This window comes from Oncorhynchus clarkii, chromosome 20 (assembly GCF_045791955.1).
Source record: "Oncorhynchus clarkii lewisi isolate Uvic-CL-2024 chromosome 20, UVic_Ocla_1.0, whole genome shotgun sequence".
Classification (NCBI taxonomy): domain Eukaryota; kingdom Metazoa; phylum Chordata; class Actinopteri; order Salmoniformes; family Salmonidae; genus Oncorhynchus; species Oncorhynchus clarkii.
Window position 1 is genome coordinate 14271122 of NC_092166.1, and position 71710 is coordinate 14342831.

The 71710-nt window shown below is 43.4% G+C and overlaps 4 protein-coding genes across 5 annotated transcripts in view; 3 read left to right on the forward strand and 1 right to left on the reverse strand.

Moving 5' to 3' along the window:
* Nucleotides 1-842: 842 nt before the first annotated feature.
* LOC139375970 (uncharacterized protein KIAA1614) lies at nucleotides 843-19730 on the reverse strand. Of its 2 annotated transcripts, XR_011627867.1 has the most exons (10): nucleotides 19173-19730; nucleotides 16019-16097; nucleotides 11429-11581; nucleotides 9476-10665; nucleotides 9205-9376; nucleotides 6972-7200; nucleotides 6127-6239; nucleotides 5543-5724; nucleotides 3662-3783; nucleotides 3026-3091 (listed from the first exon to the last, which is right to left on the reverse strand). XR_011627867.1 is itself a non-coding variant. In XM_071117958.1 (9 exons), exons 1-9 carry the CDS (start codon nucleotides 19585-19587, stop codon nucleotides 2898-2900), a joined length of 2727 nt encoding a protein of 908 aa, XP_070974059.1. In that variant the 5' UTR covers nucleotides 19588-19730; the 3' UTR covers nucleotides 843-2897. The 2 variants fall into 2 exon arrangements, 1 of the variants encoding a protein (XP_070974059.1); XM_071117958.1 differs by lacking the exon at nucleotides 3662-3783 and having other exon boundaries at nucleotides 843-3091.
* Nucleotides 19731-22018: 2288 nt separating this feature from the next.
* On the forward strand, nucleotides 22019-50729 carry LOC139375971 (ring finger and CCCH-type domains 1b). The gene is made up of 20 exons (XM_071117959.1): nucleotides 22019-22281; nucleotides 24007-24368; nucleotides 29929-30049; nucleotides 30142-30381; nucleotides 30735-30910; nucleotides 31247-31447; nucleotides 32524-32656; nucleotides 35260-35378; nucleotides 35605-35717; nucleotides 38824-39066; nucleotides 39169-39380; nucleotides 39620-39999; nucleotides 40483-40641; nucleotides 42474-42629; nucleotides 43076-43289; nucleotides 43467-43560; nucleotides 44697-44793; nucleotides 44979-45161; nucleotides 45623-45723; nucleotides 46282-50729. Exons 2-20 carry the CDS (start codon nucleotides 24138-24140, stop codon nucleotides 46439-46441), a joined length of 3333 nt encoding a protein of 1110 aa, XP_070974060.1. The 5' UTR covers nucleotides 22019-22281; nucleotides 24007-24137; the 3' UTR covers nucleotides 46442-50729.
* A 17929-nt stretch (nucleotides 50730-68658) lies between these two features.
* LOC139375979 (atypical chemokine receptor 4-like) lies at nucleotides 68659-69757 on the forward strand. Its single transcript, XM_071117973.1, has one exon. The coding sequence runs from the start codon at nucleotides 68672-68674 to the stop codon at nucleotides 69755-69757; it is 1086 nt and encodes a 361-aa protein (XP_070974074.1). The 5' UTR covers nucleotides 68659-68671.
* Nucleotides 68908-71710, forward strand: part of LOC139376872 (rab effector MyRIP-like) — a 57757-nt gene continuing 54954 nt past the window's right edge. Inside the window, exon 1 of the mRNA XM_071119842.1 lies at nucleotides 68908-68993. The gene's annotated coding sequence lies outside the window, so the exon portion shown is untranslated. The remainder of the gene's footprint in view (nucleotides 68994-71710) is intronic.

A 71710-nucleotide genomic window follows, 5' to 3' on the forward strand; every position in this document is an offset into this window, starting at 1 on the left:
AAGCATATACTTCTGTGGAAGAGTTTCGATACTGTATAGTGTTCGGGCAAAAAACAAAATATGCACCCCTTGAGGTCCCGAGGACCGAGTTTGTAAAACGCTGGCTTAAGGGCTTCCGTAGAATAGAGGTGGATATAGGCTTATTGCTTAACTAGGCCTAGGTTAAAACACTTGGCCAATACTATATGTGTATTCTACAAAGACGTGTTGAGAGACATTTAATATTCAGAAACCTTTATAAGTTTCAAACTGCGGAGAGAACCTAATCAGGTAAAGTTAAACAGAACACCTGGAGACACCTGAGCCACTTGCACTGATAATTCCTTCCTCTGTTTTAGCGACTTGTGAAGTTGACTGTCACGACCGAAATAATATCACGTGCTTTTAGATCACTGGTCACAAGCATCATAGTGGTGAAGCAGACTGAGAACGCTGTTGCTGCAAAAAGAGAAAAACAAACAGCCTATTTCCCAACGAATTTCATTCAAGTCAATAACGTGATCGCAGAATGAGACACTGCCACACAAAACAAATAAGAATAACATAAAATACCTAAATGTTGAATAACTTTTGAGAATCGATTTTTACCACATTGGTAGTAGACCTACTATGAATGAGCTTTTTCGACAAAGTTTGCAATTTGATTCCTTCATGTTATGACAAGGTAGGCTTTGTGGTGGGAAAAGGTAGACTAGTGGGTTGCACAGAAATGGGGTAAATTACCAAATATAAGGCCCTAATGTGCATAGAGTAAGTGCAAGTTAAGGCAACTGGCAATTCATAATAAACAGATGTCATTTTCACCTTTGACACAATAGGCTATTTATTGTGAAACGCACAATAATCATTATACAGTCTTTATTTACAGTACCTTCAGAAAGAATTCACACCCCAGAAAGAAATTACACCCCTTTTTCACATTTTGTTGTGTTACAGCCTTAATTTAAAATTTGTTAAATTGAGATTTGGTGTCACTGGCCTACACACAATACCCCATAATGTGAAAGTGGAATTATGTTTGTAGACATTTTTACAAATTCACAAAAAATGTAAAGCTGAAATGTCTTGAGTCAATAAGTATTCAATCCCTTTGTTATGGCAAGCCTATATAAGCTCAGGGGTAAAAAATGTGCTTAATTAACAGCACAAGTCACATAATAAGTAGCATGGACTCACCCTGTGTGCAATAGCATTTAACATTATTGTTGAATGACTACCTCATCTCTGTGCCACACACGTACAATTATCTGTTAGGTCCCTCAGTCGAGCAATGCATTTCAAACACAAATTCAACCACAAATTCCAAGTAGGTTTTCAAATGCCTTGCAAAGAAGGGCACCTAATGGTAGATGGGTAAAAAAAAAAGCAGACATTGAACATCCCTTTGAGCATGTTGAAGTTATTAATTACACTGGATGGTGTGTCAATACACCCAGTCAATACACCCAGTCACTACACCCAGCCACTCCAAATATACAGGCGTCCTTTCTTACTCAGATGCCGGAGAGGAATGAAACCACTCAGGGATTTCAACATGAGGCCAAGGGTGACTTTAAAACAGTTACAGAGTTTAATGGCTGTGATAGGAGAAAACTGAGGATGGATAAACAACATTGTAGTTACTCCACAATACTAACCTAATTGAGAGTGAAAAGAAGGAAGCCTGTACAGAATAAACATATTCCAAAACATGCATCATTTTTGCATTAAGGTACTAATGTAAAACTACCCCAAAATGTTGCAAAGAAATTAACTTTATGTCCGGAATACAAAGTGTTATGTTTGGGGCAAATCCAATACGACACATCACTTTATATTTTCTAGGATAGTGGTGGCTGCATCATGTTAAGGGTATGCTTGTCATAGGCAGGGTAGCCTAGTGGTTAGAGCGTTGGACTAGTAACCGGAAGGTTGCAAGTTCAAATCCCCGAGCTGACTAGGTACAAATCTGTCATTAACCCACTAGGCCGTCATTGAAAATAAGAATTTGTTCTTAACTGACTTGCCTAGTTAAATAAAGGTAAAATAAATAGACAAGGACTAGGGAGTTTTCTTTAAATAAAAATAAATGGAATAGAGCTAAGCTCAGGCAAAATCCTAGAGGAAACCTGCTTTCCAACAGACACTGGGAGACAAATCCCCCTTTCAGCAGGACAATAACCTAAACCACAAGGCCAACAATACACTTACCAAGTTGCTTACCAAGGCAGTGAATGTTCCTGGGTGGCCTAGTTACAGTTTTGACTTAAATCTACTTGAAAATCTATGACAAAACTTGAAAATGTCAAGCAACCAACTTCACAGAGCTTGAATAATTGTTTAAAGAATAATGTGCAAATATTGTACAATGCAGGTGTGCAAAGCTCTTAGAGACAGCTCTAATCAATGCCAAAGGTGATTCTAACATATATTGATTGACTCAGGGTTGTGAATACTTACGTAAATAAGATATTTCTGTATTTCCATTTCAATAAATTAGCAACATTTTCTAAAAACATGATTTCACTTTGTCATTATGGGGTATTGTGTGTAGATGGGTGAGAAAATAAAATCAATATAATCCATTTGGAATGTAGGCTGCAGGAACAACATGTGGAATAAGTCAAGAGGTATGAATACTTTCTGAAGGCATTGTAGATCATCTCACTTGCATCTTCAGTGCAACATTTTCTTTATACATTGTTTTATCTGTTTTGATTCACAAACATTTGCCTGAATCTTCAAAGATTAGGCCTAATAATAGAAAATGAGATGTATTATGTCCTTCCTTTTGTTCTCCCTGAGTTAAAAATATCTCTTTATGCCTATTTCCATTCTCAAGTTTTCGTCATGACATTATCATGACGCAGTATCCAGTGTGTTTTTTCATTTAAATGGATAATGGAATATTCCATTGCTCAGCGATGGTTCCGACGGTGTGGCAGGACACGGATAGAGGCAGTGCTGTCACGGGTCATGAGGCGTGTCACCAGATCCAGGGTCAGTCCAGCCACTGTCTCCCCATTCACCTCCAGAATCTCATCCCCAACACCCAGGAGCCCAGAGTACAGGCCCTCCTCAGTACCTTCCCCTACCTGCTCCACGTACACACCTGAGACAAGAGAGAGGGGTGGGGGAAGGGCCGAGAGAGAGATAGAAAGAGAGAGAGATGGGGAGGGAGGGCACAATAGGTAATGGTGCAAACACTAAGAATATGTCAATTTAAAATCCTTAAATAGTATGTCATTACACACTCGGGTAAAATGCCCTCTAAAACACCCACCTAAAATCCCTGCCATTAGGTGTTTAATGAATATACAGTGCATTCGGAAAGTATTCAGACCCATTGACTTTTTCCACACATTGTTATGTTACAGCCTTATAGTAAAATGGATCAAATCGTTTTTTCCCCTCATCAATCTACATACATTGCCCCATAATGACAAAGCAAAAACAGGTTTTTAGAAATTTTTGCTAATTAATATACAGTACCAGTCAAAAGTTTGGACACACCTACACATTCAAGAGTTTCTTTATTTGAACTATTTTCTAAATTGTAGAATTAATAGTAAAGACATTAAAACTATGAAATAACACATATGGACTCAATCATGTAGTAACCTAAAAAGTGTTAAACAAATCAAAATATATTTTATATTTGAGATTCTTCAAAGTAGCCAACCTTTGCCTTGATGACTGCTTTGCACACGCTTGGCATTGTCTCAACCAGCTTCATGAGGTAGTCACCTGGAACTGTCTCTCATGAGGATCGCCACAGGAAAAGAAGACCCAGAGTTACCTCTGCTGCAGAGGACAAGTTCATTAGAGTTACCAGCCTCAGAAATTGCAGCTCAAATAAATGCTTCACAGAGTTCAAGTAACAGACACATCTCAACATCAACTGTTCAGAGGAGACTGTGTGAATCAGGCATTCAAGGTCGAAATGCTGCAAAGAAACCACTACCAAAGGACACCAATATGAAGAAGATACTTTCTTGGGCCAAAAAACATGAGCAATGGACATTAGAAATCTGTCCTTTGGTCTGATGAGTCCAAATTTGAGATTTTTGGTTCCAATCGCCGTGTCTTTGTGAGACGCAGAGTAGGTGAATGGATGATCTCCGTATGTGTGGTTCCCACCATGAAACATGGAGGAGAAGGTGTGATGGTGTGGGGGTGCTTTGCTGGTGACACTGTCAGTGATTTATTTAGAATTCAAGGCACACTTAACCAGCATGGCTACCACAGCATTCTGCAGCAATACGCCAACCTCAGGTTGGACAGGGAGCATTGCGGCACAGCTATTTTCAGGTCTCTCCAGAGATGTTAGATCGGATTAAAGTCCAGGCTCTGGCATTCAGACACTTGTCCTGAAGCCACTTCTGCATTGTCTTGGCTGTGTGCTAGGATCGTTGTCCTGTTGGAAGGTGAACCGTCGCCCCAGTCTGAGGTCCTGAGCGCTCTGGTGCAGGTTTTTATCAAGGACCTCTCAGTACTTTGCGCTGGTCATCTTTCCCTCAATCCTGACTAGTCTCTCAGTCCCTGCCACTGAAAAACATTCCCACAGCATGATGCTGCCCCCAGCATGGTTCACCGTAGGGATGGTGCCAGGTTTCCTTCAGATGTGATGCTTGGCATTTAAGGCCAAAGAGTTCAATCTTGGTTTCATCAGACCAGAAAATCTTGTTTCTCATGGCCTGAGAGTCCTTTAGGTGACTTTTGGCAAACTGCAAGTGGGCTGTCATGTGCCTTTTACTGAGGAGTGGCTTCCATCTGGCCACTCTACCATAAAGGCCTGAGAGTAGAGTTCTGCAGAGATGGTTGTCCTTCTGGAAGTTTCTCCCATCTCCACAGAGTAACTCTGGAGCTCTGTCAGAGTGACCATTGGGTTCTTGGTCACTTCCCTGACAAAGGCCCTTCTCCCCCGATTGCTCAGTTTGGCCGGGCGGCCAGCTCTAGGAAGAGTCTTGTTGGTTCCAAACTTCTTCCATTTAAAAATGATGGAGGCCTCTGTGTTCTTGGGGACCTTCAATGCTGCAGACGTTTTTTGGTACCCTTCCCCAGATCTGTGCCTCGACAAAATTCTGTCTTGGAGCTCTACATACATTTCCTTGGTTTTTGCTCTGACATGCACTGTCAACTGTGGGACATTACATTAGAAAGGTGTGTGCCTTTCCAAATCATGTCCAATCAATTTAATTAACCACAGGTGAACTCCAATCAAGTTGTAGAAACATCTCGAGGATGATCGATGGAAACAGGATGCACCTAAACTCAATTTTAAGTCTCATAGCAAAGGGTCTGAATACTTATGTCAATGAGGTATTTCTGTTATTCATTTTTTAATACATTTACAAAAATGTGGTATTGTGTGTAGATTGATAAGGAACATTGTAGTATGTATGTAATTCATTTTAGAATAAGACTGTAATGTAACAAAATGTGGAAAAAGTGAAGGGGTCTGAATACTTCCAAATGCACTGTACACCCTCACATCCACAACACTAAAATGTAGGCTACAACTAATGGAACCCAGTTATACAGTAATAGTGCTTTAATATACCTGTGACCGGTCGACCTTTGCCTCGTGAGATGACGAACCCAAAAGGGCCGTTAGGGGGTCTGGTGAGCTCCAACCAGAGGGTCCCATCAGGGAAGGCCTGGACGACCCTACCCATTGGACCCATGGGACGCACCACCCGAGGGGCTAACACATCTTCCACGCTCAGGGCTCTCTGGATCATCCTGTAGAAATAGTATATAGAGACTTTTCAGTGAAATGTAGTGGGGGTAATTTACCTTCATGAGAAATGAGTGGCAGTTTGTCAGTTTCCTATTGATAATGGGATCTTACAATAATCTAGCTATATTGTTTTTATATACGTAAGGCATTTTGCCAAGTCAAACATTGCTTAGTGTAAATATGGTCTAGATGACATCACTTCAAGAGCTTTTGGAAAGATGCCTGGATTTGTAGTGTTGTGTCAATAAGGATGACATTATTCTCGGTCCTAGTATTTATGTTCCTTATTGTATCCTGAATGAGAAATGAGAAATCTATTTTTCCCTTCTCTCTCTGTGTGCACGCACGCACGCACAAACGCACACACAAACGCAAACGCACACACAAACGCACACACGCAGTACCTGGGTGCCAGGCTGTTAGGCACAGACACCTCTCCCAGAATGGTAGAACGCTCCACTCTCCTCTCCAGACTCTGCACAGAGGAGGCTTTCCGAAGCTGGGCCAGTGGGGACACCTGGTGACAGAGAAGGACATTTGTATTTATTAGGGACATTGCAACAGGGGTCATCATCCGTGCAGGTGATGTTGTCTCCTGAATCCTGACATTCACAGACAGAGGTGGTGTCTGAATACCTAACTTTCCTTTCTAAACAGTAAGCATTTTGTGAGTTTCAAAAATAGAAAATTCAATATGCTTTAAATGCCAGGATGTCATACTCATTTTGGATTTTCATCTAGTAGAATTTGCTGCACACGGTTGAGGAAGAGAATCGTCTTTCAAGACCCACGTGTGTCTGACAACAGCTGATAATCAGAGAAGGTGAGGCTCTGTACCAAAATGAAAGACTGTGCAATTGTGCAATAAAGGATGCATTCCCAGTAAGATGAGCCTAGTACGCTGATATTCATTGCTTACTGCATTCGTTTTTACTAAACAGTACGCGTTCTAATTTGTATGTAGTTAGATTAGTAGACATTATGCAGTAGTAGTAGGCAAGACAGATTTCAGGCACGGCCAGAGTCTCTTGTATTTTGAATGTTAGCCAAGAAAATTGCATCTCAATATGAAAATGTTAAAGAATAGTGTAAAAGTAAAGTGGCATATGCATTTCTGTTCCTAGACAAATAAGTTAGTGGAAACATTTAACAGAACTGAATTGAACTGAATATAAATAAATGTAACTGAACTCAAATGAACTAGATTGAATATAACTCAACTGAGCTGAACTGAATAGCTGGTGCTTACTGTGTGCAGGGCCTGTAGTGAGGGGGTCCTCTGCAGGCGGGTGTTGGTGTGAGGGCTGTGGGTGGGGCTGGGTGAGGTGGAGCTGGCCCGCGGCGCTGAGATGCTGAGCTGTTCCATGCTGCTGGAGCGCCCTCCCTTCACCAGCCTGCCCACACTGTGCAGCCCGATGGAGGAGAAGAACCGTCGCAGAGATAGCTTGGGTCTGCCGTCCCGCTCTGCCATAGACCTCCTACACAAGGCACCAACACATACAGACAGAGCAAAACATGTCAGTTGTATGTAAAAAAAAAAGCAGGCTGTAAGCGTGAACAGTGGTTTATGTTCGATTGAATCTGTCACTTAGGGATTACAACGCACAGTTCAATTCTTGCAAGATATATTACAGAGAAACTGTATGGTGCCAAATGTACTAATGCAATCTATCACAGAGTAGCTAACAGTGTTGCACTTATCCACCCATCAGAGAGTTCTTGAAGCTCCCTCTGACAGAACAAACTGTGGAGCTTGAAGTTACAGTATGCTTCAGTACCAGGAGGAGGCAGTCTTGCCTCCCTGTCAGATTAAGAATAAGACACCATTTAAAGGAACCAGAGCCACATTAAACATATACAGTGGGGAGAACAAGTATTTGATACACTGCCGATTTTGCAGGTTTTCCCACTTACAAAGCATGTAGAGAGAGGTCTGTAATTTTTATCATAGGTACACTTCAACTGTGAGAGACGGAATCTAAAACAAAAATCAAGAAAATAACATTGTATGATTTTTTTGTAATTCATTTGCATTTTATTGCATGACATAAGTATTTGATACATCAGAAAAGCAGAACTTGATATTTGGTACAGAAACCTTTGTTTGCAATTACAGAGATCATACGTTTCCTGTAGTACTTGACCAGGTTTGCACACACTGCAGCAGGGATTTTGGCCCACTCCTCCATACAGACCTTCTCCAGATCCTTCAGGTTTCGAGGCTGTCGCTGGGCAATACGGACGTTCAGCTCCCTCCAAAGATTTTCCATTGGGTTCAGGTCTGGAGACTGGCTAGGTCACTACAGGACCTTGAGATGCTTCTTACGGAGCCACTCCTTACTTGCCCTGGCTGTGTGTTTCGGGTCGTTGTCATGCTGGAAGACCCAGCCACGACCCATCTACAATGCTCTTACTGAGGGAAGGAGGTTGTTGGCAAAGATCTTGCGATACATGGCCCCATCCATCCTCCCCTCAATACGGTGCAGTCGTCCTGTCCCCTTTGCAGAAAAGCATCCTCAAAGAATGATGTTTCCACCTCCATGCTTCACGGTTGGGATGGTGTTCTTGGGGTTGTACTTATCCTTCTTCTTCCTCCAAACACGGCGAGTGGAGTTTAGAACAAAAAGCTCTATTTTTGTCTCATCAGACCACATGACCTTCTCCCATTTCTCATCTGGATCAGACGGGCCTGGACATGCACTGGCTTGAGCAGGGGGACCTTGGGTGCGCTGCAGGATTTTAATCCATGACGGTGTAGTGTGTTACTAATGGTTTTCTTTGAGACTGTGGTCCCAGCTCTCTTCAGGTCATTGACCAGGTCCTGCCGTGTAGTTCTGGGCTGATCCTTCACCTTCCTCATGATCATTGATGCTCCACGTGGTGAGATCTTGCATGGAGCCCCAGACCGAGGGTGATTGACCGTCATCTTGAACTTCTTCCATTTTCTAATAATTGCGCCAACAGTTGTTGCCTTCTCACCAAGCTGCTTGCATATTGTCCTGTAGCCCATCCCAGCCTTGTGCAGGTCTACAATTCTAGCCCTGATGTCCTTACTCAGCTCTCTGGTCTTGGCCATTGTGGAGAGGTTGGAGTCTGTTTGATTGAGTGTGTGGACAGGTGTCTTTTATACAGGTAACGAGTTCAAACAGGTGCAGTTAATACAGGTAATGAGCGGAGAACAGGAGGGCTTCTTAAAGAAAAACTAACAGGTCTGTGAGAGCCGGAATTCTTACTGGTTGGTAGGTGATCAAATACTTATGTCATGCAATAAAATGCAAATTAATTACTTAAAAATCATACAATGTGATTTTTTTTAGATTCCGTCTCTCACAGTTGAAGTGTACCTATGATAAAAATTACAGACCTCTACATGCTTTGTAAGTAGGAAAACCTGCAAAATCGGCAGTGTATCAAATACTTGTTCTCCCCACTGTATATGGGTCTGACTTGAATTTGGTGTTAGTGGTGGGATCCATACTGACCGAGCCCCCTCTTGGCCATCCTCCCACTGAGCCTCTGCCTTCAGGTGCTCCGCTCTCAATAACTCTGCCCTCAGGTCCTCTGCTCGGGACACGCCCAAGCAGCGCAGCGCAGGGCGGCACTCTGGAAGAGTCACCAGCAGATCTCGACACACGTCTCCGCTCAGCGCCAGACCTGGAAGACATTTTATGTGTGTAACTGAAAGAAGCATTCAGTGAGCACATCACATCAAGTCTACAGTTCCTTCCAACACAATACATTCTATCTACTCACCAGCTCCATCTGCAGCAGTTTCCCAGAGTTCCGCAGGGGGGAGGTCAGGGGTGATCCTTGCAGGGGAGTACCTGAGGGACGATGGTCGGATGCAGGGGACTAAGGCGGCGTTAGGGGGAGACCCTGAGGGGGCAGAGATAGGACCCTCCCCATGATGCTCTGTGGTGATGAGGTCATGCTGTGGGCTTCCCCCTGCCCCCTCATCCAGGTTGATGAGGTGATACTGAACCGAGGGCAGGAGCTTTACCACACGCTGCCCACTCGCCCTGCTCTTGCAGCCTGACTTCAGAGCTGACTTAATGGGCAGTGGCGGGGTGGGGGCGTCACTATCCTTGGGGTTGCTGTTTCCGGAGGCTCCCACCAGAGGGCGGTCCAGAGCTACAGGACTGCCTAGAGCAAAGGTGACGGCTCGCCTGCACACGTTGACCCTGTTTCTGGGGTTGGAGTTTCGACGGTGGGCCCACGAGGCACCATAGGGGCCATGTCCCGAGCCGACCCGTTTCAGCCGGCTCTCTCCCTTCCTGCTGCGCCTCCTCAACTTCCCAAAACCGGAGGACCTCTCCCCCACTCCACCCCCGGCCCCGCCCTCTTTATCCTCTCCCAGAATCAGGACCTCACCGAAGGTGACCCCAGCCGCTTTGGGGTGGATGCTGCTGGGCTGATCTGGTTGGGGGATCCCGTCTGATTGGGCTGGGGGGCCATAGCGAGAGACCTTCCTGCCTTGATTCTCCTCCGCATTGCCGGACTGAGTCTCTGGTTCGGGCACTGGAGGATCCCTAAGAATGGATCCACAAGCCTCACATTTCCTCAACACCACCACTACCTCTGTTACCTGGGTAGATGCAGCGTTCGTGAAACCAACATCCTCCATTCCTGGAGTAAGGCCTGTAATGCTTATGCTAGACTCCGCCTTCTTTTCCAGAGTGCCCTTGGATTTCTGTCCCGTGGCCCGCCCACGCTCCCTCACCCGATCCAGGTAGCGAGACTCTGCCTCCTTCTCTGATTCATCCTCAAACCGCACCCTTGTGGGTGAGTTACCATACCGACGATTGTGCCCCCCAGGGGAGAGGTCTCTGCTTTGTGGGACCAGGAGTGGACCTGATGAGGGAGGGGCTGTCAGCTCTTCCTTGGGTTTAACAGCCACAGCCTTTTGGACCAGTGCTGAATCAATCCCAGACTGCTGCCTCTTGCTGGATAGAACAGGGAAACACACTAAACACTGTATAAAATAATAATAATAACTTCATATTCTTACTCACAGCCTGTACATATGTTCATAGTCACAAATACAAGTACTTCTGCTGACACAAATGCATGAAAGCACATGAGTAATCCGTGTATGTGTGTGTGAGTGCCAGTATTCCTAATACCCTTTGCTGTGAATGCATCCCACTGATATAAGAGGGGATTTCAAGAACAAAATACCCATTACAGAAACTGAAACATCATGGTGTGTGTCATCAACATGGTTACATAAGTCATACTATATAACACTCCCTGCATCTTTGTGGAACATCCAATCAGAAACCAGAGTTATGATTCTGAAACGATCAGTCATTGGAAGTTACATAATGTCAGCTTTTTCAATCACACAGAAAGAAAAAGACAGAGAGAGAAATTAAGAACTGAAAGGAGAGAGAGATGTAGGAAGGGGTGGACACACTTATACAGAATGGAATATAAAGACAGACAGACAGACAGACAGACAGACAGACAGACAGACAGACAGACAGACAATTGGGTAGTTAGACTAACAGACAGACAGACAGACAGACAGACAGACAGACAGACAGAGACAGACAATCAGGTAGTCAGACTAATGTACAGACAGATAGATGATCAGGTAGTCAGACAGACAGACAGACAGACAGACAGACAGACAGACAGACGATCAGGTAGCCAGACTAATAGGGGGGATAGAGATCAACAGAGTTGCAGATACAGCTGACTTACGGGTTGTATCTCTGGGCAGAATGGGAGCGGCGGGTTTGAGGGCGTTCCCCTTTGGCGTGATTGAAGCGGGCTTTTAACCGAGCCCTCTCCAGCAGGAGCATGGCCTGCTCATGTCTGGGGCTCAGAGGAAGTTCCTCAGTGTTGAAGTGTGAGCTGTCAATCACACAGAGACAGAGGGTGAATTGGAGAGGGAGACATAGAAATAGGGAAGGTGATAGAAATGTCGTACCAATTCTCGACAGGAGAGGACGTAATCACCCTGCGGGATCGTTTGTTGGGAGGATTTGGGATCAGGGTGGTCTTTGAGCTAGCGATTGAAGTGGTTACATGTTTGTTTATTTATTGTAGATATGGAAAAATAGCACACCTTTTAACTTTGTAAGGTGCGTCTTCTGTGACAGCCCCCAATGGTGCTGTCCATCTCAATTTTAAAATACTCAATGTGTTATTCTTATACTTCTATGAGTGTATTAGCAGTTCATAAATAAACTAAAAAGGTGCATACCACCACCTACTGTGGTGGAGTGTGTATTGTCTGAACAGGTATAAAGCTGCTGACCTAGATGGAATTCTGTGATTCTTTGTTAACCCATAGCAAGCCCCACCCAGTTGACTACTTCAAATGGTGAAAGCCCTCAATGGTGCTGCCCTTGCTGGGTGCTGCCCATGCTAAAGCAGGCTTTGGGTCAAGTGCGCCCTCTATCTACCTCTATGATATTAATCCTTCACCATTGAAGAAAGAAGTTGTCCTACCCTTTACTAAATCCTGGCCGTATACAATTGGTGGTAGCAGTGGGATCCGAACCCAAACGATTGAAATGACTGGAGGGGGGAAAAAGATGGGTGGGTTGAGGTTGGGGGCAACCAGACAGTAGTCCAATATTGCTGTACTATCCATGGCTTGCTGAATTAAACGTCTCTTAGCATATCGCTGATGTGATTAACGAGGTTCCTAATAATTTTTCAGGTCTACAGATAAGGTCAAAGTCCACATTTTGTGTAGCCCTGAAATAATTTGAAATCTATTTTGTCTTGAATCATTTCCCTGCACCACACATCTAGCCTCATAATTACCAGACCAATTGCCTCTGCGCTATTTCCCTTGTAGCGAATATCCATGTAAACTTGCAAGATCAGGTGGTTTGCGAAGCTACCACACATCTGGTGCCTTCATTTGTACCGAGCTGATCCTGCACAGTTACATATCCAGAGAACATTATATGCCCTACGGATAGAGTTAAAGAGAATGGAGCTCTGAATGTCAGTCTTCTACGCTAAGCCTTCTTATGTAATAGCCGATTGGACTGGGGCGTGGTGGCGAGTTTAACCTCCGTAATGTACTTCATCCCCTGTCTTCCAGTTGATCCTATGTTCTATGTGCTTTAGTAGCCAAAAGAGTATGATATGCCTGTGGATGATCCCTGTCGACAACACACTCATCCATTCCTGTATGTACGGAGAATGGAGGAAGATTTTGTGTACGCATCCAGCTTAGTTTTGTAACGCTCGTATTTATTATTTATAAAGAACTTCACTTTATTGGTCAATTGCACACAAGGTCCAATTGAAATTTGACTTCCACTTTTAACCCAACTCCTCCAAAAGACAAACATATTTACAGTTGAAGTCGGAAGTTTACATACACTTAGGTTGGAGTCATTAAAACTTGTTTTCAACCAAATTTTTTTGTGAACAAACTATAGTTTTGGTAAGTCGGTTAGGACATCTACTTTGTGGCTGACAGAACACATTTTTCCAACAATTGTTTACAGACAGATTATTTAACATAATTCACTGTATCACAATTCCAGTGGGTCAGAAGTTTGCCTACACTAAATTGACTGTGTCTTTAAACAGCTTGGAAAATTCCAGAAAATGAGGTCATGGCATTAGAAGCTTCTGATAGGCTAATTGACATCATTTCAGTCAATTGGAGGTGTACCTGTGGATGTATTTCAAGGCCTACCTTCTAACGCAGTGCATCTTTGCCTGACATCTTGGGAAAATCAAAAGAAATCAGCCAAGACCTCAGAAAAAAATGTATGACCTCCACAAGTCTCAAATCAAATCAAAGTTTATTTGTCACGTGCGCCGAATACAACAGGTGTAGATCTTACAGTGAAACGCTTACTTACAGGCACTAACCAATAGTGCAAAAAAGGTATTAGGTGAACAATAGGTAGGTAGGTAGGTAAAGAAATAAAAACAACAGTAAAAAGACAGGCTATATACAGTAGCGAGGCTACATACAGACACCGGTTAGTCAGGCTGATTGAGGTAGTATGTACATGTAGATATGGTTAAAGTGACTATGCATATATGATGACAGAGAGTAGCAGTAGCGTAAAAAAGGGGGGTTGGGGGGGGGGGGCTCACAATGCAAATAGTTTGGCGGATGGTGGGTGCGACACAATGCAGATAGCCCAGTTAGCCAATGTGCGGGAGCAGTGGTTGGTCAGCCCAATTGAGGTAGTATGTACATGAGTGTATAGTTATAGTGACTATGCATATATGATAAACAGAGAGTAGCAGCAGCGTAAAAAAGGGGGGTTGGGGGGGGGGCTCACAATGCAAATAGTCAGGGTAGCCATTTGATTACCTGTTCAGGAGTCTTATGGCTTTGGGGTAAAAACTGTTGAGAAGCCTTTTTGTCCTAGACTTGGCACTCCGGTACCGCTTGCCATGCAGTAGTAGAGAGGACAGTCTATGACTGGGGTGGCTGGGGTCTTAGACGATTTTTAGGGCCTTCCTCTGACACCGCCTGGTGTAGAGGTCCTGGATGGCAGGCAGCTTAGCCCCAGTGATGTACTGGGCCGTACGCACTACCCTTTGTAGTGCCTTGCGGTCAGAGGCCGAGCAATTGCCGTACCAGGCAGTGATGCACTCGATGTTGCAGCTGTAGAACCTTTTGAGGATCTCAGGACCCATGCCAAATCTTTTTAGTTTCTTGAGGGGGAAAAGGCTTTGTCGTGCCCTCTTCACGACTGTATTGGTGTGTTTGGACCATTCTAGTTTGTTGTTGATGTGGACACCAAGGAACTTGAAGCTCTCAACCTGCTCCACTACAGCCCCGTCGATGAGAATGGGGGCGTGCTCGGTCCTCCTTTTCCTGTAGTCCACAATAATCTCCTTAATCTTGGTTACGTTGAGGGATAGGTTGTTATTCTGGCACCACCCGGCCAGGTCTCTGACCTCCTCCCTGTCTCATCGTTGTCGGTGATCAGGCCTACCACTGTTGTGTCGTCTGCAAACTTAATGATGGTTTTGGAGTCGTGCCTGGCCAGTATAAACACCATGGGACCACACAGCCATCACACGGCTCAGGAAGGAGAAACATTCTGTCTCCTAGAGATGAACATACTTTGGTGCAAAAAGTGCCAATCAATCCTAGAACACCAGCAAAGGACCGTGTGAAGATGCTGGAGGAAACAGGTACAAAAATATCTCTATCCACAGTAAAACGAGTCCTATATTGACATAACCTGAAAGGCCGCTCAGCAAGGAAGAAGCCACTTCTCCAAATCCGCCATAAAAAGCCAGACTACAGTTTGCAACTGCACATGGGGACAAAGATGGTAGTTTTTGGAGAAATGTCCTCTGGTCTGATGAAACAAAAAATAACTGTTTGGCCATAATGACCATCATTATGTTTGGAGGAAATAGGGGGAGGCTTGCAAGCCGAAGAACACCATCCCAACCATGAAGCACACCATCCCAACCATAAAGCACGGGGGTGGCAGCATCATGTTGTGGGGGTGCTTTGCTGCAGGAGAGACTGGTGCACTTCACAAAATAGATGGTATCATGAGGGAGGAAAATTATGTGGATATATTGAAGAAACATCTCAAGACATCAGTCAGTCAGTTAAAGCTTGGTCACAAATTGGTCTTCCCAATGTACAATGACCCCAAGCATACTTCCAAAGTTGTGGCAAAATGGCGTAAGGACAACAAAGTCAAGGTATTGGAGTGGCCATCACAAAGGACTGACCTCAATCCCATAGAAGATTTGTGGGCAGAACTGAAAAAGGACAGGGAATTTTTACTAGGATTAAATGTCAGGAATTGTGAAAAACTGAATTTAAATGTATTACGCTAAGGTGTATGTAAACTTCCAACTTCAACTGTACATATACAGGTTTTGGATAGGTGCGGGGGGCTTTCACACTGGACGCCCGGGGATCTGTTGTTGTAGGGGGTTAAGCGACTTGTTCAAGGGCACAATGGCAGGCAATGGCATCTAGGATTTGATTTGTTGCCAGCTCACTTCCTGACAGATTTTTCCAGTAAGGAGCCGGATGCCGGATTTGAAATGGCAAACCTCTGGTTGATGGCCCGCCTCTCCAACCACTAGGCTACCTAACCTCTACTTCCAGTTTCATGGGAGAGGTGTGATCTGATATTATATGCTAATATTAGCATCTTTACATAGCTTATGTTTCAATCTGCAAAACAAATTGGACAGGATAGTTGACTGCTTTACAGTCAAAGAATATTTAGGGGGCAAAAATGATCCCTAAAAAAGATGGTTCCTCACCTCAGACACTTACCACTTTTCTATGTAGACAGACACTAGTGTGATATTCCTTACCCGGGAAGTTCAAGCAGCTCCTGTTGTGGAATGGTTAAATCCCACTCATTGTTCCAGGAGGCAGATGCATCTGGAGACACTGAAAACAGAACTTTACCCATTAAAATAAAGCTTTCCAAACCTAGTTCCATGCAATACAAATGGACCCTCACGCATCTGTAATGCAAATAAATATTGTTAAAGCGTGTATGCAGGTCCAAACTGCCAAGGGCTTTACTCAACCATAAAGGGCTTTACTCAACCATAAAGGGCTTTACTCAACCATAAAGGTTTCCATAAGCCCCACATCAAACCCATGGACTGTCCCCAAGTTCATCTCTGATCCTCCTAATGCCTGTCAGATTCATGGGCCTTACATAAACGCCATAACGGCAGGAACAGAGAGGTATTAAAACATTATCATCTGATCATGCCTTGCACTCAGTGCACTGCACTGTAAAACAAAAAATACTGTGGACCAACCTATTTTTTTTAACTTCAACTGGTTACAAGTAAATGAGTTAGGCTTTCTCAATTGAAAAATACTACATTTGTTGAAACCAAATATATGATTCAATGCCAACTGTTTTATTTGATTATTACCTAACATATATTTCAAGTTGCAACCTATTTATTTCAACACTTAACTTACTTTTCCCCTTTGGTTAAACCTAATAAATAACAAATACAAACTAATATTTAATGTAAATTCAACCCATGTTTTCACCTTGTTCCAAGTTCACTTTTTAATTTGGAATTACCCAAAGGTATTCAATTGGGTTACAACCATCAAACAGGCAAAGAGTTAATACAGGACTAAGATCGAATCCTATTACACAGGTCTGACGCTCTTCAGATGTGACAGGGCTTTTAAAACTATCACGTATTACAAAGGGAAACCCAGCCGAGATCTGCCCATTGAAACGAGCCTACCAGACAAGCTAAATGCCTTCTAAGCTCGCTTCGAGGGCAAGCAACACTGAACCATGCATGTGAGCAAGACAAGCAACATTAAACCTCAATGTGAGCAAGACAAAGGAGCTGATCATGGACTACACAAAAAGGCGGGCCAAACAGGTCCCCATTAACATGGACGGGGCTGTAGTGGAACGGGTCGAGAGTTTCAAGTTCCTCTGTGTCCACATCACCAACGAACTATCATGGTCCAAACACACCAAGACAGTTGTAGAGAGAGGACGACAAAACCTTTTCCCCCTCAGGAGACTGAAAAGATTTGACATTGGTCCCCAGATCCTCAAAAGGTTCTACAGTTGCACTATCGAGAGCATCCTGAACAATATCATCACCACCTGGTATGGCAACTGCTCGGCATCTGACCGCAAGGCTCTACAGAGGGTAGTGCGAACGGCCCAGTACATCACTGGGGTCGAACTCCCTGCCATCCAGGACGTATATACCAGGCAGTGTCAGAGGATGAATTGTCAAATAATTGTCAGACTCCAGCCACCCAAGTCATAGACTGTTCTCTCTGCTACTGCACAGCAAACGGTACCCTTTTTGCACTAACTCTTTTTGACTTGACGCACACACACCGGACTCACACACACACACATACTCACAACGACACTCCAACACATACACACTGCTACTACTGTCCATTATCTATCCTGTTGCCTAGTCACTTTACCTCTACCTATATGTACATATATACCTCCATTTCCTCCTACCCCTGCACATCAACTCAGTCCTGGTACTCATGTATATAGCCAAGCTATCATTGCTCATTGTGTATTTATTCTTCGTGTTACTTTAAATTACATTTTAATTATATTTTTTATAGTATTCTACATTGTTGGGAAGGGCCTGTAAGCATTTCACTGTTAGTCTACACCTGTTGTGTACGAAGCATGTGACAATAAAAACTTGATTAGAAGCAATCAAAATCCATTTCTTGTAAATCAAGAAATGAAGTTAGTTCAATAACTTTAAATAATGTTTCCAAACATATTATTTTCACAAGGCACCCATATTTAGTAGCCTCAATCAAGCATTGTCTACCTTAACATAGTAACCTTATCTGGCTCTTTAGTATCAGATGTACTTATGCATGTATCACTACAAATGTAGACAAATACACATTTTAGTTTGAATAACAAATACTATAGACCACATTAACTGGAATGACATTCACTCTCATGGGTGGGCAAAAAGAACAAACTGAAAGCCTCGCCCCCAATATGCCATGCCTCCAACTATTCTGATAGGCTGCTGCTGCTACATCGCTTCCCACCACTATTCAATGTGAAAGCGCATGAGGTGTCGAAAGCAATTTAGAAGCTTTTATTCAATTCAAAAAAGCACATTGAGCTGTCAAATTTGTAATTTAATTTCAGTCAAATTGAATAGAATAGGTTGAACTAGCCAAAGCATAACACACACACACACACACACACACACACACACACACACACACACACACACACACACACACACACACACACACACACACACACACACACACACAGCGCTAAAAAATAGCTACACAACACCAGCACATCTGTTCCTCTAAGTGCTCCTGATGGTGGGAAGTGCTGACAGAAATAGAATGCATAGCTCTGTATCTGTATCTCAAGGTCAATTTACAGTAATTCATCTGACACATGATCACAGTTGTAAGCACACATTGATATGCTTTATAATTCCTGGATTGAACTAATCAATTACGCCTGGTTTGCTTACAAAACAATTGTTATTCCATTGAAAAGGAGGTGCATGCAAAACGTGCAACTAAGCCCTCCTCCCCAACCCTATCATGATTGAGCAAATTATTTGTGTTCCAAAGAGTGATTTGTTTACCTCCCATACTCTTGATGGACACTTTGTCCCACAGCACATGTTCTACCATGTTCTTAAACCATGAGAGGCCCAGAATGGGATACTTTGGCTGCATTTACACAGGCAGCCCAATTCTGATTTTTTTTTTTCACTAATTGGTCTTTTGACCAACAAGATCAGATCTGAAAAACATTCTGATGTGAAAAGATCTGATATGATTTGTCAAAAGACCAATTACTTGAAAAAAATGTTGGTCTGCCTATGTAAATGCAGCCATGGTAAATATGATATTTTTTTTATTGAATTTACCTCTTGAAGTACCCGGACTGTTTTACAACAAGGTGTACCAAGATGTATTTTCTAAACTGGAACTTCATACCATCTCTCTTGTCTATCTGGTCAACACAGAGGTATGGGATGTCCACGCCGCCTTTCTCCTCTCCTCTCTTGGTGTTCCTTCGTCTGTTCACTGACCGCCCTCTTGCTCTCTGGTTGGCGTCCACTGTATCCCCCAGCGAAAGCGTCCCTTCCTGCGAACACACACTTTCCCAGCTCTCCGCCCTCCACAGCCCCCCCACGGGATCCATAGGCTCCTTCGCTTCTTTCTTATCACACCTCTCCAGGTAGCAGTCCAGGCTGTCCGAACGCAGCATGTTCCAACACCCTTCACTCTCGTCCCTGTCCTCGTCTACAGAATCCACAGAAGCCAGTCTTGACTTACTCTGGGGCCCTGAGAGGGTGGCATTCGCAGGGGGTTCATCCTTCAAACGTACAAAAGACGAGAGTATGGGCATTGTAGTCTGAGTGCCCACAGTAGACTGAGTGCTCACTCTATTCAGAACCAGAGTCTCTGGGCGTGCTACCCTCCAAAATCCTTTAGGAGGTGCCCAGTGTCTGTGAGAGGAGTTAGAAGAGGTGGAGGAGGATGCAGGAGCGGGCTTTGAAGAAGGAGGGGGGTCCTCCTTGGTTGCGCTGGTGCTGTCTGACTGGATGTTCTCCAAGCTCTCCAAGCTGGCCCCCTCCCCCAAACCGCGAGGCTGCCCCGGCACACTCCCTGCGGGGCCTCCCCTCTCCCCCTTCTCTGCCCCCTTCCCCATGGCACCCCAGCTCTCCTTCTCCCTCTGTGGTTCAGTCGGGTCGGTGTGGAGCTGTACCCTGGCCACCACCTCTTCCTCTACCTCGTCTTCACTACTGCTGGACCTCCTCCTCTGGTCAAAGTGCCGGAAGGGCACAGGCGGTGGCACCTCCCCCCTGCTGCGGCCCTTCTGCTTGGGCAGGGCCTGGAATGAGACAGGTCCCTCTACCTGGAGCTCTGAGGCCATATTGTCCTCCCTCACCCTCTCCCTCTTTCTCTCTTTCCCTCCGGTTCTCTGGGAGAGATTATTCACCTTGGACTGCAGGGAATAGACGGCAGAGCCTGGAGGAGGGAGGGGCGGAGGGGAAAGTGAGGGAGAGGAGGGAGAGAATGTGCTGGGCTTGGGGACAAGACTCAGGATGAGGCCCCAGTCATCATAGGCTCTTGACCGAGGCGGAGAGCTGGCAGGAGCCAATGTTTGTGTGATATGGACCTCTTCCTCCTCCATTGGCTGGCAAGGCAAAGAGGAAAAGTCTGATTGGAACCTAATGAGGAAAAGGGATCATTGTTTGTTGCCTCTGGTAAAATAGTCTCACTAGGCATAGGATACCTAAAGTAGTGGATTCAATTCACTTTGTACTCTTTATCCAATGATTACTGCGTAGGATAATCCTTTGGAATGGAAATAGGCCATCAGTACATGAGAAGCCTGTGTGTGGCTGGCATGTACTGACAATATAAAAGTGTTGTTGTCATCAAAGACATTTGATGAAGAGGTTATAGGAAATAAAATAGGGATTTGGCTACATGTAAATGTATTCTAATAGGCCTACCCGAAATCGTTTTCTTTATAATCAGTTGCAGAATGATTAGGCACTGGATTTGTCCAGTTCTTTTACGTGTTAATAAAACTAAGTAAAAGGACAATAATTATCTATTACTAAGCACCCAACTTAGTAATAGGCTATCATCACACATGGATGAATTACCCTTTTGACTTTGAAAGAATTCCCCTGGCATTTAAATTGAACCAAACAGGATAATAACGCACTATCACGAATTAATTTAAAAGTGACAGAAAATACATGGTATCAATGACAGGACAAAAAAACATCATGACAAGGTCAATCATTTACCTGGAAAGATCTTGGTGATATCTTATTTAGATGCAATTCACCACAGTTGAAAAAACTCACCTTCCGTGCCGACTTAAATTGACCAGGCACAACGACCCACAGCTAAACAAGCTTGAGTTTAGTGGACTAAAATCCAGTATCAGAAACTTCCTTCACCATAGAGTGGAGTTTTTATCGGCTAGCTTGAGCGCATCCTCTGACCCGACTGACTAGCTGTCGGAAACATTTGTCATAAAAAGTAAAGTAACTTTCTCCTGTATTGTTGTTCTCCGTTTTATTCTGTACTGTTATGGTTTGACGGCAGCCAGCCCAGCTTCAGACGGAGTGAGTCCACGAGCGGACGGTGATCTGCTCCCAGTGAGCGAACAGGCGGTCTCTCAATATTCATGATTGGTCCGTTAATCCCTTCAGAAATCAGACGGATTAGACAAACATGGAAATACAACATGCGTGTTTTCATTTCACCCTGTCTGACTGAAGCTGTCCGTTGCGTAAGTGGATGCAATAGCAGGCTACCCACCCCAAACACACCGCGGAGTCTGTGCGCTCAGTCACATTAAAAATCTGCGCAGGAGCATCTTTGGTGGAACCTCGCCCAACATGATATTATCATCACATTTTTTTGTGAGCTACCCAAAGATTGCGAACAAAATGTAATGTTGTAATTAAAGGCAAAATGCCTAATTTCAAGCTTGAGCCTGTCACTGTTTGGCTAAGGGGAGAAGCTGGGGAGATGTAGCCTACCAGCTACCACCCTAAAATGAACGGAGCTTTGGATGAAAGAACTGACAGGTCCCTGAGATTGTTTAAAAATGTTTTGGTGATGGAGATATGGGGCAACGTGCCATATCCAGCAGATGTCACAACTGGATGTGACAATGCTGCTCTACCTTTTTTTTTTTTTTTTTTTACTGTGCACTGGCATTCTCTAACCAACAGGGGGGTGCACTCGCTCCTTGCTCAACTCCAAAGTTAGCTAACCGTTGCAAAAACGTTGTGCAACGGAAACCTTTTACCGTGTCCTCTAGGAACCAAACAGAAGCAAACAGAGCAAACGGTGAGGGACCTACCTACCTGTCCAATTGAAACTCTCGTTATAGTTGCAAAACGTTTAGGAGAAAATGGTTTCCGTTTGCAACGGACAAAACGTTTTGCAACAGAATCAGAGTAATGCACCCCAGTTAACACCCTCGAACTGGTCTCAAACTTCGGCAGCAGCCAAGCTGCACAGTCGACATGGCTACCGATTTAATAACGCAATATTTTCCTAAAGACAGGTAAATCTTCCAAGTGTTTTGGAATGAGTGAGTAACTTGTGCATGTAATCGAAAAATGTTATGAACAGTTAACAAAGGCATATTTAATTAACTAGCTATTTATTTTGGACGCCTAGTTTCTGAGCCAGCCTAGCGTACTAATGCCAGCTAGCATTAGCGTCCCAGACGGTTCGCTAAGTACGTAGCAGTACGTTAGCTGCAATTGATTTGCCTACATTCTGCAACCTGGTTTAGCGATTTGATTGCCACACCATTAGTAGCTAACGTTAGGTAGTTAAATAATTGATGTTAAGTAGACGTCTAAAAAACGAGCTAAATACCAAAACTAAATAGCTAGTTAGATACATAATATTAGATGTTGCCACATGCAATTCTGGTTGGTTAGCTTGAACGATTCCCTTGCAGCTAGTCATTTGTTGTGCTTGTAACTAATGTAGCTAACTAGCTAGTTATATAATTAACTAGCTTTAAGTACATTCGTAAGTTTGATGCATTTGTTGTTTCCATGTCAGTCATGAAACCATCTAACCCTAACTAGCTAACTGCTAACATAACGTCCCATCGCTAACGTTGTTTACCTAGTAACTTAGCCAGTTGTCTAACGTTAGCTAGCTAAAGTAACGTTAATTGAAGCTCGAATTTAACGCCAAATGTGTAGCTACTTGCCAGGCAACTAGCCGTTATGAGATGATAATGTAACGTTGCGTGTTTAACTAGCTAATTGTTATTTAAATAAAAAACAATATGTATTGATGTAGTTATATCCTGCCTGATCAACTTGTTAGCTAAAACTGTTAGCTAGCTATGCTGCGCAGAATGATCTAGCTAACGTTAAGTTACCTCAAGCACAAACAGTAGTAACTAGCTACGCCTCCTCTTTGTCTACTACTTGCCAGGCCATAGGCTAACATCGCCAGTCGTTATTTTGTTCGGTTATTTGGCCATGGGTTGCCAGCCATTTATTATTTATCTGAAGACGGAATTTCCTGGCTCTCTGAAAATTATTGAACCACCTAGAACAGATGTAATCAGATAGTTGGTTAAAGCCGACACTGGATGGTGATCATGCTAACTAACGTTATTCAGCTTGCCGGTGGATTGTCTTTTTAGCTAACCGTTTTGAATTTGTAAGGGCGTTGAACTCATTCGCCTGGTGCAGCTAACCAGCATATCTTATTTACTATAGACGTACATTTTTAAGTTAGCTATCATATTGTGTCTGGTATTATTTTAATAATATAAAAAAACAACCTGGGTTTATAATAGGTCAACGTTACTGTCAGTTAACTAATTGGCTATCTAACGAACATAATACTGACTGGCCAAGGGTTTTATCTAACGTTATTTTATTGTTGTAGCTAAATGTAACATTGCTTGCTTGACCTGTGCCAAGAAGATAAATTAGATCCACTATCAGCTCCTGTAACTTGGGATGTTTTTATTATGTGGCCTGTAGGTATGTCATTTGTTACCAGCCATAAATGTAAACAATGTTGGTTTGGGGCATCTGGGGTGTAATCATTAGTCCAAAGTTCAAACCGTTAGAGTTTCTATTGGACAAATTCAGGTGGGTCCCTCCCCGTTTGTTTCTGTTTGCTTCCTAGTGAATACACCCCTGATGTATCAAGGTAATTGGCTCAGCTAATGTCATTGTGCATGAGTCAGTGTGTCAATATTATCCACAGGCTATTAACCCACTATGATTGTATCCCTTCTCTCTTTCAGGATTTGTCACGTGACATGATGCGCATCCACGATGTGTGACAACGTTTGAAGAACAATTACGTTCGGAAGAAAAGTCTTGATTCCAGTGGAATCTTCCATATTTTTTTCTTTGTAAAAAAATCTGTCCAGTGATGCCTGTGCAAGCCCCACAATGGACGGAGTTCCTGCTGTGTCCCATCTGCACGCAGACGTTCGAGGAGACGGTGCGGCGGCCCATCTCGCTGGGCTGTGGCCACACCGTCTGCAAGATGTGCCTGAACAAGCTCCACCGCAAGGCCTGCCCCTTTGACCAGACAGCCATCGCCACCGACATCGAGCAGCTGCCGGTAAACACAGCCCTACTGCAGCTTGTGGGGGGACAGGTGAGTCTTGAGACCCGGTGGAGGGGAGTGGCTCAATCCATTTAGAATCTGTTCTTTACCCACCAGTGTTTTGGTTTTAGATAGGGTGTCAGGGTCTCTAGGGTTAGGGATACAAGATGGTGGATAACAACAGAGCACAAATGGGATGCTACCCTTCTAGGCAGAATTGCAAAGAAAAAGCCATATCTCAGACTGGTCAATAAAAAGAAAAGCTTAAGATAGGCAAAAGAACAGACAGTGGATGTCAGTTGCCAGTTGAGGACTTGTGAGGCAATCTAATGTACTTGTCCTCTTGCTCAGTTGTTCACCGGGGCCTCCAACTCCTCTTTCTATTCTGGTTAGAGCCAGTTTGTGCAGTTTTGTGAAGGGAGTAGTACACAGCGTTATACGAGATCTTCAGTTTCTTGGCAATTTCTCGCATGGAATAGCCTTAATTTCTCAGAACAAGAACAGACTGATGAGTTTCAGAAGAAAGTTCTTTGTTTCTGGCCGTTTTGAGGCTATAATTGAACCCACAAATGCTGATGCTCCAGATACTCAACTAGTATAAAGAAGGCCAGTTTTATTGCTTCTTTAATGAGCACAACCGTTTTCAGCTGTGCTAACATAATTGCAAAAGGGTTTTCTAATGAGCAATTAGCCTTTTAAAATTATAAACTTTGATTAGCTAACACAATGTGCCATCGGAACACAGGAGTGATGGTTGCTGATAATTGGCCTCTGTACACCTATGTACATATTCCATAAAAATCTGCCGTTTCCAGCAAAGTCATTTGCAACATGTCTACACTGTATTTCTGATCAATTTTATGTTATTTTAATGGACAAACACTGGGCTTTTCTTTAAAAAACAAGGACATTTCTAAGTGACACCAAACTTTTGAATGATATTGTGTGTGTGTGTGATATATATATATATATATATATATTAGTACCAGTGAGACACACCTACTCATTTCAGGGTTTTTCTTTATTTTTTACTATTTTCTACAGTGTAGAAAAATAGTGAAGACTTCAAAACTATGAAATGCATGGAATCATGTAGTAACCAAAAAAGTGTTAAACAGTAGCCACCCTTTGCCTCGATGACAGCTTTGCACATTCTGGGCATTCTCTCAACCAGCTTCATGAGGAATACTTTTCCAACAGTCTTGAAGGAGTTCCCACATAAGCTGATCACTTGTTGGCTGCTTTTCCTTCACACTGTGGTCTAACTCATCCCCAACCATCTCAATTGGGGTGAGGTCAGGTGATTGTGAAGGCCAGGTCATCTGATGCAGCACTCCACCACTCTCCTTCTTGGTCAAATAGCCCTTACACAGCCTGTAGGTGTGTTGGGTTATTGTCCTGTTGAAAAACAAATGATAGTCCAACTCAGCGCAAACCAGATGGGGTGGCGTATCGCTGCAGAATGCTGTGGTAGCCGTGCTGGTGAAGTGTGCCTTGAATTCTAAATAAATCACTGACAGTGTCACCAGAAAAGCACACCCACACCACCTCCTCCATGCTTCACGGTGGGAACCACACATGCAGAGATCATCCGTTTACCTACTCTGTGTCTCAAAGACACGGCGGATGGAACCAAAAATCTCAAAATTGGACTCGTCAGACCAGTCTAATGTCCATTGCTTGTGTTTTTTTGGCCCAAGCAAGTCTCTTCTTATTATTGGTGTCCTTTAGTAGTAGTTCCTTTGCAGCAATTCAACTATGAATGCCTGATTCACACATTGATGTTGAGATGTGTCTGTTACTTGAACTCTGAAGCATTTATTTGGGTTGTAATTTCTGAGGCTTTTAACTCGAATTAACTTATCCTCTGCAGCAGAGGTAACTCTGGGTCTTCCTTTCCTGTGGCGTTCTGCATGAAAGCCAGTTTCATCATAGCGCTTGATCGGTCTTGCAACTGCACTTTCAAAGTTCTTGAAATTTCCGGATTGACTGACCTTCATGCCGTTTCTCTTTGCTTTTTTGAGCTGTTCTTGCCACAATATGGACTTGGTCTTTTACCAAATAGGGCTATCTTCTGTATCTCACCCCTACCATGTCACAACACAACTGATTGGCTCAAATGCATTAAGAAGGAAAGAAGATCCACAAATGATCTTATAACAAGGCACACCTGTTAATTGAAATGCATTCCAGGTTGGAATCATGGAGCTGGTTGAGAGAATGCCAAGTGTGCAAAGCTGTCATCAAGGCAAAGGGTGGCTACTTTGGAGAATCTCAAATATAAAATATATTTTGATTTAACACTTTTTTGGTTACTTCATAATTCCGTATGTGTTATTTCATAGTTTTGATGTCTTCACTATTATATTACAATGTAGAAAATAGTTTAAAAAATAAAGAAAAAGCCTTGAATGAGAGGTGTGTACAAACTTTATAGTGTGTGTGTGTATACATATATATATATATACATACATACATACATACATACATACATAGTCGGAAGTTTACATACACCTTAGCCAAATACATTTTAAACTCAGTTTTTCACAATTCCAGTTCGGATCACCACTTTATTTTAAGAATGTGAAATGTCAGAATAATAGTAGAGAATGATTTATATCCGCTTTTATTTCTTTCATAACATTCCCAGTGGGTCAGAAGTTTACATACACTCAATTAGTATTTTGTAGCATTGCCTTTAAATGGTTTAACTTGGGTCAAACGTTTGGGTAGCCTTCCACAAGCTTCCCACAGTAAGTTGGGGGAATTTTGGTCCATTCCTCCTGACAGAGCTGGAGTAACTGAGTCAGGTTTCTAGGCCTCCTAGCTCACACACACTTTTTCAGTTCTGCCCACAGATTTTCTTTAGGCCACTCCAATTCTGTCACTTTGTTGTCCTTGAGCCAGTTTGCCACAACTTTAGAAGTATGCTTGGGGTCATTGTCCATTTGGAAGACCCATTTGCGACTAAGCTTTAACTTCCTGACTGATGTCTTGAGATGTTGCTTCAATATATCCACATAATTTTCCTACCTCATGATGCCATCTATATTATGAAGTGCACCAGTCCATCCTGCAGCAAAGCACTCCCACAACGTGATGCTGCCACCTCCGTTCTTCACGTTTGGGATGGTGTTCTTCGGCTTGTAAGCCTCCCCCTTTTTCCTCCAAACATAAGGATGGTCATTATGGCCAAACAGTTATATTTTTGTTTCATCAGACCAGAGGACATTTCTCCAAAAAGTACGATCTTTGTCCCCATGTGCAGTTGCAAACCGTAGTCTGGCTTTTTTATGGCGGTTTTGGAGCAGCGGCTTCTTCCTTGCTGAGCGGCCTTTCAGGTTATGTCAATATAGGACTCGTTTTACTGTGGATATAGATACTTTTGTATCTGTTTCCTCCAGCATCTTCACAAAGTCCTTTGCTGTTGTTCTGGGATTGATTTGCACTTTTTGCACCAAAGTATGTTCATCTCTAGGAGACAGAACCCGTCTCCTTCCTGAGTGGTATGACGGCTGCTTGGTTCCATGGTGTTTATACTTGCATACTATTGTTTGTACAGATGAACGTGGTACCTTCAGGCGTTTGGAAATTGCTCCCAAGGATGAACCAGACTTGTGGAGATCATTTTTTTTTCTGAGGTCTTGGTTGATATTCTTTTGATTTTTCCATGATGTCAAGCAAAGAGGCACCGAGTTTGAAGGTATGCCTTGAAAACCATCCACAGGTACATCTCCAATTGACTCAAATGATGTCAATTAGCCAATGAGATGCGTCTAAAGCCGTTACATAATTTCCTGGAATTTTCCAAGCTGTTTAAAGGCACAGTCAACTTAGTGTATGTAAACTTCTGACCCACTGGAATTGTGATACAGTGAATTAGAAGTGAAATAATCTGTCTGTAAACAATAGATGGAAAAAATGATTGTGTCCTGCACAAAGTAGATGTCCTAACCGACTTGCCAAAACTAAAGATTGTTAACATGCTATGTCTTCTTTATTGGATGGGTTCCGTTGGCGTCATAATGACACGGTAGTCAAACAGTTATGGGATCGATAACTTTGTTGTGAGAGAACATTGCCCAGAAAGATTTAGCGTGGAATTTGATGTAACATTCATTTGTGAAGCTGGCAGGCGCTCTGCTAAGACAGTCTACTGACTTTTTCCCTCTTTAAAAAGTGACAAGCTGTGATGATGAAATTGGATTAGACTTGACCAGTTTCAACACGTAGCCAGCCACTTGGGCGGTGTATCGCATATACCTTGTGCCTGCGGGGGGATTCTGTGCTACGCCACTGCTTATAACTAAGTTAACTCTTAAAATGTGCCAAATAAATTGTCAGCTCAGGGCTCCAGCTATGCGTTTGGTTTGCTAACTTGCTAGCTAGGGCGCCAGCTTGCAAGATCAAGCTTCTTGGTTACATCAGAGACATGCAATCTCCTCCTGGATCAAGATCCCTGCTCCCTAAATTCATTTTGTGTGTAAAACAACTTTAAAAAAAAATATGTTTGGAATGAAATAGCGCTCCAAGCTGCTGGTAATCCTGTATACCTCGGTATGGTACAGGAACAGTATGAAAATCTGGGTACTACTCAACCCTAGTGTCATAACGGTATTATAGCTGTGAGGTGGGTAAGGTCAATTGTTCTCTGCTCAGTGAGTGTTAGCCTGATGACTCACACTAAGTTATTATTATTCTGCTCCTCTGTCGTTTGCTACATCATTTAGTCTGAGACTGCCATCATTGAAGTCGTTTGTTGTGACGAGGGCTATTGTACAAAGCAATCAGCGATTTGTATTGTCTCTAAGCAGTCTTGAGTATCAAAGACAGTGACATTTTCAAACCACTGCTTTACCCAAGTGTTCTGGCTCTGGCCCAACCCATCGGCTTCCTGGACCAATCAGATAGCCCCGGATGTGTTCATATTTGGTGAAGGGTGAGGGAGGTACTCGGATCCAGACTCATTTTGTAGAAAAGCGTCCGCGGGTGTTGCGTAGCAGTTGGCCGGAGCATGGGGTCTGGTTAGCCAGGCAAAATGTCTGTGCCCATTGAATTACAATTATTCAAATTGGGTTGTGTTCCTTATGCACCCAACAAAATAAAATGAACTGAAACAGGAGGGACTACCTAGACTTGCCTACCCCAGACCAGCTTATTCCCATTCAGAGCAATCTATGGGTGGGTGGACTAGTGGCTATATTGGGTGTGCTGTTTGGAATGTTTGTATAATTGATGGTTATCACACCACACCTCAGAATTCTCCACCTTTTTCTAAGTTATACATATGATGCAACACTTGTATTGAGCAACCATACTGTGTGGGTGGCCTGTGACACTCCTGTGGATGTTAGTGCTATGGCCATTTTAATTCCATGTCACTGCAGATAGTGAATTTAGGGACTGCACGCTCAACGCTCCAACACATAACTATTGATTATTAAGTAACCTAATTATATTATAAACTAATAATACAGTTATTTGTTCAATCATTTGACTGTAAATTAATCCAGTGACACATTTACCAGCTCATCATGCTATTTATTACAAGTGATGGGTGTTTTAATTTCCTATATTAATATACCATTATGCCTCTGTGTACTACCTCCAGGTTCCCAAGGTTCAGCCGGTGGCCCTGATCACCAGCCCAGAGGACTTGCAGCACTATGAGGAGGCTAGGCAGTGTGTAGATGAGCTGGCCCTCTACCTCAAACCCCTCAGCAACAACAGAGGTAACATACACACCACACAAAAATGAACTAACTCTGACTTTGGACAATGATGACAATGCCACTCTCAATGGTGTGTGTCTGTCTCCCCCCAGGGGTGGGTCTAAGCAGCACAGCCCAGAGCATGCTGAGTCGGCCCATGCAGAGGAAGCTGGTGACCCTGGTCCACTGTCAGCTGGTGGAGGAGGAGGGCCGTGTGCGGGCCATGAGGGCAGCCAGGTCTCTGGGGGAGCGCACGGTCACAGAGCTCATCCTACAACACCAGAACCCCCAGCAATTGTCATCCAATTTGTGGGCTGCCGTCCGGGCCCGGGGATGCCAGTTCTTGGGCCCAGGTAAGATGAGAGGAAGTTACACACACGCACCCGCCCTGACTATACCAGCGTTTCTCAAACCTCTCCTCGGAGAACCCCAACTGTTCCATTTGATCTATTCCATAGCTATCAGACCTGATTCAACTAGTGATCTAATCCTCAAGCCCTTGACTAGTTGAATCACTGCTAGTTCAGATCTACAACAAAATTGTGAGATGTTTGGGGGTCCACAAGGTGAGTTTCGAGAAATGCTGTCTTATACAATGACATTTACTAGTGTAAGTGTTTGTATATGTTGTCTAACTTGCATAACTGTCTGAATTGATGTGTGTATTTGTGGTCTAATAATCCACCTGCTTCCTTCTCCCTCCCAGCCATGCAGGAGGAGGCTCTGAAGCTGGTGCTGCTGGCTCTGGAGGATGGCTTGGCCCTGTCCAGGAAGGTTCTGGTGCTGTTTGTGGTCCAGAGGTTAGAGCCACGCTTCCCCCAGGCCTCCAAGACCAGCATAGGCCACGTGGTGCAGCTCCTCTACAGGGCCTCCTGCTTCAAGGTAGGTCTGACTACCTGCATGACATACAGAAACGCAGGTCTGGGTCGTGTTCACTAGGCACCAAACAGGAAACCAGACGGAAACTAGGAGCTACTAACTGAACTTGTCCAACAAGAAATACAAATGTCTGTTTTCCATTGCTCAGCGTTTTTAAATGTTTGCTTCGTTGTGCCCCAGGGAACATGACCCAGCAAAGGCCTTGTGGTTTCCAAACATTTTTGTGCCATGACCTCCCAAAATCTTTCTGGACCAGCTGCAACCAACAACCTGATCCTGACCCACCATTTAGAGAAACGGTACCCTAATGTACCCCTCCCTCTCTCCACGGCTGCATAGGTGACCAAGCGAGACGAGGACTCGTCCCTGATGCAGCTGAAAGAGGAGTTCAGGACGTATGAGGCACTGCGGCGTGAACACGATTCCCAGATTGTGCAGATCGCCATGGAGGGTGGCCTCCGCATCGCTCCCGACCAGTGGTCCTCCCTGCTCTATGGGGACCAGTCCCACAAGTCCCACATGCAGTCCATCATTGACAAGGTGTGTGTTACTGGTCCTAGAAGTTGTTGTCATGTACGTCAGGGTTCCCCAATTGGCGTCCCACGGGTCATTTTGCCCCCCAGGTTTTCTGAGCCAAAAAATGAAATATTTTCCTAAGTTTTCCCACACATAATAGAGAGATATATGTGATCGTATACAAATGTAAGCAGTGTTTGAAGTTATTATGTTTTAGTCAAATGTTATCTGTTTGGGCTTCTTGCGGTCAATTTGCAGTCTACAAATTAGTTTTAATTATGTTCCAGCCCCGTGACCATCCGCTCAAGAAATAAATCTGCCCGCCCTGAATCTAGTTGATGATCCCTGATGTACGTCGTATTGTTAATTACACAGGAGGCTGCCGAGGGGAGGACAGCTCATAATAATGGCTGGATCGACGCAAATGGAATGGTATCAAACACCTGGAAACCTTGTGTTTGACGTATTTGATACCATTCCATTTATTCCTCTCCAGTCATTACCACGAGCCCGTTCTCCCCAATTAAGGTGTCACCAACCTCCTGTGTGGTTGGTTGACTGACTGACTGACTGGCCACCCCACATAGCCTGGTTCCTCTCTAGGTTTCTTCCTAGGTTTTGGCCTTTCTAGGGAGTTTTTCCTAGCCACCGTGCTTCTACACCTGCATTGCTTGCTGTTTGGGGTTTTAGACTGGGTTTCTGTACAGCACTTTGAGATATCAGCTGATGTACGAAGGGCTATATAAATACATTTGATTTGGTTCAGTATCAACAAGGTGTGTGTGTGTCCGTCACTTATTTCGACACACATTCACAAAAATCCCACGTTAACTCATGTATACATCTGCTTATCAGTTTGAATTTGTCTGTATGACACACATGAAACCACATAAGAGACATTGTACTGAGCTTCCACTAAAGGAGCAGCACTCTGATGTCAGAGGGTTAGTCCTTGCTTCACAATAGAAAACATGTTATTTCAAACAATGCTAATAGGATCAAGGAGAACAGGAATGATCATATCCACACAAAGTGATAGAAGATCCAGGTTCAGGCACTCAGGATTTAAGTAAATCTTTTCACATCCTGTGTCCCTCCAGTTGCAAACGCCAGCATCGTTTGCCCAGAGCGTTCAGGAGCTGACCATCGCCTTGCAGAGGACGGGCGACCCCGCCAACCTTAATCAGCTCCGACCACATCTGGAACTACTGGCCAATATCGACCCTAGCCCCGGTGAGAGAGATAGACACGCACACTCAACACCTACATTCTTATTCTACCTTCAACAATGAATACAACTGAAAATAGAATTCAGACCAGACATACTGGGGTTGTATTCCATTCCCTCGTGTTGCCACCTCCCTCAACCTCTTTTTCTCTTGTCCCCATTATGGAACTGATAGGGCTAAAATGGATGAAAGCAGTACCAGGAACTATTGCTTCCCCCTTTTCAGCCCCATCAGATCAGTGAAGGGCAGGCAACACAGGCAGAGGGAAGAGGGAGCTTTCTCTAACTTTCTGGAATGAAATGCTGCCCAGTACTTTCCACTAGTTAAGTGGTCAAGAATCAATCAATCAGTGTAGAACAGATTGGGTGTGTTTGTTATAGCTGCGCTCACGTGGATGTGGTCAAGAAGAAGTTAACAGACTGATTCAAATAGGCATGACTCACTGGCCCTTAAGACTCTTCTCACCCTTGGATTTTGACCTATATGTCGTTACAATCTTTCAGTATTGGACCATTTAATTTAAGCACTTTTGTTTAAAGGTTTAATGCGGCCATTTTCTATCTCAATATCAAATCATGTCTGGGTAACAATTAAGTACCTTACTGTGGTTGTTTTAAATTATAATAGTAAAAAAAAATTGTACACTTGGGCGGTGTATCGCCTTAGCAAAGATACATTTTTCTAGCAAGAATTTTGCTAGGACTGTCTGGGAGTGGTCTACGTGGGGACGGGAATTGAGAATGACATGTTATTGGCAGAGAGGTTTTGGAACTCTCTTTCTTATTGGTCTATTAAATAATTTACTGCCTGGTGATGTCACTCGGCAGGCCTAGACACCATGCCACCAAACCACTCTTACACTAAAAGGGCATTATCGTCATTTTTCACAGTGTTATTATTGTGTGTGTGTGTCTCACACACACACACACACACACACACACAGTACCAGTCAAAAGTTTTGACACACCTACACATTCAAGGGTTTTGCTTTATTTTTACTATTTTCTACATTGTATAATAACAGTGAAGACATCAAAACTATGAAATAACACATATGGAATCATGTAGTAACCAAAAAAGTGTTAAACAAATCTAAATATATTTTGTATTTGAGATTCTTCAAAGTAGCCATCTTTTGCCTTGATGACAACTTTGCACACTCTTGGCATTCTCTCAACCAGCTTCACCTGGAATGTTTTTCCAAAAGTCTTGAAGGAGTTCCCACATGCTGAGCACTTGTTGGCTGCTTTTCCGTCACTCTGCGGTCCAACTCATCCCAACCATCTCAATTGAGTTGAGGTTGAGTGATTGTGGAGGCCAGGTCATCTGATACAGCACTCCATCACTCTCCTTCTTGGTCAAATAGCCCTTATGAAGCCTGGAGGTGTTGGGTCATTGTCCTGTTTAAAAACTAATGATAGTCCCACTAAGCCCAAACCAGATGGAATGGTGTATCGCTGCAGATTGCTGTGGTAGCTATGCTGGTTAAGTGTGCCTTGAATTCTAAATAAATCACAGACAGTGTCACCAGCAAAGCACCTCCTCCTGATTTCCACCGGTCTAATGTCCATTGCTCATGTTTCTTGGCCCAAGCAAGTCTCTTCTTATTGGTGTCCTTTAGTAGTGGTTTCTTTGCAGCAGCTCGACCATGAAGGCCTGATTCACGCAGTCTCCTCTGAACAGTTGATGTTAAGATTTGTCTGTTACTTGAACTATGTAAAGAATTTATTTGGGCTCTAATTTCTGAGACTGATAACTCTACTAAACTTATCCTTTGCAACAGGGGTAACTCTGGGTCTTCCATTCCTGTGGCGGTCCTCATGAGAGCCAGTTTCATCATAGCGCTTGATGGTTTTTGAGACGGCACTTTCAAAGTTCTTAACATTTTCCGCATTAACTGACCTTCATGTCTTAAAGTAATGATGGGCCGTTGTTTCTCTTTGCTTATTTGAGTTGTTCTTGCCGTAATATGGACTTGGTCTTTTACCAAATAGGGCTATCTTCTGTATACCACCCCTACCTTGTCACAACACAACTGATTGGCTAAAACGTATTGAAAAGGAAAGAAGTTGACTACCTCATGAAGCTGATTGAAAGAATGCCAAGAGTGTGTAAAGCTGTCATCAAGGCAAAGGTTGGCTACTTTGAAGAATCTCAAATATAAAATATATTTTGATTTGTTTAATCCTTTTTTGGTTACTACATGATTCTATGTGTTATTTCATAGTTTTGATGTCTTCACTATTATTCTACAATGTAGAAAATAGTAAAATTTTAAGAAAAACCTTGAAATGAGTAGGTGTGTCAACTTTTGACAAGTACTGTATATAACAGTACTGTAAATAAATAAAATCCAGTTTTTGACTGCACTGGGCCTTTAAGAGCCCTTTAAGCAATAGCCTATGTATGAAAGAGAGGGCGTGAAAACTATTTGTTTGGTTTGGTACTTTGCGTGCAATGCCTTTTCAATAATTTATATTGTAAAGTTATTGTTATCGCTGACAACAGTCCCAGATGTCCAAGTTATCAGCATCACTATTAGAATGTGTCTTATACTCCTTCGTGTCAAGTATTTACTCATATCTCCCCTACCCTCTGGCTCTCTAGACGCCCCCCCTCCCACGTGGGAGCAGCTGGAGAAGGGTCTGGTGGCGGTGAAGACGGTGGTCCACGGCCTGGTGGACTTCATCCAGAACCACAGCAAGAAGGGAGCCGACCCACAACAGGTCCGTCTCTCACTCTGGCTCATTGTCACTGATCCAGGCCCATATTCATACAAGCGTCCTATTGTCCATGTAACCTTATTAATTATGATCTAAATAAAAGGCTAAACTGTTCCTGGACCAGCACTCCTACTTTGAGACGTTTTATGAATACTGTTCCAGATATTTGGAAAGTTGAACTTAAAAATGACACTATTATTCTATTGGAAATGTTTTTCTGTCTCTCTAGCCTCCCCAGCACAGTAAATACAAGACGTACATGTGTCGGGACATGAAGCAGAAGGGGGGCTGTCCCCGAGGAGCCAGCTGTACCTTCGCCCACTCTCAGGAGGAGCTGGAGAAGTAAGTCCCCCCCTCCATCTTCAGAAATATATATTATATATATACACTACCGTTCAAAAGTTTGAGGTCACTTAGAAATGTCCTTGTCTTTGAAAGAAAAGCACATTGTTTGTCCATTAATCTTAAAGCTCGGGACTTTTTTTTCAACATTTTGTTAAAAATCGCGCAAAATTTCAACGTCCTGCTACTCATGCCAGGAATATAGCACATGCATATGATTAGTATGTGTGGATAGAAAACACTCTGAAGTTTATAGAACTGGTTAAATCATGTCTGTGACTATAACAGAGAGTGAGGAGCAAGCAAAACCCCAAGGAAAACTGTTCACAAAAAAATAAAAAATAATCCTTGCGCCAGTTGTATTGTCTATGGCAGGGGAAAATAGATAGCGAGAAGGATGCCGACAGCTTCCACAACTTCCACACGATGTCGCCAGTACTGTCATTTGCTTTGAAGTTAATCCTTGGTCAGATGAGAAATAGGCCCTTCCTGTCATCAAGTACACATCTTGAACTTTTGAGAGAGAGAAAACGGAGCTTCATTTCAAGAACTGCTGCTATTGAATACAGATTGCCCCGTGATCAATTTGATCGATTATTAACGTGTACTAATACCTAAAGTTGGCTTACAAAAGTAGTTTGAAGTGTTTTGTCAAAGTTTATCGGCAACTTTTTTAATTTAAAAAAATGACGTAGCGTTTTGTAAAGCTGCTTTTTCCTGGATCAGACTCGCTTCATAAATGGACATTTTGGGTATACATAGACGGATTTAATCGAAAAAAAGACCCAATTGTGATGTTTATGGGACATATAGGAGTGCCAACAAAGAAGCTTGTCAAAGGTAATGAATGTTTTATATTTTATTCCTGCGTTTTGTGTAGCGCCGGCTACGCTAATTCCTTTGTTAACGTCTTTTTCCGGTATTGCGGGGGGGTGCATGCTATCAGATAATAGCTTCTCATGCTTTCGCCGAAAAGCATTTAAAAAATCTGACATGTTGGCTAGATTCACAACGAGTGCAGCTTTAATTGAGTACCCTGCATGTGTGTTTTAATGAAAGTTTGAGTTTTAGCGAGTACTATTAGCATTTGGCGTTGCGCATTTCCATTTCCTGTAGGCTATGTGAGACGCAGACGTCTCACCTTGCCCTAACAGGTTAAAATAACATAAAATGTATCAGAACTACAGTGTAGACATTGTTAATGTTGCAAATGACTATTGTTGCTGGAAATGGCTGATTCTTATGGAATATCTGCATAGGTGTACAGAGGCCCATTATCAGCAACCATCACTCCTGTGTTCCACGTTGTGTTATCATATAAAAAAGCTAATTGTTCATTAAAAAACCATTTTGCAATTATGTTAGTACAGCTGAAAACTGTTCTGCTCATTAAAGAAGCAATCCAACTGGCTCTCTTTAGACTAGTTGAGTATCTGGAGCATCAGCATTTGTGGGTTCGATTACAGGCTCAAAATGTCCAGAAACAAAGAACTTCCTTCTGAAACTCATCAGTCTATTCTTGTTCTGAGAAATGAAGGCTATTCCATGCGAGAAATTGCCAAGAAACTGAAGATCTCTTACAACGCTGTGTACTACTCCCTTCACAGAACTGCGCAAACTGGCTCTAACCAGAATAGAAAGAGAAGTGAAATTTTTTGCAAAAATGTGTTTACATCCTGGCATTTCTCCTTTGCAAAGATAATCCATCCACCTGACAGGTGTGGAATATCAAGAAGCTGATTAAATGTCATGGTCATTACACAGGTGCAACTTGTGCTGGGGACAATAAAAAGCCACTCTAAAATGTGCAGTTCTGTCACACAACATAATGCCTCAGATGTCTCAAGTTGATGGAGCCTGCAATTGGCATGCTGACTGGAGGAATGTTCTACAGAGCTGTTGCTAGAGAATTGAATGTTAATTTCTCTACCATAAGCCATCTCCAACGTTGTTTTAGAGAATTTGGCAAGACATCCAACCAGACCACGGTGTAACCATACCAACCCAGGACCTCCACATCCTGCTTCTTCACCTGCGGGGTCATCTGAGGAGGTGGAGGGGGGATGCTGAGGAATATTTCTGTCTATAATAAAGCCCTTTTGTAGGGGAAAACTAATTCTGGTTGGCTGGGCCTAGCTCCCCAGTAGGTGGGCCTATGCCCTCCCAGTCATGGGAAATCCATAGATTAGGGCCTAAGTAATTTATTTCAATGACTGATTTCTTTCTATGAAATGTAACTCTAAAATATTTGAAGTTGTTCAATGTTGCATTTATATTTTTGTTCAGTATAAATTATTTTATTATATAAATATCCACATCTCACAACCAGCACTCTTTGAATTGAAATAAAGTCTCAGTCATGAACACTCTTACTGACACTTGTGGCTGCTTTGTGTGATGTATTGTTGTCTCTACCTTCTTGCCCTTTGTGCTGTTGTCTGTGCCCAATAATGTTTGTACCATGTTTTGTGCTGGTTCCATGTTGTGTTGCTGCCTTGCTATGTTGCCATCTTAGGTCTCTCTTTGTGTAGTGTTGTCTCTCTTGTTGTCGTGTGTGTTTTGTCCTATTTATATTGTATTTAAAAAATAATAAAAAAATTATCCCAGGCCCCCGTTCCCGCAGGGGACCTTTTGCCTTTTGGTAGGCCGTCATTGAAAATAAGAATATGTTCTTAACTGAATTGCCTAGTTAAGTTAAATAAATAAATAAAACATGGCACAAACTCTGCTCTCTCTCCCATTTGCATCAATGTACCCAAATCGTATTTTGCTCAGATAACCTCATTCTTAGTTTATTGTCTCTGGAGTTATTACTTAGTAGGCCACTGTTTTAAAACCTATTCCGTTGGTGTAGATTCTATTTTTAATCTACAGTAGGATGACTTTTCTGTTTTTATAGCCATTATATAACTACTGTGTTTAATGTTTATAGCAGTCCTCCCAGGTCACAAGGATAACTGTATTTTATGTTTATAGCAGGCCTCCCAGGTCACAAGGATAACTGTATTTTATGTTTATAGCAGGCCACCCAGGTCACAAGGATAACTGTATTTTATGTTTATAGCAGGCCACCCAGGTCAAGGATAACTGTATTTTATGTTCGTAGGTACCGTAAGATGAACAAGCGTTTGGCAGCTCGCCTCCCTGGCTCCTCCGGCCTGCTGTCGGATGACTGTCTCCCTCTGGACATGGGGGTGACCCGGAACACCTCGCCCCTTACCAACGGCTCAGCTGGACACCCCATGCCCCAGCTCATCACCCGCGGCACGGACGCCGTGACCTACGACCTGTTGTGCAAGCCCAATATAGACGGCGGGAGCAGCAGCTCCCCGGGATCGCCCCCTGACTCGTAAGTGGGTTTGTTTTAGCTATAAAATCTGGCACTTTTCTTTTTATATTGATGCAAAAACTTATTGTAGCATTATTCAGAGCTCTGTTTTTCTTCCCTCAGTCTGGATTCAGGGCCCAAACAAGGGTTCCTTCAGCCTCCCCTTGCCATGGGCCACCCCATGGGGTCAGGCGACCCCATGCCCAAACAGATGCCCGTAGGTGTGATGCCCCGGGGGCCTCAGATGTACCCCCAGCAGCTGCCTGACATGTACTACTCCGACTCACGTCCACTGCCCTCCGCCTCTCAGTACGAGCCTTCGCAGTACCCCCAAGGTGAGGCTGAACGTTGATGAAAAGTTTTATGTTGTTCAAATGTTTGTTTGTTTTCTGTAATGCACTTCATTTATTTTATTTGATGGCAAACATTTTCAGTTTTATTATTTCCCAGCAACTGATTTCAGCTCTGTCAATAGAAAATGTGTTTTAAACCTATGATTTTGCTGAATTACCAATATGAACCTAAAACGTGTAAAGAAAATCAACATGTCCATGTGTCCCCCTCTGTCCTCCAGGATACCCCTACCAGCAGCCCCCCCAGTACTCCACCCAGCGCTACATCCGAAACCTCCCTACCCCCAGCGAGCCCGCTGGACCCCCCTACCAGGACCCCTATCCCGGCTATGGCCCTCCCGAGCGCCCTTACCCAGCTCCCCACTCCGGCACCCCCTACTCCTACCTTCCCCACTATGACACCCGGGGCCGCCACGGCCCTTACCCTGGCCCCCAGCCATACCCATCGCAGAGGGACGACATAGTCCGGATGAGCCCTGCTCCCCTGGACATGCCCCCTAACCACCACTACCAACAGGAGCAGGCGGCCAGGGGGAGGTACCCCCCAGAGGGGTACTACCCAACTGGGGCCCAGCCTCAATCCATGAGGTCCAACGTCAGGGTGAGTTTGGTTTCTCCACAATCTGTCATATTTCTCTGTGTACGTCCGTGGTCAGCAACCCAGGTATATAGACATTTGGTTCAGGCCAACAGTATAACCCTATTCAACCTGTGTAAAGTCTTGATGAGCAGTTGAATCAGGGTGTGTTAGCACTGGGAAACAGCTAGCGCACCCTGTAACCCTCCAGGGTGGAGGCTGGTGACCGTTGGTGAACATATACACTGACTGACTACTATGTAGTTATTGTCTTGTGAGCTGCAGCTTCCTTGAGATTTACACTTGTCTCTTTAGTTGACCAGAAGTCAGATATATTTAATCGTTTTAATGATAGTATGCATTTTTATATGCGTGGTACTAATCATAAAGATGCAGGTAGTTTAGTGTCATTATGGAAATACTGAGTATTACACCTCTCAACACCCACTACACCCCATATACCCCTCAACACGTCTGATAAACTGTGTCCTGTGGTGTGTTATTTAGGAGCAGTACAGACGCTCCTCCCAGCCCAGCCTGGACTACCTGCACCATCGCCGCAAGGAGCTGATGGCCCAACTAGAAGAGCGGAAGGTCATCTCCCCACCACCCTTCGCTGCCTCCCCCACCCTTCCCCATGCCTTTCCTAGTGACTACCCCCCAGAGGTAAGACCAACACACACAACTTAGGTCACTCAGGGTCAACACATTAAAACAGGGGTTCTCAAAGTGGGTTCTCTTTCAGTCGAATCGGTTCGACATCTCACTATGGGACGGTGTGTAAACCAACTAACTTGAGGTAGAACTCACGGCTGGGTTGTCTTCTATGGGGGAATGTTAAAGGGATGGTGCTTCAATGGAGGGTAACACACTGAAGAAACAGCACCGTTGGTGCTAGCCAAACAAACCAAATGGCAGTTTAGCCCAGAGGTTGCTAGCTAAAACACGGTAGGCACTGACAAAAAGCTAGAGACCCTGGGTAGAAGTAGCAAAGATTTGTGGGAACCTGCTATTGTGTGTAGGCCAGGCAACAGGTGTACTGTAGCTAGCCGACGACAAAAGGCGCTGCTAACAAACGGAGGTAACTTCACTCGATAAAGTATAGCTGATGTTAGCAGAATTTCTGAAAATACTAAATAAGACTCAATGCTCCATCGTGGGCTGGTAACCCACACCGAGAGGAACAGTTAAGTTGAGAAAGCTGCTTAACGGGCTAGTAACCAGATAGTAACCAAATAGACGTGTGAAGTGGCTTAGAATGAGGAAACCAGAGCAGTGCAGAGTGTTATATAGACACGCAGGGTGTATACCCACAAACCTCTGATTGGCCTGTTGGGAATGATTTTGATTAAGGCTTCAACCAATGACCCACAAAAGAGGGCGTCGCACAGTGAGGTATCTTCATTTCCTTCAGAGAACCGGGGTTACAAAACGTAATGCGGCAAGATCTGAAAAATATACTATATCACTAACAACATATTAAGTGACATTTGGCCAAGAAATCCGTGGAATGTGTTTAAAGTGTGTAATACAATGTAATATTATGAATCAACAATCTATGTTCTTAACCCTGAGCAACATGGGCCTGGGAGACTACCAGGGATATTGGTATCCACAGTACTCCACCAATTATCACTTTTTCCATTCTAACCTATTTTACCAAAACTATTTTACATAAATACACTGTAATTTAAGCTTTAAAGCTGCAACAACAAAAAATATCTAATAAAAACATTTATAGAATTTTTGGAAATGATCTTGAACTGCAACATTTTCTCTGATGCCAAGAGGCCTTTGTAAATGTTCTATCCCAGGCTCTGTCAATAGACTTGGTTTGTCCAGCCATGAACTGCAAACGTCAGAGTACAACTCCTTGTAGACTTTTTTTTATCCCACCCAAGTTGTGTTCTGATTATGAGAAATCCCTGATAAATTTGCTATCACAAAATGGGTCCCCAGCCCAAAAAGTTTGAGAACCCCTACATTAAGGAGTCAGAGCTCTGTGTGGTACAGACCAACAAAACAAACTGTTACTGTTGACAAGTGTAAGCCTTCCAAACTCCCAACTGGGAGGATTAATGTCATGACATTATCTAATTGGGAAGTGAAACTATAACTTTATAACATTTACAAAACAGGGCTTTTGATGCTGTTTTAGCTATGACACTAATTTATCTAGCGACGACCCTGTTTCACAACTTATATACTATTTTATATTATTCTGCCCTGTATGGCACTTTTCTAAAATGCCTTTTAGCACGTTCAAGTTATGTTTCCAGGTTAGCGTTGCTGTACAGTGTTGAGCCTTGCTGTACAGTGTTGTGAGCCTTGCTGTACAGTGTTGTGAGCCTTGCTGTACAGTGTTGTGAGCCTTGCTGTACAGTGTTGTGAGCCTTGCTGTACAGTGTTGTGAGCCTTGCTGTACAGTGTTGTGAGCCTTGCTGTACAGTGTTGTTAGCACGAGTAACTTACTAACACACCTGTGTCTGCCTCCATAGTATGGGGAGGAAAGCTCCAAAGCCTTTGGGAAGTGCAGGGAGCCGGACTACGCCGGCCAGTATTCTCCCTGGTCCTGTGACACTATCGGCTCCTATATTGTCACCAAGGACGCCAAGCCCAAAGACATCATGACGCCCGGCGCCATGGAGATGATGGTGAGTGACAGCTGGAATAATGGCGGTGCGTCTTAGTGAGTTTCTGAAAGTATTACTGGCTCAGTTATCACAGGAACAATGTTGAAAATGTGCTTTATTAGGAGGATTTTAGCTTTCATTCGGCCCTTCTACCATCCCTTTTTCTTCTCATTCTTTCTCTCTGCCTGTCATCTTTCTTTTTTCCTCCTCCACCTTCTTCCCACCCCCTCTTTCACCCCTATTTGTTTTTCTGATTCACTCTGCGTGAGAGCATCTGTTAAATGGCTAGTTGTTCTGTCCATTTTGTCATTATTGTATTTCACTCACCCACACATCCATACCTTTTATTTTTCTCCCCCATCTATCTGTAGAATGACTGTTAAATGATTGTTAAATTGAGGGCCTGCTACTCTTACTGACTAAATTAGAGGCCTGCTAAATGACACTTCTAAATTCTGCCTCTCTAGAATGTGGATGGTAAAGGTCTACGGGGGGAGCCCTCCATGGAGGCCCAGGCCAGGCGGGGGGCGGAGGTCAAAGACGACGACCCCATCATCCCCTTCGGCCCCCAGCCCACCGTGTCGCGCTTCGGGGCCATCTCACGCACCTCCAAGACAGGCTACCAGACGACAGGCCCCGTGCAGGCCATGGCCTCCGCCCAGGGACCCAAGCACATGGCCGGTAGGGAGACCAACCAACTTACTTACAACTTTACTTTGATCAATCTGTCATCTGGGTTGAGCTCATTAGAGGTCGCAACAGAAGACTTTAGTAAATGAGCATATTGGACAAATGAATATGACCAAGTCGAAACCGTGTTTAAGACATACGATTTAACTTGTCGTTGTCCGCCCACAGCGGAGTTCTCCTATGGGCACCACGGAGGCTGGGGCGGCGCCTCCTACCCCTCCCACCAGACTGGCTTCTCCTCTCAGGGACACTTCAGTGAAAAGTACGACCAAACACTCTCATCATTGCATCCATCCATCTATTAACTTCTTGCATCGAGCAATCCCGTATCCGGGAGCATAATCATAGCCTCAAGCTCATTAGCATAACGCAACGTTAACTATTCATGAAAATCGCAAATGAAATGAAATAAATATATTGGCTCACAAGCTTAGCCTTTTGTTAACAACATTGTCATCTCAGATTTTCAAAATATGCTTTTCAACCATAGCTACACAAGCATTTGTGTAAGAGTATTGATAGCTAGCATAGCATTAAGCCTAGCATTCAGCAGGCAACATTTTCACAAAAACAAGAAAAGCATTCAAATAAAATAATTTACCTTTGAAGAACTTCAGATGTTTTCAATGAGGAGACTCTCAGTTAGATAGCAAATGTTCAGTTTTTCCAAAAATATTATTTGTGTAGGAGAAATCGCTCCGTTTTGTTCATCACGTTTGGCTAAGAAAAAAACCCGAAAATTCAGTCATTACAACGCCAAACTTTTTTCCAAATTAACTCCATAATATCGACAGAAACATGGCAAACGTTGTTTAGAATCAATCCTCAAGGTGTTTTTCACATATCTATTCGATGATAAGTCATTCGTGGCAGTTGAGTTTCTCCTCTGAAGCAAATGGAAAAATGCACGCAGCTGGAGATTACGCAATAATTGCAACGGAGGACACCAAGCGAGCACCTGGTAAATGTAGTCTCTTATGGTCAATCTTCCAATGATATGCCTACAAATACGTCACAATGCTGCAGACACCTTGGGGAAACGACAGAAAGTGTAGGCTCATTCCTTGCGCATTCACAGCCATATAAGGAGACATTGGAACACAGCGCATTCAAAATCTGGGGCATTTCCGGTTTTAAATTTCATCTTGGTTTCGCCTGTAGCATCAGTTCTGTGGCACTCACAGATAATATATCTTTGCAGTTTTGGAAACGTCAGAGTGTTTTCTTTCCAAAGCTGTCAATTATATGCATAGTCGAGCATCTTTTCGTGACAAAATATCTTGTTTAAAACGGGAACGTTTTTTTATCCAAAAATTAAAAGAGCGCCCCCTATATCGAAGAAGTTAATGCGTTATGTATCAGTAACTGATGGCTTGGGTCTCTTCTCCTCTCTCCCAGGCTGTCTATGCCAGCTCAGGACAGAGAGCATCTGAAGATTGAGCTCCAACAGGTCAACCAGCAGATCACCCAACAGACCCATACCCACGGCATGGAGGTGGGTTTTCTCACACACACACACACAGATATGGGACAAACACAACTTTTTGAATTGAAAACAATTAAGGCAAAACATTTTTTGGTGTGGGGGCAACCAAGCGTGTGACTAATGGTAGAGAAGGGGTTATTCGTTGGGAAAAGACTGACCTGATTAACCCTGAACTCCCTCTTCCCCATCCTCAGAGGGAGGTCAGTGCCCTGGCGGCCCAGCCCTCCCAACCATGTCAGAACCAGGGCCAGCAGGGGAAGTGGCCCGGTCCAGTGGGGGTTTCCAGCAATGCTGCCTTGGTGTCTAGCGAGCAGCTCAGCATGGAGCTGCACCAGGTTGAGAGGGAGATTGGCAAGAGGACCCGCCGGATAGACATGGTGCGGGAGAGATGGAGGGGAGAACTGTAGTTTGTCTGCCTGTTACAAAGGGAATTCTTCTGCTCTGCTCACAGCGCCCTATAGCAGTGGTTCTCAATCCTGGTCCTGGGGAGCCCAAAGGGTGCACATTTTGGTTTTTGCCCTAGCACTACTCACCTGACTCAACTCATCATCTGGCTTTGATTTGAATCAGGTGTGTAGTACTGGTGGGCGGACAGGCGAAGGGCGGGCACGGACAAACAGGGGTACGGGCCGGAGGGCACGGACAAACAGGGGTACGGGCCGGAGGGCACGGACAAACAGGGGTACGGGCGGGAGGGCACGGACAAACAGGCGTACGGGCGGGAGGGCACGGACCAACTGGTGTATGGGCGGGCATGGACAGAAATGGGCGAGCGGACGGGCAGGCACAGACAGGCGTGCCACTGTGAGCTGACAGTGTATTGATATGGTCTCTACAGGACAGTCAGGTGGCTCATGAAGTCCAGTACAAGATGAAGGCTGCACAGAATGGCCAGCAGGACCACAAGACCCAGCTGGAGGAGATTGCTCTGGCCCTCGGGTGAGTGGACACATGCACACACCTCAGCAGGACACCACGTCATTGTACATGGAATGATCTTATGATCGTAACCCCTCTCTCTGTCGCACTCTCTCCTCGCTCTCTTTGCTCTCTTTGCTCTCTCCTCGCCCTCTCTTCTCGCTCTCGCCCCCTCTCTCTCCTCGCTCTCGCCCCCTCTCTCTCCTCGCTCTCGCCCCCTCTCTCTCCTCGCTCTCGCCCCCTCTCTCTCCTCGCTCTCGCCCCCTCTCTCTCCTCGCTCTCGCCCCCTCTCTCTCCTCGCTCTCGCCCCCTCTCTCTCCTCGCTCTCGCCCCCTCTCTCTCCTCGCTCTCGCCCCCTCTCTCTCCTCGCTCTCGCCCCCTCTCTCTCCTCGCTCTCGCCCCCTCTCTCTCTTCGCTCTCTCCCCCTCTCTCTCCTCGCTCTCTCTCTCCTCGCTCTCTCTTTCCTCGCTCTCGCCCTCTCTCTCCTCGCCCTCTCTCTCCTCGCTCTCGCCCTCTCTTTCCTCGCTCTCTTTCCTCGCTCTCGCTCTCTCTCCGCTTGCTCTCTCTCGGTGTGTGTAGTGAGGTATCTAATGGCTCCAGCGGTCTAGGTCAGGACGGTGGTGTGGGCGGAGCCATGTTGTCACTGACCAATAAAGCGTCTTCGCTCAGCCTGTGTTCTGAGCCGGGGCCCGGGGTCTCAGAGCTGCAGAAGAATGGTATGGTCCATTCCTGCTCCTAGACCACACACACACACACACAACACCTACTCAGACACTGTGGTGTAAAACATACAGACAGAAGATGAGCAGTATCTGCTGTGATAGGAGTTTTTCTTTCTTTTTTTGTTCTGTGAATGAGCTTCTTCTTTTTACTTTCATTGCCTGGAAACCAGGGCATTTGATAACGTTTATTTTTTTGTTTTCTTTTCTCTAACTGGGACTATAAAACAAGCCTCTCAAAGTAATGGAAAAGCAGATGATGATGATGATGATAATTGTTCAGAGGGCTATCCCCCTAAATAGACATCACATATCAAGACCCATTGTAGATCGATCGGTGGAGTATTTCTCAATTCTCCCCTCTGTATCTTTGTTCCCATTACGAGGCACATTAAGGGTAAGCAGCTTGCAGGGATTTTAAGAACCCAAATACTAAATCAACTTATGCTCATATGTACTACATAATGGTATCATAAGTCTTGGTGTTCACGACAGTTATGTCAGCGGTCGTACGCATCACATAAGTATCTGTTATAATCCATTATAGCCTGATATGACAGTTGTTGATAGTTTCCGATACCTTTGACAGCTTACGAAGGCAATTATAACCAACATTTAGTCAGTGTAGTAACTGTTCCGTTCACGTTCAGTAATATAAGTGTTGTAACCGCTAGGGTTCAGGAATACACCACCCCCAGAATCGTAAAACGTGGTCGACCAGATGAGGGAGGCCAGGGAAAGGGAGAGTGAAAATGTTCAGCCAACCTTCAGAACCAAACGAGACTAGGCCGCTTCAAGCCACATGAGACCTCATGAGAAGTCTGATTTTATTAGTGCATTTTATGAATACATCATATCTGTTTCATACTTGAAAAGCAGTATATTATTAACCAAAGCATTCTGTTTTAAAGATTGCAAAATGAATCTTTTTGATAATGAGCTTTCCTCATGTTTTCTATAAGGGAACCTACTTTGTGCTTCTCGTGGGATGTGGTGTGACTTGCTGCTGGCCGTGGAAATGTCTGTTGTACTGGGGGGCTGGAATTCAATCAAACCTGCAGTGTGGAAAATGCACTCTCAAGGGAGTGTAATAAGTGTTAAGTTAACACAGTTGTAGATAACATGCATTTTCACATTGTAGGAACATTTTCCTCGGTGCAAGATGAATTGATGTGTGAATGGAATCATATGGGGTGATAGTTTTTATCTTCCTCAGAACTCATCTGGTAATCAGAAGACCTCCCCATTGGGATTATCTTGTCATTGGTTCTCTTTAACTTCTATGAAGTTACTTTCCCTTGTTTTTTTTCTCTCGCTCACATAAATCGCAGTTAAGGGGCTGTAACCTACCTGAACGCTGGTCCGTTATTGGAGGGGAAGTGAGAAATGGATTAATATGCAAAAAATAACTCATCTTTCTCTTAATACATGTAGAAAGTGGCTGTAGTCTGCCAAACAATAATGTCAATGGTTTGTGCGTCTCAATCATCAATGAAAGAATAGCAAATTGTCTTTAAAAAAAATAATTTTGTTATCTTAAGAGCTTACTTAAAAAAAATTCCTTCTATTCCATTTGTTTTTAACCACATACTATTACTTCATTTTAGAACAAGTCAGGATCGAGACCCATATTATTCAGTGTATTAGTGGATTCAAGAGCAGAATCTTGGGCCACAACCTGGCAAGGTTTAAAGCAAGCAGCCAGAAAGCCTTGCCCCTCAAAAAGCCTCTGCCCAAAGTCTTCCTAACCTTCAATTTGAAAACTTTTAGTGCAAACTTTCATGATATTCTTCACAATATAGTTTTATAGTATTATTATCATCATTATCATTACATTATTTTTGCTTTCCCTGTCATGGAAATTGTTGGTGCCTGTTAAGGAGCGCTCTGCCTTTTGTAAACAATCCTCATGATTGGCCATCGAACACTCAAACGGTTAAGGATAGAGGTGACGATCAGGGTTCATAGTTTGGGGGGGGGGGGGTCAGCATTTTGTCTGGGTTTAAGGTGTGTGTGTGTGTGTGTGGGGTGGGGGGGGGGGGGCAATAGAAATTAAGGTTGGGGAAAGGGTTTTTGTTTTTCTCCAACCACACTTCAAGCCTCAGGCTGCTCTTTAATACATTGTATTGTTTAGGTTAACAACTCACTTATACATATGAGTATGTATACATACATTAATATACTAAGCACTATTAACGTGCCACCTCTTCTTCTACTCGCTCAGCATTTATATTAAATGATCTCTACTTAGAATCAGCTAAATGTTATTTTTCCCCTGTCCACTGGTTGCCAACACAGACTTTATCCTTACCCAGTTGAAGGACTTCTGTGCGCATTGATGTGTGTTCACTTAATCTTTTTGTGTTCAAACAAATAAGTTCTATATTGAAATATGCTTCCAAAAGAAGACTCATTTTAATGATGAAAATTGAATTTTTTTGTTGTGTGTGTGCTAGGTTGTATTGTAGAAAAGGTACACTATGGATTTTTTTCAAAGTGAAGGGTGCTGTACTGGGTGACCGTGTGGAAATATTAGAAATGTGATGTTTTTGTTTTTTTAAGAGGTCAGCCGGCTAAGCCTTTAATTTAGTCAAAGGCTTGCTTCTCAAGGAATACTCCTCGGCCATCCACGCCAACAGTAAGATCATTCGGAAGCACACTAATCAAATGAAAAGAGATTTGAATTGGCATGCATGTTTTTTCTCTTCACCTGTCAGTCACCTTTTGTCATATTTATAACAAAACTTGTTTCTTCTGGCAAAATGTCATTGACTAGTTGGGTTTGAAGTTGTTTTTGTTCCTGTCGTTGTTGAGTGAAAAATCACTGACTTCCAAGTCTTACGGTGATCTACGTATCGCCTCACAAGGCAAAGCATCATGTTGTCCAGGGAAACTGTCAAACGCAGCATCGCTCTCATCCACACACAGTTTGTCTTTGCTTCAGAATAGTCATGAAAATTAGCTTGCCCACATTTGTTGTTTCTGCTTAAGGAAATACTATCAAGGTCCCTCCAGCCAAGACCCTTAAAGAGTGAGTTCACTCCAAATTTTGTCCAATGTTTTCAGATCTCAACAGTGGTCTAATGTTGACATGAGGCTAGCCTCTTTTTGAATCCAAGAGTGTAATACTTAAGCACTCGTCTCTAACATGTAGGCTCAGCATGCCCAAACAGTCCCATTACAAGTCAGAATGTTGAACAAACTTTATTTCAACTTACTTGTTGTCTGCTGATGTTGTCCCTATGTTGGACACAATCTGATACAAAATATCCACAGTGAAGTGTTATCAGCCCGACCTTCAGTACACAGGTCTGTATATCGGTTTGTATTACCTACCACCAAAAGGACCAAACAGGAAAGTAAGTGTAAATATAATTTTCTTCATTCTGGCTTATGGACTATTGCGTCTCTCTTTTAGGGGGACTTGGTCAAACTGAAAATCCATTGAGTAACCATGGTAACAGTTTGACATTTAGGCAAACATGAGCTCACATTCCATGCCATCTGTTGTGTAGATCCAGCCCTAAGCCTCAATCCCAAAACCAATGGCAAAGATGGGCATTCTAATTCAGTGCCTATTGTTTTCTACTCTTTGGGTTTAGGCATATAGCTGAATAAACACTAGATGGGGTGGGATGTAAACTCAAATCAACATTAAACTACTTGAGGTCTAAAATGTGCAACTAACTTTGATTTGAGTGAGCTGTCCCTTTAAATTCCATAGCCGAGGAGAAGTAACAAGGATGTGGTTTCTGGGAAGAGCAATGATCATGTTCATGTCAGTCGCCTGCTTTCATTTGTTTCTGAGTTAAACTGCTGCCTACCCCTTCTTCATACAGCCAACTCTCCCCGGAATCACAATAGTGTTACTGCTGTTTTGGGCTCACATTTTAATTTATTTTCTTCTTTTTTTTTGAAAAACACAATGGCTTTTTTTTATATGATTACTTCCTTGTAATATATCTCTTAAATGAAGGTACAGGTTTGATTTCAGCAAGAAAAAAACGTTTTTATATGTATATTATACTCCATTAAGGAATGTTTAGAATTATCTTCCTCCAATGTGGATGTAGACATTATTACGCCATTTTATGACTTTGTAAGAGAAATTCACTGTGTGAAAATTGGTTTGCATTTTTGTATAATACAATCTGCTTTATTATTTTTGTTTGATATGAGAGTTAGGTCAAACTGGAAGTTTGAAGAGAGAAATTAACCTGTGAAATTGAGAAATAAAATAAAAAATAACTTATGTACAACAGTGATTCTATGCTGAGGGAGAAGGATTAAATGATATTGCTAACTCTGCTATTTGCGTCTTGTTTTACTTTACGTGGCAAAATGAGTGAACATCATTTTGCCAGAAGCAAGTATTAACCCGCATAACTCCACATTGTCTCTTTTTGGAAATGCCAGTCAGCCCTGCATCTTTACCCAACCCAAACTGTGGAGGAGAGCTGAACACTGCCCAACACAGCTCAATGGATAACTGAAGCACTAACTCTGACTCAGACCTCTAGACCCAGTCTGCTGTAGGCATTACTATTTTCCCAAAAATATACCAAGTTTCAATACCGGGAATAATTCATATTTATCCACAGAGTCCCGGGAAATACCTAATATAAGTGCCTATTAAAAAGCATTTATAACCAACGGTTGCTATGCCAGGGTTCTCCTAAAATAAGATTATTGCAGCAGCTACTATGTAAAGATTTTACAGCAAGTGAAACATCTATTTAGTCATGATACAGTAACTTTGATCGCCAGTGATGTTGTGAATTGCGAAACAGAACGTTCATAAATTCCGAGCTTTCTCATGTTCCTCAATTAATTCAGTGATTTTCAGCAGTAGGCCTTTGCTATTTCCACAGAGCACACTCAGGACACAAGTAGGCAGAGATGCTCTGATACCGCAGGATCAGGCTGCCAGAGAGAAACTGGCCGCTTATACAGAAGGCACGACAAGCGGGAAAGAAGGCTGGGTTCAAGGGCCCACACGCGTTTATCGAAGGAAGAATGATTACTGGGTAACTCTGTTGACATTAACCAAATTGGAACTGTGAGTACTACCATGAGTACAGTTAATGTACTGCCACGAATAGATGTACCGTTCGAACTACAACTGATGAACAAAAACAAGGAAGTAAATCGATGTGTTATTCTGTTAACCACCGCTACCTCAGCTGAGCGTAGTTTTCGTCGGAGTAATCCTCAAGGTTCACTGTTTGTTTTATTGTTCACACTAATACTTGTGTTATCTAATTTGTGTTCTTCCTTTTTTAATGCAGGAGTTCGTTTTCAATTCACTCAATATCGTTAGTCTGAATACTAGGGGTTTGAGAAATCCTACAAAAAGGAAAGCTTTATTTTTATACTGTAAAAGCAGTAACGCAGATTCTGTCCTTCCGGAAACTCATTCGGGTGAAAGTGATTTGAAATTTTAGAAAGCACAATGGGAAGATGTGGCCTATTTCAGTCATGGATCAAATCATTCTGCTGGTGTTTTGACAGTTATTCACAAGTTTAAAGGTGACATTCTAGAATCCACATCTTCACAAGACGGCCGATGCGTCATGGTAACTGTTAAACTTGACTGCTATTTTCATCATCTGTAATGTATACGGACATAACACATGCGCCTAATAAGACCCTTTTACCCAATTTACCAAGAAAGTACAGGATTTAAGCAACAAATACTCAGAGGCTTTTCTAATTATTTCAGGAGATTTTAATGAAACACCTGATGCATCTGCTCCTAGAACGAGTCAAAACCCTCAAAATAGTAACATTATCATTACATTATGCAAGAATCTCTGTGTTGAGGATGCCTGGCGTTATTTCAATCCGGATGCTAAGGGTTATACCTGGACCAACAAAACTATGTCACGTAAATCTAGAATAGATGTATTCCTAATTTACCATTTTTTGTTACAATTTGTGATAAATGTAGATCATCAGTTGGCTCCCTTTTCGGATCATCACTTGATTTCCCTGAATTTACAAGCTACTGAAAAATCTAAAGGTTCTCGAGGATATTGGAAATTAAACAACACACTTCTTGTGTGGAATTCTATAGACAGTTTTGGGAGTTACTAGAAGACCTGATTTTCAATATGCTTCAAGATTGCATTAAAATGGGGAAATGGTCTCCACTATGAAACGGGGCCTTTTTTCAATGATTCCGAAGCCCGATAAAGACCCTTCTCTCATTGACAATTTGGAGACCAATTACTTTATTAAATGTTGATTACAAATTGATTGCTCTGGTTTATGCCAAAATATTAAAGAAAGGAATAGATACCATTATAAATGAGACTCAAACCGGATTTATGAAGGGCCATCACATAAGCTCTGACATTATTTTAGTTTTGGACCTTGTAAATTATTCAGAAGCAATTGACTCAGATGCGGTTGTCTTATATAAAGCCTTTGACACAATTGAACATGAATTTCTCTTTAGGTCTCTTAAACTTTTTGGATTAGTTAAAAATTGTATTAAAGTAATTCGAATGTTTTACAAAGATATACATAGTTCTGTGCTACTAAACCTTAATACTTCCAAAAGATTCCGTATCAACAGAAGTGTACGACAGGGATGCGCAATTTCGCAATTTTTATTCATTTTGGTTGTGGAACGTCTATCTCTAGATATTCTGAATAATGCGTATAGCATTATATATGTGTACAGCATATATGTGTATAGCTTAACCATTTTTAACAAAGAAATCAAAATCTCCCAACTGGCTGATGATTCTACTCTTTTCTTAAGAGACAAGACCAGGTCGCCCATGCCCTTAATACTATAACTGCATTTTCTATTGCAACAGGATTAATGTTGAATGTTTCTAAATGTGAATCTTATGTTTATTTGACTCTGATGATAAAGAAATAGAAAATATTTCTGTAATGGACTGTGTTAAATATTTAGGAATACATCTGTCAAAAAACCACTGACTCAGACAATATTTGAATTTCTCTCCTAAAATTAAGAGAACTAAAAATATATTTAATAATTGGCTACAAAGAGATCTTTCTATACTTGGGAGAGTACTTCTGTCCAAGGCAGAGGGACTGTATCTTTTTGTGTACCCCTCATTATCTTTGTGTGTAAATCCAGCTACTTGTAAAGAGATCAATAAGACTTTTCTTGACTTCATCTGGAAAAATAAGTCTCACAAACTAAATAAATCTGTCCTTTCTAACAAAAGAGCTGAAGGCGGTCTAGAAGTGTTGGATTTTGTTGACATAAATAACACTTTCAAGATAAACTGGTTGAATTTTTTTTTGATCAATACTGATTTAATATTGTATTTCATTCCAAATAATGTGTTTAATAAATTTGGAGGTCTTCAATTTTACTTGTTGATATTTTTGACAAGTGTAATATTCTCATATATGAACAATTTATTACATTGAAAGAGTTTCCAATTCCTTTCAGAGAGTTTATTTCTGTGATCAAAGTCGTTCCCAGTGGTCTAACTACACTTACGAAAACTCATTTTAATTTTGGGAATGAAAACTAAGTTTATCCAGAACTCGCGTGGGCGTGGGCTTACTTGAGAGATCTTGTTGTAATAAATATATAAGACAAATTCTTCATTCACAAAACCAACTTACACTGAGAGGAAAGTTTTTCTGGAACATGCTTATTCCTGATATTGTCTGGAAAAATGCATGGTTAAGGCCTTACAAATACTGTATACCAAACAAAGTTAAGGACGTGCACTTCAACATTTTACATAAGATATATCCATGTAATTCTATGATATCCAAATTTGTGGCTATTGATGATATCTGCGTTTTCTGTGAAGAAGGTGAGAATCTGTCTCACTTGTTCTTTGAATGTAAATTTGTGTCAGAATTTTGAGATAACCTTGCAAAATACCTACCATTATGAACACTGCCTATGTTTGTGACATGAAAGATATATGTTACTATTGAAATGATAACAAGACCACTGAAATGATTGTTAATTTTTTTAATTCTGATTGCCAAATGCTTCATACACAAACAAAAATTCAAAAATTCTATACCAAAATTACACATTTTTCTGATTGAATTTAATTATCTTATTAAAAAATTAACCCTAGTGAATAACAACAAGAATAACATCTTCCTGAATCAATATAATACGATTTTTTCAGAGTGAATGCAATTGCACTAAAATTGTTTATTTTTTGTATTATTTTATTTTTTATTTTTTGTATGTTTCAGTATTTTCTTGTTAATACCTGTGTTTTGTTTTGTTAGACATGTTTGATGTAGCAATGTAAGTTGCTGTTTGTATTATGAATTAAGAATTTAAACATGTAATTTAAAAACCGAGTAGGCTATGGCGTTGTCAATCATACAAACTTTGTAATGGCAGTCAAACAAAAAAGTAAAATGACCAATGTTGGTAAATTTGCTGGATAACCTCCAACTAATGACAAAATGTAATATTTGGCTAAATCGAATTGATTATAACTTTAGCAGATCCGAGAATAAATAGTTTAAGTATCAAGGTACTGTATCCAGTGGCGACCCGTCATTCAGGGCAGGTGTGGCAGAGCCCCACATTTTTGGGAGAGGCTTGCCTGTTTTATGTTATTTTTTGCATTAACACGTGTCACATATCAGTTTTCAAACAGTGTCCAGTCCCCATCCTCCCATGAGTACTCTGGAGCACAGCCTCCCTCAGTGCTTTTGGGACTGCCACCTCTCCTCTCCCGTAGGTGACTCCTTCTATGCCCGCTGTAGCACGCCATCAGCCAGCCGCAGTCTCTCAAACCTTGAACACAACCCTTTGTTCGCGAGTGAGAGTGCTGTCACCTCTTCCCATGGTGGCCTCACCTGCGCCTCTACCCACTGTAGCACTGGCTGTAGGTCTGTGTCCCGTCCCTGCTGCTGCCCTCATTCAGCCACGTCGACAGTCTGCAGCTCGTTGGAGTTAAACCTAGGCATTAAGTAAGGATGATATTGAGTAAGAGATATGGTCTCTAGAGACGTTTAAACCAGGTGATGTCACTGCATGTGTGGAAGGTGGAACTAAATGGTAGGTTAAGGCATAGTGAGCAGGGCTAGAGGCTCACAGTGAAATAAGACAATCACAAACCAGGACAGTAATGGACCAGGCATATTGATATTAGGGAGAGGCATGCGTAGCCGGGTGATCAATAGGTGTCCAGTGAGTGTTTGGGCTGGTTGGAGACACAGCGATTCAGACAGCTAGCAGGCCGGGGCTAGCACGCTAGCAGAAGGGCCTTAGAGCGACGTCTCGACAGAGGTGGTCTAAGGCACTGCATCGCAAATTGTAGTTTAGAGTCCAGGCTCTGTCAATACCGGCCGCGACCGGGAGACCCATGGGGTGGTGCACAATTGGCCAAGCATCGCCCTGGTTAGGGGAGGGTTTGGCCGGCAGGGATGTCCTTGTCCCATCTCGCACTAGCGACCGGGCCGGTGCACGGTGTTTCCTCCGACACATTGGTGCAGCTGGCTTCCTGGTTAAGTGGGCATTGTGTCAAGAAGCAGCGCAGCTTGGTTGGGTTATGTTTCGGAGGACGCACAGCTCTTGACATTCGCCTCTCCCGAGTCCGTAAAGGAGTTGCAGCGATGAGACAAGACTGTAATTACCAATAGGATAGCACGAAATTGTGGAGAAAAAGGGGTAAAAGAAAAAATGTTTAAAAAATAAATAAATATGAGGCAGAGACATATGTAAACTAACACATGCGCAGAAAGTGATACGACTGTTTACCTCTGGGGAAGAGGCGTCCTGGGGGTTGGAACCTTTAAAAAAAGTGAAAACAACCATACTGCAAAGAATTCCAGTACAGTAAAACTGATATTTCTGGTTCCTCCCCATTGTTAAAGTGGAAGACAGACAATGTATTGCATTAATGGCAGTCAGGTAAGTTGGCCTGCTCTGAGAATTATTTAACTGATAATGACCAAAATACAAAGAATTCCTGTACTGATCTTTTTGATTCCTCCCCTGTGTGTGTGAAAAGCAGTTAAAATATGGCACTTCTGCGTATAAATAGCTCATTTACATCTTTGGGCAGCCAAAAAAAAAAAACGTAAATCCCTGTACACTCCTTTACTAATAATTTAGGGAGACTATTTCTGGGAATTCGAGTTGCTATAAAGTGATATATTGTTTAACTATTATTCTCATGACCTACCAGGTTGTTACTGTAAAATATGATTTATTTATTCTTACATCATACCCCTTATTATCAGTTAGCGTAATTGTGAAGTTTAAACAAAACATCAGGTCACATTCTCTCAAAAGATTTCAAGGCAGAAAATGTATCTACAGATGTAGAATCTTAATTTGGCCTATATTGTCACAGCAAATTAATCCTGCAGCAAAAGGATTTGAACATTTAGAACGTGATGTTGCTTGATCAGTGGTTAGGCTATTAGCTGGCCAAAAGTAGCTACATGGAATGAAAGGAAAGAGTGGGGACTAAGACTAACGTGGAGCAAAGTAGTTATAATCATTATAAACTGGAAGAACTAGACCAAAAGAGCGTAAAACTGAGCTGACGTAACTAATGTATGTAATCGTCACATTTTTTAGTAAAGGATTGGTTAAGTATTTCATCCTTGGCGATCGTTCCTCATTAGAAATAATAGTAGACCCTGCACAAACACAGGACAAAACTATAATCTCAAATTTCACTCTCTCTAATCCAACATTTTGCCCAGTCTTTTAGGGCCACATCCTGGATTGAGAAACACTCACACAACTCAAAACTTCTACACAAATCACTCACAAAACAATGCATTACTTATGCAAAACTTTGAACTACACGTGTTGAATGACTTCGATCAGTAACACAGACACACACATGCGGATGACACACAGCTGTACATTTCGGTCAGTAACACAGACACACACATGTGGAAGCCTTGTTTAAGACATAAAGAAGTGGATGGCTGAAAACGTTCTACTTTTAAACTCAGACAAAACAGAGATCCTTGTTCTAGGTCCCAAGAAACAAAGAGATCTTCTGTTGAATCTGACAATTAATCTTGATGGTTGTACAATCGTCTCAAATAAAACTGTGAAGGACCTCGGCGTTACTCTGGACCCTGATCTTTCTTTTGAGGAACATATCAAGACTGTTTCAAGGACAGCTTTTTTTCCATCTACGTAACATTGAAAAATCAGAAACTTTCTGTCCAAAAATGATGCAGAAAAATGAATCCATGCTTTTGTTACTTCTAGGTTAGACTACTGCAATGCTTCAGTTAGTGCTAAATACGGCTGCTAGAATCCTGACTAGAACCAAAAAATGTGGTCATATTACTCCAGTGCTAGTCTCTCTACACTGGCTTCGTGGTAAGGCAAGGGCTGATTTCAAGGTTTTACTGCTAACCTACAAAGCATTACATGGGCTTGCTCCTACCTATCTTTCCGATTTGGTCCTGCCGTACATACCTACACGTACGCTGCGATCACAAGACGCAGGCCTCCTAATTGTCCCTAGAATTTCTAAGCAAACAGCTGGAGGCAGGGCTTTCTCCTATAGAGCTCCATTTTTATGGAATGGTCTGCCTACCCATGTGAGAGACACAGGCTCGGTCTCAACCCCTAAGTCTTTACTGAAGACTCATCTCTTCAGTAGGTCATATGATTGAGTGTGAAGGTGAACGGAAAGGCTCTGGAGCAACGAACCGCCCTTGTTGTCTCTGCCTGGCCGGTTCTCCTCTCTCCACTGGGATTCTCTGCCTCTCACACTATCACAGGGGCTGAGTCACTGGCTTACTGGTACTCTTCTATGCCGTCCCTAGGAGGGGTGCGTCACTTGAGTGGGTTGAGTCACTGGCGTGATCTTCCTGTCCGGGTTGGCACCCCCCCTTGTGTTGTGCCGTGGTGGAGATCTTTGTGGGCTATACTCGGCCTTGTCTCAGGATGGTAAGTTGGTGGTTGAAGATATCCCTCTAGTGGTGTGGGCGCTGTGCTTTGGCAAAGTGGGTGAGGTTATATCCTACCTGTTTGGCCCTGTCTGGGGTTATCATCGGATGGGGCCACAGTGTCTCCTGACCCCTCCTGTTTCAGCCTCCAGTATTTATGCTGCAGTAGTTTATGTGTCGTGGGGCTAGGGTCAGTCTGTTATATCTGGAGTACTTCTCCTGTCTTATTCGGTGTCCTGTGTGAATTTAAGTGTGCTCTCTCTAATTCTCTCTTTCTTTCTCTCTCTCGGAGGACCTGAGCCCTAGAACCATGCCTCAGGACTACCTGTCATGATGACTCCTTGCTGTCCCCAGTCCACCTGGCCGTGCTGCTGCTCCAGTTTCAACTGTTCTGCCTGCGGCTATGGAACCCTGACCTGTTCACCGGACATGCTATCTGTCCCAGACCTGCTGTTTTCAACTCTCTAGAGACAGCAGGAGCGGTAGAGATACTCTTAATGATCGGCTATGAAAAGCCAACTGACATTTACTCCTGAGGTGCTGACTTGTTGCACCCTCGACAACTACAGTGATTATTATTATTTGACCATGCTGGTCATTTATGAACATTTTAACATCTTGGCCATGTTCTGTTATAATCTCCACCCGGCACAGCCAGAAGAGGACTGGCCACCCCTCATAGCCTGGTTCCTCTCTAGGTTTCTTCCTAGGTTTTGGCCTTTCTAGGGAGTTTTTCCTAGCCACCGTGCTTCTACACCTGCACTGCTTGCTGTTTGGGGTTTCAGGCTGGGTTTCTGTACAGCACGTTGAGATATCAGCTGATGTAAGAAGGGCTATATAAATAAATTTGATTCGATTTTGATTTGATTTGACATTACTTCATCTCCCCCACAGTGCGAGAAAGCGCTATGCTGAAGGATATCTGCTGGCGATGGAGTCGTCGTTCATGTGTTTGATCCTCTGCTCCAGCCAGGTCTTCTGGCTGTCCAGCTTCTTCTCTTGCTCCTTCAGCTCACACAGCTAGGCCTTCAGCACCTCTACCTGCTCCACCACCTCCGCTGTCTGACAGCCCAAGTTCTCCCCTCTGGGACAGGATGGAAGGGATTTGAATGGGAGTGTGTGTGCATAGGGCATTCGGATGTGTTGCATGGAAATGAACACCATCCAGGGACTTCATTAAGCCTGATGACAACAGGCAGCCGCTTGACTCACCTCCACTGAATTATGTTCTTGGTTTTCTTCTCGATGAGCCCCATTCCCTCCAGCACGTTGGTGATGTCATAGATCCTCCCTTTATGTCTCACTGCCAATCTGTCTGCAGCCTGTCAATGGACACGACAGACTAGACGATACTGACAGACACCTGAAGCGACCTTTTAATGGACTTTACTGAGAAAACGAATCTAGATGAAAACTGAACAGTCGCAATACATTGGGGGGAAATTAATAGAAACCATGTAAACACAATGATGCTGTTTTGGCCTGCAGAGGTTCCCCCTCCCCTCGGCCTCTACCCTGTCCCCCAGCCCTTTGACACACCACATCTCTGACCACAGGATGGCGCCACTGCAGAGGCACAATGAGGATCTTACACCCTCCTCCACCCCACCAGACATACACATGGGTAAGGACTACTAGGCCATTCACTCAGAGTTCACGGTCATTTGTAATAATGTGAGTGAATGGTGGTGGTATCTTAGCGTGTAGTAATCTAAGGGATGAAGGGACTTTTTTAAAAGAGGGTTAAGATGATCGTTGTTATCGTATCTAAAATCAACGAGAGTGGTTGACAGAATTGGAACAATGTTAAGTCTGCAGCATTTCTCTATGCTCATAGTTGTCAGGCTACTGTTAACTCCTTTTGTCCCTCTTCCACTGCGACACAGCAGTTGTTAGTCGGCATTGCAACGGGCGTCCAGCACTAGCAAGGGGTTCTGGGAGGACACCCAGGCCAGGAGCTCCAGTCCATGCTTGAAATGGAGATTAAGGAGGAGAGAGAGGGTGAGGGAGGGAGGTTAAAGGGGAGGTGAAGTTCTGAAGCTCAATACAGGAGACCAGCTGAAGGAGGAGAGAGAATGTGAAGGAGGGATTAGGGTTTGAGGGGGAGAAGGGGAAGTTGGCTGCCTGCTGAAGCTCAATACAGGAGACCAGCTGAAGGAGGAGAGAGAGGGTTCAATGGGGAGGGGAAGTGGGCAGCCTGCTGAAAGAACCGACACCTGAGACCAAATGAAGGAGGCGGTGGAGGGTTGGAGGATGAGGATGGGCGTCTGGAACTTGGAGGGAGGCCAACTCTTGGGTTTGGGAGGGAGCTGAGGTCTGTCCATGTAGTAAAACAGCGTTACTCCCTGTGTGGTGTTCTTACAGAGAGATGTTTTCTGTGTCCTTTAGGTGTGGCTGATGTCATATGATGGTAAGCATTAGAGCTGAGAGTCTAAAGATAAGTAAGCATGCCCTATCCCACTGGACAAGAGCAATACCTATGTAAGAAGTCTGTTTAGCAGCTCAGCATTCAACACCATACTATCCTCCAAGCTCATCATTAAGCTTGAGGCCCTGGGTCTCAACCCCGACCTGTACAATTGGGTCCTGAACTTCCTGAAGGGCCGCCCCCAGGTGGTAAAGGTAGGAAACAACATCTCCACTTCGCTGATCCTCAACACTGGGGCCCCACAAGGGTGTGTGCTCAGCCTCCTCCTGTACTCCCTGTTCACCCATGACTACGTGGCCATGCACGCCTCCAACTCGATCATCAAGTTTGCAGACGACACAACAGTAGTAGGCTTGACCACCAACAACAACAAGACAGCCTATAGGGAGGAGGTGGGGGCACTCGGAGTGTGGTGTCAGGAAAATAACCTCTCACTCAACATCAACAAAGCAAAGGATATGATCGTGGACTCCAGAGGGAGCAGCAGAGGGAGCACCCACCTATCCACATCAATGGGACAGCAATGGAGAAGGTGGAACGCTTTAAGTTCCTCGGCTTACACATCACGGACAAACTGAAATGGTCCACAAGTGCATCAAAGCTGGGACCGAGAGACAGAAGCTATTTTTCAATCTCAAGGCCATCAGACTGTTAAACATCACTAACACAGAGAGGCTGCTGCCTACATACAGACTTGAAATCGTAGGCCACTTTAATAAATGGAACACTAGTCACTTTATTAATGCCACTTTAATAATGATGTTTACATATCTTGCATTACTCATCCCATATGTATATACTGTATTTTATACCATCTACTGCATTTTGCCTATGCCACTCGGTCATCGCTCATCCATATATTTATATATATTCTTATTCTATCCCTTTACTTAGATTTGTGTGTATTAGGCAGTTGTGGAATTGTTAGGTCACTTGTTGATATTGCTGCACTGTCAGAACTAGAAGCACAAGCATTTTGCTACACTTAATAACATCTGCTAACCATGTGTATGTGACCAATAAAATTTGATTTGATTAGAGCTGAGAGTCTAAATATCATATGATGGTAAACATTAGAGCTGAGAGTCTAAAGATAATATGATGGTAAACATTAGAGCTGAGAGTCTAAAGATAATATGATGGTAAACATTAGAGCTGAGAGTCTAAATATCATATGATGGTAAACATTAGAGCTGAGAGTCTAAATATAATATGATGGTAAACATTAGAGCTGAGAGTCTAAATATCATATGATGGTAAACATTAGAGCTGAGAGTCTAAAGATAATATGATGGTAAACATTAGAGCTGAGAGTCTAAATATCATATGATGGTAAACATTAGAGCTGAGAGTCTAAATATCATATGATGGTAAACATTAGAGCTGAGAGTCTAAAGATAATATGATGGTATGCATTAGAGCTGAGAGTCTAAATATCATATCAAGCTGTTCTCAATATTGTCTCTCCAAAGACCCCCAATATGAATGTTTGATAAAGTGTGAAATTTGAATATTTTTGTGTTAGTGTTCCCTCTGCTGTGGCTGTCTCCCAATGCATGGGGTGGACTACAACTTCAACCTGGACGACAATGAAGGAGTCTGTGATCTGTTTGACGTCCAGATCCTCAATTATTGAGCGTCATGTTTGTGCAATCAGCAGGGTGTTTCTTTACTTTTTCCTAACTTAGCGGAGGTTCTTCTCAGTTCATAGTGCACTGCCTATTCTGAAGAGAATGGTTGCACTCCTAATCATATCTCTTTGGTATCAACCCTGAACACGTGACATGTCCTCAACCCCTAGATATTAGCCAGCTATTATGGCATATTCTTCCCATCCACCAGTCCTCCCTAGCTATGACTCTGCCAGCCATTTCTATCTGTCCAAATGTGAATTATGAAGAATGTAGAAGCTGAATGCATCTGCCATAGGATGATGATTTGATCTGCTGTAAGACAATTATTGGTCTGAATTGTCATAGACCAAAATGGAGTGCCTTCTATTAAAACCAGGAGTCACAATGCTCAAATGGGGGCCGTGAGTGAAGTTTATCATTCATGTGAGGGGAATACATCAAGTGTACAGACCGTAATATTTGATGGTCAGGTGAAGGAAAACTGTTACATTCTAGAGGAAGATGGACAGATAAACAGTTAGTGCCTGAGTGGAAGCCCCTATGTTGTGCAGTGCATCTTATGGGGTTGTTGTTGGCTAACCAGCCTTCCATTGCACTTCTTTTGGTGCATCTTTGCATTGTCTTTTTGGATGACTGAAGTGTTTTCCACAACTTAATCAAATTGCCTTCCAGTGTCTGTTTTCTTCTAGGATTTTGCACATGCTTTTATCTTTATTCCATTTATTTTTATCCTAAAAACTCCCTTGCCGATGACAAGCATACCCATAACATGATGCAGCCACCACCTTTCTTGAAAATATGAAGAGTGTTACTTGTAGATATGATGTGTGGGATTTGCCCCAAACATAACACTTTGTATACATGACAACCAGTTAATTTATTTGCCACATTTTCTTGCAGAATTACTTAAATGTCAGGAATTGTGAAAAACTGAGTTTAAATGTATTAGGCTAAGGTGTATGTAAACTTCCGACTTCAACTGTGTCACAATTCCTGACGTAGGTCAGTTAGGATCACCACTTTATCTTAAGAATGTGAAATGTCAGAACAATAGTAGAGAGAATTATTTATTTCAGCTTTTAATTCTTTCATCACATCCTCAGTGGGTCAGAAGTTTACATACACTCAATTAGTATTTTGTAGCATTGCCTTTAAGTTGTTTAACTTGGGTCAAGCGTTTCGGGTAGCCTTCCACAAGCTTCCCACAATGAGTTGGGTGAATTTTGGCCCATTCCTCCTGACAGAGCTGGTGTAACTGAGTCAGGTGTGTAGGCCGCCTTGCTCGCACATGCTTTTTCAGTTCTGCCCACAAATGTTCTATAGGATTGAGGTCAGGGCTTTGTAATGGCCACTCCAATACCTTGATTTTGTTGTCGTTTGGAAGTATGCAACTTTGGAAGTATGCTTGGGGTCATTGTCCATTTGGAAGATCCATTCGCGACCAAGCTTTAACTTCCTGACTGATGTCTTGAGATGTTGCTTCAATATATCCACATCATTTTCTTTCCTCACGATGCCATCTATTTTGTGAAGTGCACCAGTCCATCCTGCAGCAAAGCACCCCCACAACATGATGCTGCCACCCCCGTGCTTCACGGCTGGGATGGTGTTCTTCGGCTTGCAAGCCACCCCCTTTTTCTTTGTCCCCATGTGCAGTTGCAAACCGTAGTCTTGCATTCTTATGGTGTTTTTGGAGCAGTGACTTCTTCTTTGCTGAGCGGCCTTTCAGGTTATGTCGATATAGATCTCGTTTTACTGTGGATATAGATACTTTTGTACCTGATTCCTCCAGCATCTTCACAAGGTCCTTTGCTGTTGTTCTGGGATTGATTTGCACTTTTCGCACCAAAGTACGTTAATCTCTAGGAGACAGAACGCGTCTCCTTCCTGAACGGTATGATGGCTGTGTGGTCCCATGGTGTTTGTACTTGCGTACTATTGTTTGTACAGATGAACGTGGTACCTTCAGGCATTTGGAAATTGCTCCCAAGGATGAACCAGACTTGTGGAGGTCTACTATTTCTTTTTGAGGTCTTGGTTGATTTCTTTTGATTTTACCATGATGTCCAGCAATGAGGCACTGAGTTTGGAAGTAGGCCTTGAAATACATCCCCAGGTACAATTGACTCAAATGATGTAAAATAATTATATTATTAATCGATTGACTATGACTTTTCAAGTCACCCAGTATTGCTATCTGCTATCTACTGGCCAAATCTGTCTCTCTCTCCACCTTCATCCTCTGTCTCTCTCTCTCTCCCATCCTCTGTCTCTCTCTCTCTCTCCCCTCATTCTCTGTCTTTCTACCCCCCCTCACCCTCTGTGTCTCTCTCTCTCTCCCCCCTCATCCTCTGTGTCTCTCTCTCTCTCTCCCCCCTCATTCTCTCTCTCTCTCTCTCTCCCCCTCATCCTCCGTCTCTCTCTCCCTCCCCCTTCATCCTCTGTCTCTCTCTCTCTCTCTTTCCCCCTCTCTCTCTGTCTCTGTCAACCTCTCTCCCCCTTACTCTCTTAGCCCCCCCTCCCTCTCTCTCTCTCTCTCCCCCTCATCCTCCGTCTCTTTTTCCCTCCCCCTTAATCCTCTGTCTCTCTCTCTCTCTCTCTCTTTCCCCCTCTCTCTCTGTCTCTGTCAACCTCTCTCCCCCTTACTCTCTTATCCCCCCCCTCCCTCTCTCTCTCTCTCTCTCTCTCTCTCAAAAAGTAACACCCTCCTTGTTATGTGCTATGAGTCTGAGATCCCAAAAGGAGGATCCGGAGCAGTAGGTGACCATTAGCTTACTGCAGGAGAGGAGACAAGCAAAGGAGGTAAGGCTTATTGATTTTTGAAGGATTGGCTGATTTGTGGAAAAAGTGTTTCTGGCAGTGTCATTGTGAAGCTGGTTAGTGGTTAATATGTTCCTTAGCAAGCCAAAGCATCTGTCTACAGATTAATATATTGTTGAATGTGGTGAGAGCGGTACATTTTGCGATACAGTATAAAGAAACAAAGACAGCTTGTCCAGGGCATAATATGTTGTTTCCAAATGCAAAGGTTAAATTCAGGTGAATGTGTAGGCTTTATTTTTTTTCTCAGGGGGCTATCTTTGCATAGGCTTTCTTTCTTTTTAGTGTCTGGTGGTCTAGCACCGGTGAGAAAGTTTGGGATGGGCATTACACTCACATACCCTATTGAATGAAACCGATATTACAGGTTTCCTATGACATTTCTGTTTCTATTTATTTTAACTCCCCCTATAGTGTGCTGTATATGCATGTGAATATCCATGAGACACAGGAGTTGAACCCCACCTCACCTGCCTGTATGAGTAACTAGGTAGATTCCATTCACACGATTTACTGCCCCCAATGTTATCACAAACCTTACGAGGTCAAAGACTCAACAAAAAGAGATGGGATGGATTGCACTAATGGAATTCAAATAGCATCTCCATCTGGACCTGTGGAATGTGTGTGCGTGTGCGTGTGTGCCTGCGTGTGTGTGTACTGGCTCAGAGACCACATAGCGATCATGTTTTTGATCAAAGCGGAGGGAAAAGCAGGGAGATAGGAAAGTGCCTGTGGCTCAACACTCTGTCTCTGGTCTTCATATGCTCACTCTCTGCTTGTTGTAATTCTTGTTATTTTATGCCTTACATTTTATTTTACTCTGTCTGTTTTGCTGTGAAGTTCATTTACATTTAAATGCACTTTCAATAAAAGGTGCAATTGAAAAAAGTGCACCATTTAGTCCAGTTAACTAAAAGCGTTGGATCTTATTTGACCAGGTACTGTCGCAGCAAAATAATCTTGCTTAGTCCATATTGTTGCTTGATCTGTGGTTGGGCAATTAGCTGGTCTGTGGTTAGGCTATTAGCTGGTCTGTGGTTGGGCAATTAGCTGGTCTGTGGTTAGGCTATTAGCTGGTCTGTGGTTAGGCTATTAGCTGGTCTGTGGTTAGGCTATTAGCTGGTCTGTGGTTGGGCAATTAGCTGGTCTGTGGTTAGGCTATTAGCTGGTCTGTGGTTAGGCTATTAGCTGGTCTGTGGTTAGGCTATTAGCTGATCTGTGGTTGGGCAATTAGCTGGTCTGTGGTTAGGCTATTAGCTGGTCTGTGGTTAGGCTATTAGCTGGTCTGTGGTTAGGCTATTAGCTGGTCTGTGGTTGGGCAATTAGCTGGTCTGTGGTTAGGCTATTAGCTGGTCTGTGGTTAGGCTATTAGCTGGTCTGTGGTTAGGCTATTAGCTGATCTGTGGTTGGGCAATTAGCTGGTCTGTGGTTAGGCTATTAGCTGGTCTGTGGTTAGGCTATTAGCTGGTCTGTGGTTAGGCTATTAGCTGGTCTGTGGTTAGGCTATTAGCTGGTCTGTGGTTGGGCAATTAGCTGGTCTGTGGTTAGGCTATTAGCTGGTCTGTGGTTAGGCTATTAGCTGGTCTGTGGTTAGGCTATTAGCTGATCTGTGGTTGGGCAATTAGCTGGTCTGTGGTTAGGCTATTAGCTGGTCTGTGGTTAGGCTATTAGCTGGTCTGTGGTTAGGCTATTAGCTGGTCTGTGGTTGGGCAATTAGCTGGTCTGTGGTTAGGCTATTAGCTGGTCTGTGGTTAGGCTATTAGCTGGTCTGTGGTTAGGCTATTAGCTGATCTGTGGTTGGGCAATTAGCTGGTCTGTGGTTAGGCTATTAGCTGGTCTGTGGTTAGGCTATTAGCTGGTCTGTGGTTAGGCTATTAGCTGGTCTGTGGTTAGGCTATTAGCTGGTCTGTGGTTAGGCTATTAGCTGGTCTGTGGTTAGGCTATTAGCTGGTCTGTGGTTAGGCTATTAGCTGATCTGTGGTTGGGCAATTAGCTGGTCTGTGGTTAGGCTATTAGCTGGTCTGTGGTTAGGCTATTAGCTGGTCTGTGGTTAGGCTATTAGCTGGTCTGTGGTTGGGCAATTAGCTGGTCTGTGGTTAGGCTATTAGCTGGTCTGTGGTTAGGCTATTAGCTGGTCTGTGGTTAGGCTATTAGCTGGTCTGTGGTTAGGCTATTAGCTGGTCTGTGGTTAGGCTATTAGCTGGTCTGTGGTTAGGCTATTAGCTGGTCTGTGGTTAGGCTATTAGCTGGTCTGTGGTTAGGCTATTAGCTGGTCTGTGGTTAGGCTATTAGCTGGTCTGTGGTTGGGCAATTAGCTGGTCTGTGGTTAGGCTATTAGCTGGTCAGTGGTTAGGCTATTAGCTGGTCAGTGGTTAGGCTATTAGCTGGTCAGTGGTTAGGCTATTAGCTGGTCTGTGGTTGTGCAATTAGCTGGTCTGTGGTTAGGCTATTAGCTGGTCAGTGGTTAGGCTATTAGCTGGTCAGTGGTTAGGCTATTAGCTGGTCTGTGGTTAGGCTATTAGCTGGTCTGTGGTTAGGCTATTAGCTGGTCTGTGGTTAGGCTATTAGCTGGTCTGTGGTTAGGCTATTAGCTGGTCTGTGGTTAGGCTATTAGCTGGTCTGTGGTTAGGCTATTAGCTGGTCTGTGGTTGGGCAATTAGCTGGTCTGTGGTTAGGCTATTAGCTGGTCAGTGGTTAGGCTATTAGCTGGTCAGTGGTTAGGCTATTAGCTGGTCAGTGGTTAGGCTATTAGCTGGTCTGTGGTTGTGCAATTAGCTGGTCTGTGGTTAGGCTATTAGCTGGTCAGTGGTTAGGCTATTAGCTGGTCAGTGGTTAGGCTATTAGCTGGTCTGTGGTTAGGCTATTAGCTGGTCTGTGGTTAGGCTATTAGCTGGTCTGTGGTTAGGCTATTAGCTGATCTGTGGTTAGGCTATTAGCTGGTCAAAATTAGGCTACATTCAGTGATTGTCTTGGGCAGGAATATTAGATCAAAAGTAGATCCGTCCAAGTCAAGCACTGGCTACATGAAAGGTGCAATAATGTTAATACAACTGTGTGTTAGTGCGGCCTTTTGTGAATTTCTTTAAATCATGAAGCTCATCGACATTTGCAGGAACATTTTCAGCAAAAGAAAAATTATCAAAATAAGATCCTACACCTGTGGGAAAAGCATTTCAGTAATCAGAAAGGATCTAGCACGAAATCACTAGTAGATTCATGCTCAACTCTGTAGCTCAAAACCACATTTTGTTTCTACACCAACCCTTGGGTGTGACACCAACTGTTGTCCCCACATGTGGTTAACAATGACCCGGGGACATTGAGGTTTTTACATTCCTTCTATTTTACTTTCACTTTCAATAAAGTTTGATTCAATTTGAATTTGCTGCACAGACTACTGACTCTCAGTACACCATCCTAATCCTCCTGCTCTGTCCTACAGATACAGATATCCCTCCAACATGGATCTGGTCGAGGACTACGATTACTATGACAACCTAACCCTGAACTACAGCTATGAGGACTACCACACTGTGTGTGAGAAGGCTGACGTGCGCTCCTTCGCTGGACTCTTCCTCCCTGTGGTGTACTCAGTCTGTGTGGCAGTTGGGCTAGCCGGGAACTCCCTGGTGCTATCTGTTTACGCCTACCATAAACGTCTGAGGAGAACCATGATGGACGCCTTCCTAGTCCACCTGGCCGTAGCCGACCTCCTCCTCCTCCTAACCCTGCCCTTCTGGGCTGCAGACGCGGTGCGGGGCTGGGAGCTGGGCCTGCCTCTCTGTAAGCTAGTCTCTGCCTGCTACACCATCAACTTCACCTGCTGCATGCTGCTGCTTGCCTGTGTTAGCATAGACCGCTACCTAGCATCTATTAGAGCGGAGGGAAGGAACCAGGGAAGGCTAGGCAGGGTCTTCACCCGGGCTCACTATGGGAAGGTCTGCCTGGGGGTGTGGGCTGTGGCTTTCCTCCTGGGTCTTCCAGACCTGCTGTTCTCCACGGTGAGCAAGACCTCCGGGAGAAGGGTCTGTTTGGCTGTCTACCCGCCCAGTCTGGCCCAGGAGGTCAAGGCCTGCCTAGAGATGGTGGAGGTGCTGTTGGGATTCCTGGTGCCGCTCCTGGTGATGGCGTGGTGTTACTTCAACGTTGGGCGTGCATTGGGGCGACTCCCAGTGGAGAGTAGGGGGAGGAGGCTGAGCGCTATCCGGGTGTTACTGGTCGTGGTGGGGGTGTCCGTGGTCACCCAGCTGCCCTACAACGCTGTGAAGATATGCCGGGCGATGGACTCTACCTACACGCTGGTGACCCACTGCGGTGTGAGTAAGGCCCTGGACCGGGTGGCGCAGGTCACTGAGAGCCTGGCTCTGACCCACTGCTGTCTCAACCCACTACTCTACGCCTTCCTAGGGTCCTCCTTTAGAAAACACGTACTGAAAGCAGCCAAGGCATTTGGAGGAAGGACAAGGAGAAGGGAGGAGCAAGCTGTGGAGATGTCCTTCAACAACTCTCATGCCGCCTCACAGGAGACGAGTGCCTTCTCCATATGAGAGAGAGACAGATAGAGGGAGAGAGGGGGGGGGGGGGGGCAGAAAGTGTCTCACCTTGTTATCACAAGATTTGATCACTTGTTTTGCAATTATTTGTTAAATATCTGCTGCTATGGAACTATTGAGTCAAATCAGGGGAAGCTAGCCTGGTCCCAATCTGCAATGACCCCAGGGAAAGCGAGGTGTTTACATTCCTTCCTTTTTATAGCAGAACAGCAAGATACCAGATGTTACAGTGAAGTTCATTTCCACGCTTGTCAGTGGAGCCAGTTGTAATCTTATGAAACATTTCAAATTAAGCATCTCAGATATTTTACAATGAGTCTCTGCTCAAGAGAGGTTACTTGTGCCAATAGCAATTGAAAACAGCTGCACATCCTGTGTGTGTGTGTGTGTGTGTGTGTGTGTGTGTGTGTGTGTGTGTGTGGGGGGGGGGGGGGGGGGGCTGTGGTAAAGTAAAGAAGTGATGCCAAGTCAGGCAGGCCCTGTGGGCATCCTTGATGTGGGAAGAGCTGTGTTTTTTGGCTTGAATTCCTACTTACATCTGAAACCCACATGTATCCATTATTCCTTCATCAGGAAACAACAACTACAGCCATCCAAACAGACAATCACAGTAACCCCTGGTAACCTTTCCAAACAGGGTGCGGTTAAGAACTATTTTCAGAACAGGAGTACTCTATTGGTGTGCATTTGCTAAAATACTATTCCTGGGATCAGAGGCATCTCTAAAGAACAATGTCAATCCCACACACAGTCTCAAAGTTAAGGATGACACCGCCACCATAATACCATCATCCAAAGACACAGGGATATTGTCTGTAATATTCAGTTCGCACCATAATACCATCATCCAAAGACACAGGGATATTGTCTGTAATATTCAGTTCGCACCATAATACCATCATCCAAAGACACAGGGATATTGTCTGTAATATTCAGTTCACACCATAATACCATCATCCAAAGACACAGGGATATTGTCTGTAATATTCAGTTCACACCATACCATGTTTTATTTGCCTTGGGAGTGTAGTCAGGAAAAAAATCGGAATACTCTTTCCTCTGCTAAAGACCGGTTAGCCTTTCAAAACTGAGACAGCTTCTGTTTATCACATGAATGTTTGTCATCGGTCAAAGCTCTTAGCCAAAACACTCGGATTTCTGTGGACAAAATGTTGACTAACTACTCAACTCTTTCCGTCCTAAAGAATTCAAGTTAGCACCTCAGAAATTCACCCCTTGCGTGTGAGCAGGAAGATTTAATCAGAAAATCAGAAAGAACACAGTTATCAAAGTGTTGATGTTTTGGTTGCAATCTGGTAGCCTGGCTGATGTGCAGACCCATCAAGTTCGGGACGTAGAGAGGCTGGTATTAGCAAGACTAGTAATCTGGTAGCCTGGCTGATGTGCAGACCCATCAAGTCCAGGACGTAGAGAGGCTGGTATTAGCAAGACTAGCAATCTGGCGCCATCTGATGTTGTTGTTGAAATTCCCTGTTTTTTTGATCTTTCTATAAAGAAACACCATTCTTACTCAGAAATGTTATAGTAAGAAAGGCCAGATCAATGATGTCATCAGTGAAATGTTTATTACGGTAATATTTCTGTCATTGACAGGTAATGAAATATCCAACATAATTGTTTCACTGCAAAGAAACTAATTTCAACAGTACATGACTAGTAGCCTACAGTGACGGAATGTGTTTAATATAAGACTTTGGTCCAACAAAATGTGCAAATAAACAATAAAACAAAATTATTATTTGATGAGGACAATAATGAGGCAGATCACATCAGCACCATCATAACGCAGTTGAAAAATAATTTATTTTAGTTTAAGTTCAATCATTATGTATATATGTATATTTATTCAAATATAACTATACAATGCCTTCAGAAACTATTCACAACCCTTTACTTTTTCCACATTTTGTTATATTACAGCCTGAA

Bases quoted from the DNA above. Each gene is read 5' to 3' on its own strand.
- LOC139375970 (XM_071117958.1), bottom strand. From the start codon at position 19,587: ATGCCCATACTCTCGTCTTTTGTACGTTTGAAGGATGAACCCCCTGCG. The intron at 6,240-6,971 runs GTAAGCACCAGC...CTCTGTCACCAG, and splicing joins CACTACAGGCCCTGCACACA to GTGTCCCCACTGGCCCAGCT. The intron at 3,092-5,542 runs GTATATTAAAGC...CTCTTGTCTCAG, and splicing joins CAAAGGTCGACCGGTCACAG to GTGTGTACGTGGAGCAGGTA.
- LOC139375971 (XM_071117959.1), top strand. From the start codon at position 24,138: ATGCCTGTGCAAGCCCCACAATGGACGGAGTTCCTGCTGTGTCCCATC. The intron at 30,382-30,734 runs GTAAGATGAGAG...TCTCCCTCCCAG, and splicing joins ATGCCAGTTCTTGGGCCCAG to CCATGCAGGAGGAGGCTCTG. The intron at 32,657-35,259 runs GTGAGAGAGATA...CTGGCTCTCTAG, and splicing joins CAATATCGACCCTAGCCCCG to ACGCCCCCCCTCCCACGTGG.
- LOC139375979 (XM_071117973.1), top strand. From the start codon at position 68,672: ATGGATCTGGTCGAGGACTACGATTACTATGACAACCTAACCCTGAAC.